The following is a 72089-nucleotide window of genomic DNA, read 5'->3' as shown; positions in this document are numbered from 1 at the left end:
AAATCCCCTAGACAAGTCTAGGGTTTAATAAGTTTTAATATAGTTATGGATGGTAAGAACATCACCCAAAACCATAAAACCATGCATGAAAACCAAATAAAACCATTTTCACCCAAAACCCAATTATGAACACCAAGAACAAAACCATGAACACTTTTTCAAGATTTGTGTATTCTTGGTGATTTTTCAAACCCAAAAACAAAAGTGACAAGGTTTCTACTTTCTAGCTTTAAAATGATGTGTGAGTGTCTTACAATAAAACACAAACACATGCTCAAAACCACCCCAAAACCGTGCCTATCCTAAGCAACAAAACCACAAATTTTGTTCATGACTTATTCTTCATTCATGCATACAAAACAACTTTCACATGCATATCTTTTACAACTCTTGATTTATATTTTTCAACCATTGAAAAACAAAAGATAAACATACTTTTAAATGAAGAAATAATATGTCATACTAGTCTTAAACTCATTTTTCATTCATGCATACAAAACACTTTTGCAAACATATCTTTCTCAACTTTTGACTAACATTTTTCAACTATTGAAAAACAAAAGATAAACATACTTTGAATGAAACAATAATTATGTCATGCATAATATTAATACCCATATGCATAAAATCCAAAAGGACACATTATACATAAACCATTGGCTCTGATACCACTTGAAGGGAAAATCTATGAGATTCTAGAATGGGATTTCATAATGACTATCATGCATATACAAATCAAATTTAATATACGAAAGCAGCGGAAGCATTTATAACATATTATCAAAGCTATAGTCATGCAAATCCCCTTCAAGGTTCATAGGTTTATATATAATGCATCAAAACAATTTTTAGAATCAAGAACAAAGTGAAGGTTAGTCTTATACCTCTTGATCTAGACTTGAGACCAAGGATGGACCACCTCCAAGCCCTTTGCTCCTTGAAATCCTTGAGCCTAGCTTCCCTCCTTGCCTCCTCCACTTTGTTACAATGAGTGCTCCTAGGTTCTCTTCAAGTTCCCAAAGTAGGAAACCTCTAAAGATCCTCACCCACTAGTGTAGTGAGAAGGATGAAGGAATAACCAAAAGGGTATAAGAGATGTTAGTAAAAACCCCCTTTGGTGGCCGGCCTTTGTGTAGTTTAGAGAGCTATTTTTCTTTTGCCTCTTGTTGTTTTAACACACAAAAACCCTAATGAACAATATCTTATAAAGTTCCTTATATAGACAAAAGAAACCTAGTCAACAACTTGACTAAATATCTCACTCCTTTCACACCTAAAGTGGCCGGCCTCTTTGTTGTTTGTTTGGGCTTTGGGCTTTTATTATTTCAAGTCATCCAATGCTTGAATAAAAGCCCAATGGGTTTAGGCCCAATGGGCCCAATTAAACCCGAACGTTTCTTAAGCCCAAAACGATCTTTATCGCTTTTATGATTTCTTTAGACTTTCTAAATCAATCACAACAATTAATCAATCCAATTAATTATTTCCATCATCCATTAGTTACTCACTACAATAGTATTGTGGTGAACAATCTTTTAGGTTCTAATTAGCAAGGCAGTGAGGTGATTGGCATCAATCCAATTGCTTATATTTAATTCAATCACTTAGTGAATTAAAAATTCATTTTAATTCACCTTTCTTCTTTGACGACTATATTTAATCATCTAGAAGAACTCACAAGCTATGAGTGACATCTAACCATATGTCATAGCTACCCAAGCTAATGTAGAAGTTTATTCGAAGAACCTAGTCAGTTGGAATTACAATGTAATTCAATCCTTCTCTAATACAATACTCTCAATCACATCATTAGGGTATGGATATATCATGTCAAACCCCTAATGTGATTATTCCTTCTTATATGATCCAATTGAGTCGTATAGGAACGCTTTCCTTTATTACGCTCGATACTTCGGCCGAAGATTCCCGAATCATATCTTAGAGTATTCTTCCTCTCTTATCGAGGATTAGAGATTCCTTGTTGCGCATACACTTGCCTTCATGACTAAGTGGCTTAACCCCAACTATGCCGTTACATTCTGATAGAGTGACGTTGACATAATCAAAGATTAAGTACTTACCACAAGACAACGACGATGCCTCAGGTCAAAGTATTACTTACATTATTCCAACCATTTGAGTTACTTGCTTGACATGTGAGTAGACCTCCATGCAAGTACTCTGATTCGATTGTGTTCAGTGAACTCATTCCCTTAATGAGCACCTACATACTTGTCTTAGTGTCACAACACGAATGGATTGAGACTTTCCATCCTTCCAATTGAAGCGGACACAGTATGTACCGGTCTAAGCATTGTCAGTATCCCTCCGACAATCCAACGACCAGGAACCTTTTGGATATAATGGTTATGTGAAGAAGGTCTCTGTAGTCTAACATCATTAGATTACTTTTTCAATCGATCCATTGTCCATGGATTCACTATTCATGACTTATATCGTTTATTGAGATAGTCCTAATTAGTATCTTTGCCATTTCATGTATAAGAATCATCCATACATCGATTCATTTGTCCTGAAAGATTTCTTCCAAAGATTGACTTTCAGGGCATATTTCCAACAGGGGAGACTTATCCCGAGGACGAGCATAGTCAAGGGCAACTCGAGGGCTACGACCCTTCAACATACCAGTGAGTGGGCTTTTGGTTTTCAGTATATACTTATATACTTGATATTTTCCCAGAAAATGCATTTAAATGAGTTATGATTTAAATTGTCATGCCAAATGTTTTACATTTAGAATATGCATATGATGTTTGCATATATATATAATTGTGGTGCTCTGGACGCTCAGGTAAGCCCAGGTGAGTTTATGAATTGTGAATGAGAATAACGGTAGTGACTAATTGAGAAACATATAGCTCATAAACCTACACCCCGGTGTTAGTGATTAGCCAGAGATATGGCACATGTCTGTATATAATGTCACCTCCTGCACTCTATACTCACATTGGATCCAATTTAGGTGCACAGTCTTGTCATACAGACCATTATAGGTGGTTCCGACTCGTAGGTGACTAGCGATTTATCGCATAGCTATCATGAGAGCGTAGTATTGAGCATAATTATATTACACCCAGTCTTGTCGCACATACCATTCCAATGCTTTTGACTCATGTGCAGTGTAGCGCTGTATAGGTCACTTGCAGTGACTCCGGCTAGATTGATTAATGAGCTATGAATTTAGTTGTATAGACTTCTGCAGGGGTTCCAGCTAATATGTTATTTTCCAAGAATTTATTTTCACCTGAGTTACTTATTCTGTTTTATATTTGGCATGGCATACTTATGTTTATGGAGATGTGAAGCATGACTTGAATATATCTATATATATTTATATTCATATTCTATTTCCGGGAAAATTATACATGTTTTACGGCGAGGGGTTAGAAAATTTGATAATGAAATGATTTTGAAAAGCTTTGTTTTTGCCCACTCACATTTTTTGTTTTGCGCCCCTCCAGGTTTTAGGTAGACTTGCTGTTGGTGGCATTGAGGATCTCGGCGGTTTTGACATAATAAAATATTTGTAGGATATCTTATGGTGTTGTATAACTAGTACTTGTCCTACTGGACTGCACCTAGACTTTCTATGCTCTGATTAGGAATATTTACTCTTGTCTCTCACTCCTAGCACTTACTGCTTATTCGTGCACATTAGTAGCTTTCGGTTTTATTTATTCGTATATTTCTTATTCTTATCGTTTCCGCACTGTGCACATGGCTACGTCACCCTCACGTGACAGCCAGCATGCCTCGATCTCTGTCGGGGAGTGTCAGTTTGGTATCAGAGCCTAGGTTTAGCAGTCCTGTATATCTTGTGAATGATCTAATCATTGTGATGTCTTCTGTCATAACTATGCCGCCTCATAAAAAGCCACATCATGCAGTTGAGCCTAGTTTCCCTGATATTGCTTAGTTAGGGGAAGCTATAACTAATGCCATCCAGTTTTCGCTCTGTCCTCCTCAAATGACACCTCTTGAGACTGTGTATAATCTGAAGTTGAATCATTTCATGGGAAACGAAGGATGAGAGGGAGCGGAGGTGGCTTAATCATGTCGAGAAGAATTTCCTTGTGATGCAGAGTCAGGGGGAATCTTCCTCTTGATAGGTGGGTCGAGACGACTACCTAATTTTTGGGTCCGGAGCCTGCATCTTGGTGGAGACAGGAGTCATATCAGATGCCACCAGAGGTAGTAACCAATTGGGAAATATTTAAACAGTTGTTTCGGAAAAGGTTCATTCCATTTGAGTATATTGATCGCAAGAAACAAGAGTTTGCGCATCTGAAACAAGGAAAGATATCAGCAAATGAGTATTACAGGAGGTTCATTGATTTGTCTCGATATGATCCGAAGGTTGCTGCTAATCTGGTTGAGATGCTCCATCGTTTTAGGTTGGGTACTAAGAAGAAATGGCGTTCTATAGCGACATCGACTCCTTGTGCCACCCACCAAGAGTTTTATGAGGTGTTACTGCAGATTGAGGACTCAGAGAATGTTACACCCACCCCCATTTATAAAAATATAATTATGTAATTATCCCCAAAATGTTATTAAATCTATCAATTTAGTCCTAATTTTACTACCCAATCAAGATCTAAAAACTTGATTCTTTTTATCTTCAAGCTGCCACGTGGTAGCACCCCAACACTCCTCACATTTCTCTCTCTGTCCTTGCTCTCCCTCTCGAAACCCTCATATTTCTCTCCCTCTTTTCACCGAGACACACACAAACACACCTACAGCTGCTCAATCATTTATTAGGAAAACGCCATCATCATCGTCAACCTCATCCTTCTCTCTCCCTCTCCCGTCACTGCGAGGAACGGCAAAAACCCAGAAAACGATCTCCGGTGAGATTTTCTATTTCTCCGGTTAGGTAAGTCTCAAGTTCCCTCTATGTCATCCTAAATTCATGCGAGAATGTGTTTTGAATGGGTTTTATTGGGTTGTTATCGAGGTTTTAGAACAAAATCGGTTCGAGGGAAAACACACCCAACTCCGGCGAGCCCGTGAGTGTCGAGGAGCTTTCCGTACATCTCCGACCATTCTACGGCAAAAGGAAAGTATAAAATTGCTCATCTCGTCTTGTGCTTCATTTTGGTACCTAAATCGGGGTCTAGGATGTCCATTTATAGTCGGCTGGAGCTGTAGAAGCTCCGACGTTCTTCTTCAGTACACCCAGGCCTTTCAGGCTGGTTCTAAGACACTCGGACCTTAGGCCCGTGGTGAGCCTAGCCTAAAACCCTAACCCATTTCCTTTTTAATTTTATTTTAAATTGTTTTGAGACCTAAAGGCTTTCGAGCCATGTCATTTAGGGCCTGTGGCCCATTGACTCAACCCAAAACCTATTTAGGTTTTGTTTAATTTTTGTTTTATTTAAATAGGGCCCTTTGGGACATTTTATGTTAAGGGGCTTGAGCCCAATCCCCCTAAACCCTTTCAGGCAGGCCTTTAGGCCTTGTGAGGATCAGGGTCTTTGTCTCGTTTACCCTTTAGATCCAAAACCCTTAGGCTAATTTCAACGTCCTGGACCCATTTTTGAAGTCCGTTTTCCCAAATTCAATCATTTGAATAGAGTTTGACTAAAGGTACTCCTTTATGTGAATAGGTGCAATTATTAACGGTGATTCTGTTATTCCTTTTTGGTACTGCTTTGCACCATCGGTGTACGGTGAGTGGACCCCTTCTAAAAATGCATGTTTTAATAGTAGAAATGCATACATGAAAATCATGATTTGATGATACGTTTTATGAAACGTTTTGTGAGATAACATGCTTATTGAGGCTATTTTGAATTATTACTATTTTTCCTATAACCCGTGTTCTTATAGAATATCGGATGGATGACGATATGATATTGAGAACATGTTTAGAACACCTCTTTATAGTATAGATGATGGATGACTTTATACTATGAAGTTGCTTTTCAATATAGATATATTCAATGGTTTTGTACTTACCTAGTGGTCCTTTCTGCTACGGGATGTAGGGATAGATTCTAGTCTGTCCCGGTCGACGGTTTGGCGTTGGCATAGGGCATGGAGTGTGTTTCCTCTGGCTATTTAGCATAGGGATGGGGAGCCAGCATGGGGCTTGAAGTGTATTTTCCTCTTGTGGATGCACAAAATCAGCGAGGGCTTTGGTACAACAGAAAATGTTAAGTTTGTGACCTTCCCGAGTGAAGAAAATTTCTCGGTTTGAGACTTGAAAAATCCAAGTCACTGAGTGATCGTGAAACTTCTGAGTATCAAGGTGCAGTAGAATATGGTAGGAGTCCCCCAAGTCTCCGGTCGAGGGAGTTGACGAATGAGGCATTTCCTTTCTAAGTGGTAGCCCAAAACTCCTCCTTCATATATATTTGTTATGAAAGTTGTTAGGCCCAAAGAAGAGGAGGCCTAGGCATTTTTTTTTTCGAATTTTCAAATTTTTTTCTTTCGAATTTTCAAATTTCCGAATATATATATATATATATATATATATATATATATTAAGCTTTGTAGGTGAAGCTTTGTAGGTGAAGCTCTGTTGGGCACCATGAATTGATTTTGCTTCACACTATCTTGATCAAGATAGTGTGAAGCTTTTGTAGGTGAAGCTTTTGTGGGTCAAGCTTTTATGGGTCAAGCTTTTGTGGGTGAAGCTTTTGTAGGTGAAGCTTTTGTGGGTCAAGCTTTTGTAGGTCAAGCTTATGTGGGTCAACTTTTGTGGGTGAAGCTTTTGTAGGTGAAGCTTTTGTAGGTGAAGCTTTTGTGGGTGAAACTTTTGTGGGTGAAGCTTTTGTAGGTCAAGCTTTTGTGGGTCAAACTTTTGTGGGTCAAGCTTTTGTGGGTCAAGCTTTTGTAGGTCAAGCTTTTGTGGGTCAAGCTTTTGTGGTGGGGGAAGCTTTTGTGGGTGAAGCTTTTGTTGGTGAAGCTTTTATGGATGAAGCTTTTGTGGTGGGTGAAGCTTTTGTGGGTGAAGCATTTGTGGTGGGTGAAACTTTTATGGGTGAAGCTTTTGTAGGTGAAGCTATTGTGAGTGAAGCTATTGTGAGTGAAGCTTTTGTAGGTGAAGCTTTGGAGTTGAAGCTTTTGTTGGGTACTATGAATTGATTTTGCTTCACACTATCTTGATCAAGATAGTGTGAAGCTTTTGGGAATTTGTAGTTGTCCTCCATTGATGAAGCTTTTGTTGGTGAAGCTTTGGAGTTGAAGTTTTTGTTAGTGAAACATTTATGGGTGAAGCTTTTGTTGGGTACCATGAATTGATTTTGCTTCACACTATCTTGATCAAGATAATGTGAAGCTTTTGAGAATTTGTAGTTGTCCTCCATTGATGAAGCTATTGTTGGTGAAGCTTTGGAATTGAAGCTTTTGTTGGGTACCATGAATTGATTTTGCTTCACACTATCTTGATCAAGATAGTGTGAAGCTTTTGAGCATTTGTAGTTGTCCTCCATTGATGAAGCTTTTGTTGGTGAAGCTTTTGTGGTGAAGCTTTGTTAGGTACCATGAATTGATTTTGCTTCACACTATCTTGATCAAGATAGTGTGAAGCTTTTGAGAATTTGTAGTTGTCCTCCATTGATGAAACTTTGTTGAATTTCCCTTTTTTTTTTTAGGAAACTAGAAATTTGAAAATGTGGGAGAGACAACATATACAAATTTTGCTTCCACACTGTTGAGCAAGAGATTGTGATGTAAGCCACATCTTATAGTAGTTGAAGGTTTGGATGAACCATATAAATTGAATTTGCTTCGAACAATCTTGAATTTGCTTCAAAGGTTTGAGAATTGTAGTTGCCCTCCATTGATGAAGCTTTTGTTGGCACCATAAATTGGTTTTGCTTCACATTGTCTTGATCAAGAGTGTGTGAAGCTTTTGAAAATTGTGGTTAAACTCATTTGATGAAGCTTTTATTGGCACCATAAATTGGTTTTGCTTCACACTGTCTTAATCAAGTGTGTGTGAAGCTTTTGAGAATTGTGGTTACCCTCCATTGATGAAGCTCTTGTTGGCACCATAAATTGGTTTTGCTTCACACTGTCTTGATCAAGAGTGTGTGAAGCTTTTGAGAATTGTGGTTGAACTCCTTTGATGAAGCTCTTGTTGGCACCATAAATTGGTTTTGCTTCACACTATCTTGATCAAGAGTGTGTGAAGCTTTCTACAAGTTGTAGTGTTTGCATTGTTACAAAGGAGAAATGTCTGAAGCAAATGCAAGAGGGCTGAATAGCTTGATCTTCGTATGCAATGCACTGAAGTTGTTGTTGGCTTGCATAAGACTTTGTTGGTGACTATAACTCTTGTTAGGCATAAGTGCTCCCCTAGTTGAGTTGTCAAGCTTGAGGGTTTTTTATTATTTGTGAATGCTAGGAGTTCACATGTACAAGTTGTACCACTCGTCTTCTGGTAGGTGGAATGAATGGTGAGTGAAGGAAATTTTGTGAAAAACATGTTCATTTGAGCAACATCTATAGCATGCACTTAACAAATTAAAGGCGGAATCATGCTTGCATGCACTCAAAACAAAACATTACCCATTAAATTCAAAGCCTAGTAGTTAGGTGAACCAAAACTCAACTCAAAAGAAAGTGAGTTGAGAAATTTATACCTTTGTAGATTCCTCTTTGCAAAAGCAAAGGATAATCACCCAAGAGATAGGGCCTTCATTCCTTGCTTCTTAGATCCATGGATTTGGATGGAAGAATAGGTTTCTCCAAGTTCTCAAAATTGAGAACCTCTAAGTCTTCACACCAAGGTAAGATTTTAAGAAGAAATGAGTGACCTAGAGGAAGTAAGATTGCTAGCTATTTTCCTCTAGGGTGGCCGGCCTCTTTAGAGAGAAAAGAGAGCTTGTGTTCTCATCCTTTCCCCAAAAGAAAACCCTAAATGAATTTTGGCTATAAAGTCATATTTATACCTTCCTTCATTGGAGTGGCAAACTTGTAATTAAAGCAAGTTCACTACCCTCTTCTAAATGGCCGGCCTTAAGGGTTTATTGGGCTTTCAAGCCCTTTGTTTATTCGAATTGTCATACAACTTGAGTTAATGGGCTTGACATTCAAATCCCATTGGGCCTTGCGGCCCAAAACTAACCCTAGGTCTATAACGAACTTATTCGTTTGATTAATTAACATATTAATTAATTCTAGCCATAAATAAATAATTAAACCATTTAATTATCCTTACTTATCTCCGTTGTTTCTTCAATCTCTACCTTACACGGTGTACGATCCATTAGGTTCCTTTTAGCGAGGCAGTGGGCGATTAGAACTCTTTCAAATCGATTGTGAATTGAAACTTACTTTCAATTCTCCCTTTAGTGATTATACACGTTTAGGGCTTCCACAAACCATGAATGACACCTAGCAGTATATCATGGTTACCCAAGCTAATCAGAAGAGGTGGATAACCTATTCAGTTTAGGATTACAATGCAATACGGTCTTTCTCTAATACAATACTCTTGACCACATTGTTTGGTTTGATAGTTTATTCATGTCTACTATCCAATGTGATTCATTTACTTATATGATTACTTTGAATGTGATTTGGAACGACTTCCTAAATCTCATTCATACTCTGGCCAGAGATTCTTAATCATATCATAGAGTATTCTCCCTCAAACGGTTTGAAGGTTAGAGATCCCTTGTTGCGCATTCACTTGCCTCCATGGCTAAGTGGCTTAACCCCAACTATGCCGTGGACACCCGCGAATGGAGTGACTTTGACATAATCAAAGATCAATGACCTAACCACAAGACAACTATGATGCCTCAGGTCAAAAGACTACTTTGCATTATCCCAACCATGAGTTCTCATGTGACATGAGTATGAGAACTCTTCGTTGATCGTGTTCAGTGAACGCATTCGCTATTGAGCACCTACATGCTTGTCTTGGTGTCAATGACACCAATGACTCGAGACCAGTCACTCTCCATAAGAGAAGACACAGCACGTACTGATCTTAACGGACTGTCAATGCCCAATTGGCAATCCTATGATCAGGAACGTTTAGGATATGTATACGAAAGAGAATGGTCTCATAAATCTAACTTGTTTAAATTACATTCTCCTAATAACATATTCCTTGGACTTATCGTTTAAGCATATAACATTTATATGAGACGGCTTAAAACAATAATCTTTGCCCTTGATATTAAACCAGATTAGTTTAACATGTGAAATGTCCGTAAAGTATCATCACATGATTGGTTTTAGGGCACATTTCCAATAGTGAGTTGCTTTCATCACTTGGTTGGTGGTACGAAGGTGAGTTCCTTCATCACCTTTCATCACATTTCATCACCTGGTTGGTGGCACGAGGATGAGTTCCTTCTTCACCTGGTTGGTAGCATGAATGACAAGTTGCCACATGAAGGAAAGTATGGGTTGTACATTTCATCACCTGGTTGGTGGCATGAAGATGTGTTCCTTCTTCACCTGGTTGGTGGCATGAGTGGCAAGTTGCCAAATGATATTAGAGTACGGGTTGTACATTTCATCACCTAGTTGGTGGCATGAAGGAGAGTACGGGTTTTACATTTCATCACTTGGTTAGTGGCATGAAGATGAGTTCCTTCTTCACATTTCATCACCTGGTTGGTGAGAATAAGGGCAAGGTGTTGAGGCACATTGTAGCAAGTGTCGAAAACACAAAGTATGTTGAACCCTTTCGAAGCACAGTTGGCTTATGTATGGATGTGTTGGAATGTATAATGTTTATGTATGAATGTGTTGGAATGTATAATGTTTATGTATGAATGTGTTGGAATGTATGATGTTTATGTTGATTGATATGAGTGATGCTTATGAATGTTTTGCATGAAAGGATCCATGCTTTTGATATGTGAACCATGTTGGTTGTAACACTTAGTATCACATACTTTGTGTCAAAGTACGCATGTTGAAGCTCTGAGTTGGAGTATAAGGGTAGGTCAGCGTAGACCAAATGTTCCAGTGCTAGGAACGCAAAAGATTCAGAAGAAGTTGTCTGAATTCCCTCTTCTTTAAATATTTGCCGATTGGCTTATGTGACAAAAGATCTTAAGCGGTTGAGAGTCAACACATTTATAATGTGTATGCCTTCTTATAATAGCATTTCCTTCAGTACCTAGTCCTCCACTTTGAAAGAGTGAGGTTTGGCCTTACAGTCATAATAGTCGACGGTACGTTCACCCCTGATTGTCTTGATACGAACTTTTATCCCTCTTGTTGTAATGGGCTTGCTGAGAGTAAAAATCCTTCCTTTTACCAAGAGACAGATACGTTTGGTGACTTAGCGAGTAGCTAAATGAGGTATGAGATGATGCAATAGGTGTCTGAATGGCCAAGATCTCCCCACTTGGTAGAACTTGACTTCCACTTCCCACTTGTTGATAGGTGTTAACCATATGGGGGTTCCCTTGGTATGTCCTTACTTCGGTGGAGGTGTGGTTATAAGCCTGTGCCATCACCTCAGTAAGTCTTCCAAGTGTTGGCATTGATCATGTACTTGAAGAAACAATCACGTAGGCCTATCGTGAAAGCCTTGAGGGCGGTATGAAGTGTCGATGATCTTCCTTGTGAGAGGGCCAGGCCTGGGTTGGTTCAGTCAGGTATCTCGGCCTGACTTTCGGCCTTTAACTTGTTTACTTCTTCAAGGAGCTGTAGGACAAAAGGGTCCTGAGTGGAGTCATGTACCACTGGACTTTTCTTTTGTAAGTCTCCATCGCCTCTTGGAAGTAGGAAAGTTTGAGCAAGGGCGTGTGGTTTTTTCTTAGACTCGTTGTACTGACTTCTAAGGGCAAGTTTGTCGGAATACCTCAGAGTCCCCCGTACCTTCATGTTCCTCTGGGACCTGTCGCTCCTTCCTTTGATTGGCAGCTGGCCTAAGTCGTGAGAGGGGACCGAGTCTTTCAGAAACCCTTGGGTCATTGATCTTCAAGCATATGTGGAGAGGATTCTCTCGACGTTGCTTTAGGAAGTCTCGGTAGTCACGATAAACGGCTTTCGATCCTTCCAAACCTTCTGCAAGTAGGTGTCTTCCTCCACTTCTCCTGCTTCGGGTTGAAGTATCTGGGTTGAGAGAAGTCTCATGTTGATCAATGTTTTGATGATTAGCTTGCTCCTCATCAGGGATACCCATGTCAAAGGGAGGTGACCCTCCGTGTTGGGGGAGGGGTACCCAGATAATGGTTGATGTCCACAGGGGCAACGAGCTTGCATGTTTGAGTACGCCTAGTTTCGTGGAACATCTCAAAGAGCTTATCACACTGCTCCAGGAGGACCTCATTCTTTATTGCTATCTTGTTGTTCTGAGCTTCTAGCTCATCGACTTTAGCTTTAAGAGCAACCTTTTTTCCTTCCTTCTTTCGTTGCTTCACACTAGGCACAAAATGGGTGTCAGTCTGTGTGTTGTGGCTTCCTTCGCTTCCCATGTTGGAGAGGGATACCTGGTCAAAAGAGAGTGTACAAATGGTGGAAACCAGCTTGGCAAAGCTAAAGAGAGTGGGAATAAGTGTCGTTCCCATAGACGGCGCCAAATGTTGATGCACAAAATCAACAAGGACTTTGGTACAACAGAAAGTGTTAAGTTTGTGACCTTCGCTAGATTGCTCCGGTCACTAGTGTGGATAAGTAAGTAAATGGATAGAGACAGGAAAGCAAACACAAGATGTACATGGTTCACCCAGATTGGCTACGTCCACGGAGTAGATGAGTTCTCATTAATTGTGAAGGGTTTACACAAGTACATAGGTTCAAGCTCTCCTTTTGTGAGTACTAGTGAATGATTTAGTACAAATGACATTAGGCAATATTGTGAGAGAATGATCTCTATTTATACAAAAGAGTTTCTAGTTTCATTCTGACATTGACACGTGTTGTATTGTGATTGGCTTCTGATGTTGACATATGTTGCGCTATGATTGGCTTCTGATGTCGACACGTGTCGCGCTGTGATTGGCCTCCTAGTTGGAGGAAAACTCTTCTGGGTCCTTGATGGTATAACGTTGACCGGTGCTCAGTAGTTTCGGGATTGGTCAAGTATGGTACAAACACCTATGACTGTCTTCTCAGAGACGGGGAGCCGGCATGGCGCCTAGGGGTTATCAGACAGACAAATCACTAGTGTTTATTAGATATACAAGTTATGAAATTTAAGACACTGCACAACATGTTAGGTTTCGGAAAAACCTATGTTTATTATTATATATGTGTTTTCATAAAATTTGGGGGTTAGTATGTTAATAACTGTTTTATTATATATATATATATATATATATATATCAAATTGGTCCACTCACGTTTGTTTTGCGCCCCCTTCAAGACCTATGAACGAGGATTATGACCTGAGCTATGAGGCATTTCACTACCAGTGATTTAGTGATATATCTTCTCTGCTTCGACACTTATTGTAATATAGCACTTCTCTATCTTAAGTTTTGCTTGTATTCTGTAATAGACGTATGCTCTGAATTTATGTGTATGACCATAATTTATTAATTAGCAGTTGAACTTTAGTTTTGTGTTATTAGTTCCTATTGTCTATTTTAGCATATTTCTCAGCTTTTACTTAAATTAAATGGCTTTCGTCACCCTTCGGGTGTCGGCCAGCACGTGACCATCCTGATGTCCCGAGGACATCGGGGTCGGGGCGTGTCAGAGAACATGCCCAGTGAAAGTGAAGATGAAGAAGAAAAGAACGGGAACTAGAGGCGAGATGATAAAGGTAAAGGTCAATCATCTCAGCGACCTCGTAAGACCCAGAGTTGTAAGAGAAGTGGTGTCAATTCGAGCTCTTCTAGTGGAGGTTTGAGCTCTAATGTACAGATGAGAGGTGGTAAATTTTCTGGAGGCCCGAGATTTCAGAGGCAAAGGGACTTTGGTGGTTCATGCGCTTTTTTATGTCGCGGGTGTAATAATAAACATTTTGGGGAATGTAGGAGAGGCAGCAATGCATGCTATACTTGTGGACAAATAGGGCATAGGGCTGCACATTGCCCTCAGAATCAGCAGAGGCCCCAACAGCCTTCCTTACCACCACCTGCGTCGACCCAGCAAGCTTCAGGACCTAGTGGTTATGCTCAGACTAGTCGTGGAGGTGCTTATCATTATCAGGGCGATGCTGCTTCTTATAGTTCAGGGCAGTACCAGTACTCACAAGACCCTTATTATCAAGGTGGTTACCCTAAGTATCAGGGAGGTTCTATGACATATTAACCACATTCAGCAGGTGGATCCCAGTGGTACCAGGGGGGACAGCCCCAGCAAGTAGAGATTACTGCTAGCAGTGCAGGATCTTCGAGGCAGTCTGGTCAGCCAAGGCAAGGACGAGGTATTCATGCTAGCAGAGGTCGTGGTGGACGACATCAGAATCAGGGACGTATCCATAACATGACACTGCAAGATGCTCAAAACAATCCTGATTTAATCATGGGTACATTAAATATTCTTGGTCATTTTGCTAGGGTATTGATTGATTGTGGTGCTACTCATTCTATTGTTTCTTATTCATTTTCTTAAGTGACGCAACCTCATTCTACACCTCTAGGATATGATTTAGAGTTTTCTGTACCTAGAGGGGAGAGATGTTATGTTAATCGAGTATATCCAGGATGTCTAGTGATGGTGGAGGATGTTGTTATGCCAGCTAACCTTATTCTGTTAGACATTATTGATTTTGATGTGATTTTAGGCACTGATTGGTTACATTATAATCGTGCCAAGATAGATTACTATGGAAAGGCAGTCACCTTTCATCGTCCTGAATTACCTGAAGTTACATTTGTAGGAAAGCCTAGCGGGGTGAGGCATGGTTTTATTTCTACCATGAAAGCCAAAAGATTGTTGTCGAAAGGTTGTAAGGGATATTTGGCTCATGTGGTGTTGAATGATGATGCTCCTAGTAGTGTGGAGGATGTGCTTGTGGTCAGCCATTTTCCGGACGTGTTCCCTGGTGATTTGCCTGGATTGCTGCCAGATAGAGATGTGAAGTTCACTATTGAATTGCTTCCAGGTACGGATCCTATATCTTTAACTCCTTATAGAATGGCTCCTGCTGAGTTGAGGGAATTAAAAGTTTAGTTGCAGGAATTGGTTGATAAGGAATTTATTCAACCTAGTACTTCACCTTGGGGAGCTACAATTTTATTTATGAGGAAGAAAGACGAAACCTTTAGGCTATGCATTGATTACAGGCAATTGAATCGGGTAACAATTAAGAACCGTTATCCATTGCCTCATATAGATGATTTGTTTCATCAACTCTGAGGTGCCTGTGTGTTCTCTAAGATTGACTTGAGGTTTGGTTACTACCAGTTGAAGATTAGAAATGAAGATGTCCCTAAAACAGCTTTCAGGACTCAATATGGTCATTATGAGTTTCTTGTGATGCCATTCGGGTTAACTAATGCGCCAGCAGCTTTCATGGATTTAATGAACCGAGTATTCCATCCATATTTGGATAGGTTTGTCATTGTCTTTATTGACGATATTCTGGTTTACTCTAAGTCTAGAGCTGAGCATGCTAGACATCTTAAATTGGTGTTGAAAAGTTTGAGGAAACACCAGTTATATGCTAAGTTTAGCAAATGCCAATTCTGGTTAGATCAAGTGGCATTTTTGGGACATGTTATATCAGCTCAAGGTATCCGAGTGAATTCTCAAAAAGTGGCAGTTGTGGAGAATTGGGAGCAACCTCGAACCATCACTGAGGTATGGAGTTTTCTTGGCCTTGCAGGCTATTATAGATGGTTTGTTAAGGATTTTTCAGTGATTGCTTTACCATTGACGAGGTTGACCAGGAATGATGTTAAGTTTGAGTGGGATGATAATTGTGAGCAAAGTTTTCAGCAGTTGAAGTATTATCTCATTCATGCACCTGTTTTAGCACTCCCGGATGGTAGTGGTAATTTCGAGGTCTACAGTGATGCTTCTTTGAATGGTCTGGGTTGTGTATTGATGCAACAGGGTAGGGTGATTGCTTATGCTTCGAGACAATTGAAACCTCATGAGAAGAATTACCCTACTCATGATCTAGAGTTAGCGGCTATCATCTTTGCTTTGAAGATTTGGAGACATTATCCTTATGGTGAGAAATGTAAGATCTTCACGGATCATAAGAGTCTTTAGTACTTTTTTACTCAGAGAGATCTTAATCTTCGGCAGCGAATGTGGATTGAATTACTTAGTGATTATGATTGCACGATTGAGTATCACCCTGGTCGTGCAAATGCAGTGGTAGATGCACTTAGTAGGAAGACTCCAGCTAGACTTAATGCCATCTATGATTGTCATGTTCCTCTTCTTGCGGATTTGAGGTCCACTGGAATGGAGTTAGGAGTGGAAGATAAAGAGGAAGTCTTACTTGCTAATTTTCAAGTCAGGCCAATTTTAATTAATCATGTGTTGGAAGCCCAAATGAATGATGAAGAGACCCAGGAAATAATTCAAGCAAGGAATCAGGGGAAGAAGAAAGATTTCAGAATTCGAGAAACTGATAGTATACTTATGCAGGAAAGCAGAATGTATGTGCCGAATAATGCAGAGCTAAAGAAAGAAATCCTTGATTAAGCACATATTTCAGCATATGCAATGCATCTAGGAGGTACCAAGATGTATCATACCATTCGACCATTTTATTATTGGCAGAGTATGAAAAGAGAAATTGTCGAATATGCGAGTAGGTGTGCCATTTGCCAACAAGTTAAAGCTGAAAGGAAGAAGCTGTTTGGGTTGATGTAGCCACTTCCCATTCCACAGTGAAAATGGGAAAATATTACCATGGATTTTGTGTACAAGCTTCCTCGTACACATAATGGTTATGACGGCATTTGGGTGATAGTCGATTGGCTTACTAAGTCATCACACTTTATTCCAGTAAGGGAAAAATACTCATTAAGCTGATTAGCTAAGTTATTCATATCGGAAATACCATGGTGTTCCAGTTGATATTATCTTAGATTAAGTTCCTAGATTTACTTCTAAGTTCTGGATAACATTCCAGGAAGCTCTTAGTATAAGATTACTTTATAGTATGGCATATCACCCTCAGACAAACGGACAATCTGAGAGGACTATTCAGACATCAGAAGATATGTTGAGATCTTCAGTACTGCAATCTGGCGATGATTGGCATGATTGTTTGGATTTGATGGAGTTCGCCTACAACAACAGTTACCATTCAAGTATTGGTATGGCACCTTTTGAGGCGCTCTATGGCAAGTCTTGTCGAACACCATTATGCTGGTCAAAAGTGGGTGAAAGAGTTTTGTTGGGCCCGAAGATTGTGGATGAAACTACTCAGAATATTCAGGTAATTAAGTCTACCCTGAAAGCGGCCCAGAATCGACAAAAGAGCTTAGCCCACAAGCATGCCACTAACCGAATGTATAATGTAGATGATTGGGTATTTCTGAAGCTATCACCATGGAAATGTGTTGTGCGGTTTGGAAAGAAAGACAAGCTGAGTCCTAGGTATATTGGACCATATATGATCACCGAGAGAGTCGATGAGGTCACTTACAAGCTTGAGTTGCCTCCAGAGTTGTCCAAAGTGCATAATGTATTTCATGTTTCGATGCTTCAACATTATGTCTCAGATCCTTCTCATGTAATACATCCTCAACTGCTAGAAATTAATTCGGATTTGACTTACAACGAGGAGCCAGTGACTATTTTGGATTGGAAAGATAAGGTGCTGAGAAATAAGATAATGTGTTTGGTGAAAATATTATGGAGAAATCACTCAGTGGAAAATGCTACTTGGGAGACAAAGGATCAGATAAGAGAGATGTATCCACGCTTGTTTTATGACTATTAGTGGATGTATTGTTGTGTATGAATTTTGAGGATGAAATTTTATAAGGTGGGTAGATTGTCACAGCCCATCCCTAAATATTACATTTTTAGACGTGAAATGTCAAATATGTCCTTGAGCGTTTATGGTGTTGTGTGATTTAAATTTTGAATTTGGACCAATTCGTTAAGTCCCAAATATTTTGGAACCAATTAAAACTAAAGGACTTAAGGTTCTAATTGTTTGGTTGGCTGTAAGAGGATTAGGACCACACATTCACACTTTCCCTCTCTCTCTCCCGTTGACCCTCTCTTTCTCTCTCTTCCCTCTCGGTTCTTCTCCATTTTCGTACTGTACGTACGGACAAAACCCAACCAACCTATCCCTTCATGGATCGTGGTTGTGGAGACCATTTTCAAGTTCCTTACGAGCCCAAGAACCCAGTGATACTATTATTTGGATGTGAAACCTTGAAAAACCCCAGAAACCATAACCTTCGATTTGAGGTATTGTTCATGCACATGTAAATGTGTAGTTTTCTGAGAATTTTGAAGTTATAGGGAGCTTTAGATCGTCTTCACGAGGCTCGGAGAAGAAAAATGAAGTGATTTGGACGTTGGGAAGCTCGGGAATAGGGAGTTGCAGGTTTAGCTGGAATATTGAAGGATTTTCTGACGAGTTCCGTCGCTTTTAAGACTTTTGAAAGGTAAGGTTTTGTTCTACTTGTCCTAAGCTTCAATTCGGTTCAAGTTTCGTTGAATTTGGTTGAGAATTAGACGAGATATGAAGGTTTTCGTGATTTTCTAGTTTCCAGTGAACGGCGACGGCAACGGCGACCGGTAAGGCTAACTGGAGAAGAAGATAAAATATTCCGTCAGGTAGAATTAACGGTTTCTATTAGTTTTTAACGGAATATTCCTAACGGGGTTAGGGGATTCCGTTAGGGTCCCTACGCATGGCAGCGCGTGATGCCATGCCCTTGCCAGCGCGTGGGACGTCAGAATTTTTTTCTAAAAATATGGGGATGTTCGTGAGGTTGTGTAGATCACGTTGGTATATTCAAACATCCCATTTGAGCAATGTATGAGAAGTTATTAGCTAATATTGGTTATGTGCTTTAAATTGACGTTTTTATAGTTGTTTCGCATATAGGGGAGACTTATCCTGAGGACGAGTGTAGTCAAGGGCGACTCGGGGGCTACGACCCTTCGACATACCAGTGAGTGGGCTTTTGGTTTTCAGTATATACTTATATACTTGATATTTTCCCAGAAAATGCATTTAAATGAGTTATGATTTAAATTGTCATGCCAAATGTTTTACATTTAGAATATGCATATGATGTTTGCATATATATATATATATATATATAATTGTGGTGATGTGGACACTCAGGTAAGCCCAGTGAGTTTATGAATTGTGAATGTGAATAACAGTTATGACTAATTGAGAAGCATATAGCTCATAAACATGCACCCCAGTGTTAGTGATTAGGCAGAGATATGGCACAAGCCTATATATAATGTCACCTCCCGCACCCTATGCTCACATTGGATCCAATTTAGGTGCACAGTCTTGTCATACAGACCATTATAAGTGGTTCCGACTCGTAGGTGACTAGCGATTTATCGCATAGCTATCATGAGAGCGTAGTATTGAGCATAATTATATTACACCCAGTCTTGTTGTACAAACCTTTCCAGTGGTCCCGACTTGTGTGCAGTACAGTGCCGTATAGGTCACTTACAGTGACTCCGGCTAGATTGACTAATGAGTTATGAATTTAGCCGTATAGACTTCTGCAGGGGTTCCGGCTAATATGTTATTTTCCATGAATTTATTTTCACCTGAGTTACTTATTCAGTTTTATATTTGGCATGGCATACTTATGTTTATGGAGATGTGAAGCATGACTTGAATATATCTATATATATATATATATTATATATATATATATATATTTATATTCATATTCTATTTCTGGGAAAATTATACATGTTTTACGGCGAGGGGTTAGAGCATTTGATAATGAAATGATTTTAAAAAGCTTTGTTTTTACCCCCTCATATTTTCTGTTTTGCGTCCCTCCAGGTTTTAGGTAGACTTGTTGTTGGTGGCATTGAGATAATAAGATAATAAAAGAATGATAAAATACAAAAAGAGTATCTAACAAGTGTTCAAAATTAAAAAACACATTAAACATATATGCTATATAACTTAAGACATTTTAAATGATTATATCTTATTTTTGAAACATAAAAGTAAAAATCCCACCCAAAACCAGTCAGAAACCTATATAACAATTGAAAGTTGAGCTTTTTGAGGTCAGAAATCATAAAGAGACAATTATGAAGAGGTGCATGCATCCTTCCTTCCCCATTTCGTAAAGGACCACAAGTGTGGTGTGACCCCTCCCCTCCACCCATAGTCCCCATCACTCAAATCAGCCTAAAGACTCCCAAACCATTTTGACAAAACCGGAAACTTTTCTTATTTTTTATTCTTTCATTTTCCTCATCGTCTTCGTTTTCTTTCTGTTTCCTCTACTTCAGTTCTTCTTCTTTTTTTTCGTTTTCCTTTTGTAAATTCTCCCTTTTTTTTTTTTTTGGTTTCCTCTTCTTTTGTTTTGCGCTGTAAGTTTCTCTTCTTCGATGGATTTCAGACAGAGGGAGTTGCAACAGCTAAGAAGGTCGTGGTGCATAGAGAGAAGGAGTCGAAGGGACGAGAAAGCTTTTGCGATTCTAAGTATGTGTTTGGAATTTCTTCCTAGGAAATCATTTCACTCCGCCTAGACCTCCCAAGCCACCTAAGAGTGCCTAGGCGGACGCCTAACAGCTCCCCGATTTTTCTTAACGATTTGGACCCAATTGGATCGGCACACCTACGCCCAGCGCTTAGGCCGTTTTTTAGAACACTGAACATTGTGAAGCAAACTCTAAAGTACAAAGTTCTGCCTATTGGTCCACATGTTTAGTTGAACAAGACCCCATTGCACGAATCAATTACTGAAGAGTTTCCATTGGAGACCTCATTGGAGACATTATTGACAACCCCTATTGAATCGGTCACACAAACAGAAGAAACAACTAGGCATGTTGGTAAGAAGGCCGCCAAGAAAAAAGCTGCAAGAGGGAGTTTTTCGAATAATGATTATTCAAAATAGTTGATGAATTAGCTCACCAACATGCATTGAATATGGAACGAGACAGGTTAACATATGAGCAAGACAAGGTTAAAGATGAAGCAAAGGCAAGAGAAAGAGAGTTGAATCGGCAAGAAAGGCAAAAGGAGAAGGATCTGGAGATCATGTCACAACGCCTAGACGGTGAATCTCCTAATTCAATTGGAGAAGTGAAAAAAATCGCGTTATGAGAAGAAGGTTTTGCTTGAAAGATGAGGAAGTTCCATACATTCCAATGGAAGACGAACCGAGCCACGCTGGTTTTATCTCCTAATTTATAATTAAATATGTTTGTTGTAATGCTATGACTTTCCATTGTATTTGAAATTATTTATTGGAATTAGACTTTAATTATGTTTGTTTTAATGCCCTAATTCTTTAAAAAGTTAATATATTTATATATAAATAATAAATTGTCATTGCCCTTGCCTTTTCTTTTTTCAAACAAGTAAACTTGAACAAAAATAATTAGGATTTAGAGTGAATAGTAAAGGAAATTTTATTAGGGAGTTTTAACAAAACACTCTCGGTACTGTTCACTTTTAACGAAAAACCACATTTTTACCTTTAACTGGCACTATTCACTATACCTTTAAAAATGACTTTTCGTTAATTTTCCTATTTTAGGCCCTTGCCCTTCACTTGCCATCGCCTTGGAGATGATCCTAGAAGTGCTATGCAGCCAAGATGCATTTTGCATCACAAATGCTAGTTTTTCTTTTTGGATGACACATGAAAGCATTACAGTACTAGTTGTCTGCCAGAGACACCTCGATTGACATTCATAAGGAAACTATATATGGAGCTATACATTTGATTTTGATTTTTGACAAGCAAAGAGAGGGCAGAAAAAGAGAAAAATCCAAAGACTCACATGGACATAATACTAAATTCGGAAAAGATTTGCAATCAAAGATGATGTTTACATGCGAAGATACTTTGACTGAAGGCAAAAGGGTCCCAATGAGGTGGAGGATTAGATTTCAGATGGGAAATCTTGGATGACTTGTCTTGTTTTAGATTTCAGATGCTAAAGGTAGTGACCGTGAAAGAATGGGTGATAATTTTGAATACGACATGAAAACACAGTTTCGAATCTAAAATAAAGCTAATGGATAAAGTTTGGTCAACAAATAATAATTAAACATATCAAATGAATAACAAAAAGAATGCGTTGTTTAGCTTAATTTTCTGCTTGACTACTTATTTAGTTTTAAGTCAAACACTCAACCTACGGCATTCACACCTGTAGTACTATTCGGGTTATGGTGTTTCTGTGTGTCAAACGGGAGGCTTCTTCTACGTGGGTACTGACTGATGAAGATGAATTTCGATTCTAAATTATGAAAAGCTTAAGAAAGAACAAACTGTTAATACATCATCGTCTACGTGGTGCCAGCAAACAAACCATATCAACCATATCGGCGTGGTATCCATACATTTTCCACATAATCCTACATGTGCATATGCGCCCTAGAAAATAAAAGGCAAAACAAAACCACAATCAAAAGTCACATTCCATGCTGTCAACACAGGTGATGATGCATGTAATGACAGGTCAGACATGGGTGTGATGGGTCGGTTGTACATTTCATGCATGCATCTCCTCCTTCCAGTGCGCACTTTGCTAGCTATTCTTTGACGTGAGCTGCTGGTTCAATCAAGACGTGGTGTGTACTAGTTGAATCAAGCTTTGAATAAAAATATGAGCTGCTGGTCGAATATTCAAGCTTTGAACAAAAATGAATCTGCTGCTTGGAAGTTTGGAACAAATTTGATCCACATCTTGTTCTGTTTGAAATACTAGTATAATGTATCTACGCATCATACATTCAAAATTTCTAACCTCTCTCACCCAAAAAAAAAAACAAAAAGAAGTTTCTTACTACAAATGTAATGTATCTTTGTATACATTCAAAATAATGGACTGAAATCAAACATTCAAATCTAACACCCAACTGGATGAAAAATGACATCTTATTTAAGGATTAAAATCTAGTTTCTTTAACTTTCTTTACTTCTAAGTTCTAACTAGTTCCACTGCCAGTCTACCACTCATGTGTTCGATTCAGCTAGCAGAGAAAGCTTTAACCGAAATTTGGTTGGAGCCTTGGAGGGAAAGACACTGGAAGGGTTTGGGAGATAACTTGGAGAGAAGAAGACACGGTTTAGTTCCACATGATTCGAATTATATATACCAGTGCTGTTATTAATTTCCTGGCCAACCAATTCATGCACACATTTTGCACATGCTGTGATTAACTCCTACGTACTTCAACGTCTCTTACATAATCACTCTTCAAAAAATCTCTGCCTAGGCATCGACTAAGCGTTATGTAGCTGGCCACCGCACCGATTAATTCTTAGGCATTTGAAAATTAATAAAGGACGCTTAGACCTGCTTAGGCGCCTGCTTAGCCCGTTTAAATCCGCCTAGGCACCCACTTAGGTCGCAACTCTCACTTAAATAGAAAATAGATAACTTTCACTCTACTTTTGATTTTTGTTAATAAATTGTAAGGAACTTGTTGAATACTTTGGTGGGCACCCATTATATTCGGATTCCCCATGTTTTCAATATGTTATAATATTTTGTAATCTATGTATCTTTTAATTTTTCAATTTGTATAAATAGACACCTAATTATACGATATATAATAAGTTTACTTAAATCGGCTTAATACCACCTAGCCACCTAGGCACTAGTCTCCCATCATCGCCCAACTAGCGCCTAGTGTTTTTTAGAACCTCGTACAAAATAAGGATTAAAACTAATAATTCGATAAAGTTCATTGATCGATAATTACTTTCAAACAGATAGTTAATGAGATAGAGAGACCTCATAGAGTGCTTGAAATGAAAGGCGGATCAAGAAACGATGAAGGTAAGGGCATCGCCGGAGGCTTATTTTCTTGGTCACTTCTTAGAAATTTACCGTACTGATTCCCACAGCAGGTGAAACCCATGTCTTTTTATTTGAATATTCCTTGGATAGGAGAATCCTCTGCATTCACACCTCGCATATTTGATGGAAATGTCGGCAATGATTGGAGCTTGCTACAATTTTTCAAAAAGGGTAACTAAGCTGAGAAATTTGAGAGATGCCTCCGGGATTCATCAGGGATTGCGCTTTCAGACTGATTGCAATCCGATATTATGGAAGATGCTGATGCAACAAGCAACAGCTAAAAGGTGCTGCAGACATTCTGCTTCCTTCAAGGATCTGGAGCTCTACATCCAGTGTTTCAGGAGTAGGATGGAGGAAGTTATTGTCTTATTGCGCTTCTGCTTCCTTCAAGGTGCTGCAGACATTCTAAGCTCACCAAGTTCTCGGGCAACTCGTTAAGCTTACAGCAGCCTGTGATTGATTCAAAGAAGAACAAAATGCTCCTCGGAGATTCAAAAAATTCTTGCAGTCTCTTAGATTCTGCACTATAAGGCCAGTCAAATGCTTTGGTAGCTCTTTTTATAGCTGTCCCATCTAGATGAAGTTCCAGTATCCGAACACTTTAAAGTTGGAACATCTAGAAAGAATTAAAGTTGTGAGGGATTTCAAGTTGATGGTGTTGGACAGACGACCAAGACTTTCACAATCCCTTAGATGCAACAAAATGAGCTGTTGGAGATCTCCAATTGAGGAGTGAAAACTCGTTTAACCATTTACAACCTTCACGGATTAGCCTCTCAATATTTGGGACTGCACTGAAGTCGGGGATCTTGGTCAAGTGAATCTCTAAGGTTCATCAACACCCCGAGAACTATGAGTTTTATAGAAAAACACTAACAGCTCAATTGGATGGGGAGGATCCCTCATCTATCCACTTGTCATGCTATAATTGGTTCTTATTTGTGGAATCCTCTGGCACAAAGAAAGTTCCGTTTCTCAACATTGAGTTTGAAGTGTTTTCTCTCAAGCGTGACGTTATCAAGGGATTGCATTTGAAAAGCTTTAAGTATTACAACATCCATAGGCATTATTATACAGTTTTTATGGTAGCATCTAAAAGCTTGGGGCAAAAGAGATTGATGCAGCACACAAATATTTCTTAGGTGCACTAAATTTATAAAAACAGCAAATGCTTATCATTTAAAAGGATTACTACATTTAGAGTGGTTTTTCACTCAAGTGCTACAATTACCATTGCAGTACAAGTTTGGAATGTTTATGCCATGCTAAGATGAAACCAAGTGTCCTGTAAAATCTTTTAGAAACATTAAGCATGCTACGTCGAGACATCCAACGGCTATCAACCAAGAGCAGTACATGAACAAGGCACCAAGGTTTCTTGCCTTGTCTAAAAATGAGACAAAATAGTACCATATAAATCCGTACTTGTTCTGTAACAACAGTCTTGGCACAGCACCAGCAGGCTTCTCATATTGAAGTTTTCATAAATCACATTCACATTGAAAGGATGCATACTTACGGAATCAATAGCAACACTGAAACGAACTTTCCCTTGTCCAACCAATCCTGTGGGCACAGGACCAAGCAGAAATGCACAACTAAATACTATGCTTTTCCATTTACTAAGTAAATTCTCTACTTTTCTTTTCAATCTTAACCAAACAGATGGAAAGCATGGAAATTGGCTTAAATGATCACAATTTACATTTCAATTGATCAACTTATCAAAATTAAATAAGAGGTAAGTTCAAATTTCACGAAGAAGAGTTTGATAGTCATTTTTCCCTCGTCTTATTTATGATCAGCAATGAACGAAAAAACTTAGTAAATACATAAAGGTTGAATAGAATCAACTAAATACTATGCTTTTCCAATTTTATATATGTTAGTAAATACATAAAAAAATTATTTAGTGAACACAAAAAACTCAATAATCAAAATAATTCCAATACCTAATAACATGCCTAAACGGCTAAACCAATATATTATATGGGAATAGAAATTCTAATTAATTGCGTATTAGTTTCGATAAAATTAGGGCAAAAGACTGTTTACTACCCTCAAGTTTCATGGTTTTCAACATTTAGTACATCAATTTTTTTTCATCCCAGAGTCATACCTAAAGTGTAAATTTTGGGACAGTCTCATACATCCGTTAGTCAAACTGTTAACTTTGCTGTTAAATGATGATGTGGCACCCACGTGGACAATGACTAGGTGCCACGTGTCATTAAAAAATTTAAAAATAATTAAACTATTAAAATAATTAATTAAAAAAAAAAAAAAAAACCCAGATCCCCATTGTCTTCCCCACCCCGACCCCCCCATCCCTTCTCCCTCTACACATCCATCCTTCCCCTCCCCCTTCTCCCCAAATTCCCTTTCATTTTTTCTCCCGTTCCCTCTGCATAGGCCTAGTCCCGTCCACTCCCTCTGCAAATCCAAGAACTCAGCCGTCCACTCCGTCGAGGTCCAGGAACCCGACAAGTCCCTTGTCCTCGGATGGAAGCACGGCGACCCTCTCTTCCACAGAAATCTCGCTTAGCTGCATAGATTCAAGAACAACAACCAACCAACCAAATCTCAATCAAACAACCAATCAGTCAATCAATCAATCCAAATCCAAAAATTCAAATTGTAGAGAGAGAAAAAGAGAGGGGGCGTACAGAGATGGCTCTGGGGGTGGCGTAGGGAGGGCGGAGCTCCGGTGAGGAAATCAGAGAGAGAGGACGGGAAGGAGGGAGGGTGGTTGGTGTGGGTTGTAGAGGAGAGAAGAGAGTGAGGGAGAGTGGGTGGTTGCAGAGGAGAGAAGAGAGGGTGGGGGTTGCAGCAAGTGCCAAAGGGAGGAGTGGATGGAGAAAGGGTGGCTCGGGTAGGCAAGGGGTGGGTGATGGGGGTGCTCGGATGGAGAAGATGAAGGGGGTGGATGGGATGAAGGGGGTGGAGGGGATGGGGGAAGGATGGATGTGCAGATGGAGAAGGGAGGGGGGTCGGGGTGGGGAAGACAAAGGGATCTAGGGATTTTTTTTTTTTAACTTTTAATTAATTAATTATTTTAATAGTTTATTATATTTTTAAAATTTTTAATGACACGTGACACCCAGTCATTGTCCACGTGGGTGCCACATCATCATTTAACAGCAAAGTTAACAGTTTGACTAACGGATGTATGAGACTGTCCCAAAATTTACATTTTAGGTATGACTCTGAGATGAAAAAAATTGATGTACTAAATGTTGAAAACCATGAAACTTGAGGGTAGTAAACAGTCTTTTGCCCATAAAATTAATATGTGTTGCGTAAAAAGTTGTCACTTGCATTGAAAAATAATAAAAATGAGATAACTCACGTGCAATGAGCATGCACAGCTAAACCCCTCCAAAACCCCAATTCAAAGAAAGAAAGAAAAAAACCACCCGTCCACCGCCAAAACTCGAGAGAACCACCCCCTCCACCACCAAGCTCCTCTCCAAAATGAACCAAAACTCGATACCACCACCCCCTTCGCAACCACCATCCAACTCCGACCCCCGCATATTCCACGCTCGTTTCATTACCACCGCAAACGTCGACCGCTCTGTTCTCAACAACCTCATCACTCTATACTCCAAGTCCAATCTCCTCTCTTACTCTCTTCGCCTCTTCCACCAAATCCCATCTCCCAATGTGGTCTCATGGACCGCCGTGATCTCCGCCCACACCAACACCCTCTTCGCCCTCCAGCACTTCGTTTCCATGCTCCGCCACCCCACCTTCCCCAACCAGCGCACCTTCGCTTCCCTCTTCAAAACCTGTGCTTCTCTCCCTTCTCTCTCCTTCGGCCTTGCCCTCCACTCCCTTTCGGTGAAGCTCGGCGTCTCTGCGCAGCCCTTTTCCGGGTCCGCCCTAATTAATTTTTACTGCAAATGCCGCTTGCCTGTTGATGCCCGCAAGGTGCTTGATGAAATTCCTCAGAAAGACGAGGTTTGTTATGGGGCGGTGGTGGTTGGGTTGGCGCAGAACTCGAAACCCATTGATGCGCTGTCTGCTTTTGCTGACATGAAATGTTCTGATGTTAGGTCTACTATGTATAGTGTTTCGGGTGCACTTCGTGCTACAGGGGAGCTTGCTGTGTTGGAGCAATGTAGGATCATACATGCTTATGCTGTTGTTACTGGACTTGATTGGAATGTGATTGTGGCGAGTGCTTTGGTTGATGCGTATGGGAAAGCTGGGCTTGTATCTGATGCTAGACAGGTTTTTGATGAGAATTTTCCGAGCATGAACGTAGTGGGGTGGAATGTGCTGATGGCGGCATACGCACAACAGGGGGATTGGAACTCAACGCTTGAGATTTTCAATGCAATGGAAGCTCAGGGGCTTGCGCCGGATGAATATAGCTTTTTGGCAATCTTAACTTCATTTTGCAATGCAGGTTTGGTTTCTGAGACTCACAGGTGGCTGAACCGGATGAAGGAAGATTATGGGTTGGAACCAGCGCTTGAGCATCATACATGTTTAGTTGGTGCAATGGGACGGGCTGGGCAACTGGAAGAGGCAGAAAAGGCTGCACTGACAATGCCATTTGTGCCAGACGCTGCTGTGTGGCGATCATTGCTAGCAAGTTCAGCGTATCATAAAGCGCCTGATTTGGCTAGGTCCATGGCTAAACGGTTATTGGAAATTGACCCACATGATGATTCAGCTTATGTAATTGCTGCAAATGTGTTATCGAACGCTGGAAAATGGGATGAAGTTGCAGAAGTGAGGAAGATGATGAAAGATAGGAGGGTAACGAAGGAAGGTGGGAGGAGTTGGATCGAGGTACGAGGGAAAGTTCATGTGTTTTTTGCTGGGGACAGAAGGCATGAGAGAAGGGATGAGATTCGTGCTAAATTGGTAGAATTGATGAAGGAGATAGAGAAGTTAGGATATGTGCCATTCTGCGATGAGATGTTGCATGAAGTCGGGGAAAGGGAGAAAAAGGAATCCCTTTGGTACCACAGTGAGAAGTTGGCAGTAGCATTTGCAGTGGTGAGTGGTGCGGCACCACCAGGAAAGCCATTAAGGATTGTTAAGAATTTAAGGATCTGCAGGGATTGCCATGAGGCCTTCAAGTATTTCTGCAGAGTGTTGGAGAGGGAGATTATTGTGAGGGATTTAAACAGGTACCATAGATTTGTAAATGGTAGTTGTACTTGTGGCGACATATGGTAGCTTGGTTTATGCCGATTAATATAATGCTCCCAAAGTTTCTGCTGGACAGAAACTCAGCCACTAAGGGTGGAGGGAAACTTGTGTAGAACTGTCATACTGCCTCAAATGATGCAGGATGAAGTTACTGCTAGCATGACAATAGGATGAAGTTTTTACTTTGAGAAGGTAGGAGTCGGAAAGGAAAAGGATAATGTCGGTGCAGCAGCCTCCTCTCGAAATGCAAGGAGTTGCGAGGAGGCTTCCGGTCATAGGCATTAAGGGAAGGGATATTCCTTGTTAAACAGCAGAGCGACTGAACGGAAAATTATGTTTTCTAGTGTTTTGTTTTTCTCTCAAAAATTTTTGGCAAGACAAAGGATGAATAAAACACAAAGGAAATAAATGTGTTTCACAGAGATGAAACATTTTGTACCATTTGATGGTTTAAGATGGCAGTCTGCAAAAAAATAGCAAAAAGACGCAGGCGAGCGACATACACCCGTTTCATCTAAAAGTTATTTCCGTGAAGGGTCCTTTGTGATGGCCTATGCTACGAGGACTTGGTTAACCCGTAGTAGAAGTGCTTCCTACAAAAGCAATCTCAATCGAGCCTTGAAAACGTAACCTAACTTCTTCACCTTATTTGCCTATACATTCATCTCTCTGTTTTAACTTGCAACATTCCACTAAGCATGCCGAACAAATGACGGTGAGATGTGCGGTCACAGATTCATCGAACAAATCCGTTCATCAATAAAAATTAACATCCATAAACAAAACTAACATCCATAAAAACTACAATTTAACACAAACAAAAATTGAAAAAGAAAAGGCGACCAACGGAGAGGAAGAGCCTCCGTGAGGAGCTGAGGGAGAGCGGAGGTCAGGGTTTACGTTTTCAGTTGAAGGCGGGAGGAGGGGGAGGAGAACCGAGGATGCTGGCCTGCTGCAACTCCAACTCGTTGAACTGCTGCTCGCGATCCATGGCGATGATGAGTGGCACCCCCAAGATCAGGAACGTCGTTCCCAATATCCACGCCGCCTTCCCCGTGCTCTTCGCCAGCTTCTTCGTAACCGACGACGCGTCGATCGCCACGCGCTTCGTCTGCTGCACGATCTCCGATTGCGACACCCTCGAAAGCATGCTCTGTTCTTCGCCGTTGCTTCGGAGCGACAGTCGCTTTCTCCCCTCTGACGCCATTCTTTGATTTCCTTGTGCTGTATGCTTGTGTGTTTGTGAGAAGGAGGTTTTAGGTTCGGAGTTTTTAGGGTTTTGGAAGCGTTGCAATTGGCGATCGACCAATCAATATTAACGGGCCTTATATTTCAAGCGGGCATAAGACCCAATATATGGAGTTTGTCAATGACAAAAGGCCAACAAAGGCCCATTAAAATTTAGTAATTTTGTTTTGTTTTCGTTTCAAGGGAAGTAATTCGCTATGCGAGCGGTTAGTTTTTCACGGATTAATGTTTATTTATTGTCATCATAAATAAATCAAATGGCATTAACGGTTATGATTGAATAAGAGTGTCTAAAATGCTAAAAATAGCATATGAAAATACCTTTCCTTTTTATACAAGAATATTCTACTCTAATAATACGGGAAAGGAAAGTAAGTCCAAATCTCGTGAAAGACAATTTTTTTGCACTAGTAAGTGTACTTGTAACTATAAGTGAGAAGTGAATGACAAGTTTAGTCCCACCCCTTAAAATCCTAACAAACATCGTTGTATAAAAAATAAGATAAATTGAAAAATAAAATTACGGTTTCATGATATTCACAACTATCAATGTTTATGGAAAAATTCAATTAAGAACCAAAATAAAATAAAATAAAAAACCGCTTTTATAAACAATGATATTTGTTTATGCATAAAATTGGGTAAATTTTGGAACATAAAATGTCAAAGTTGTGCTCTTCACGTGGTTGCTCTGGTGATTTAAGTGAAAACAAATATATAGATAAATAGAGATAGTAAAACAAACACAAGATATACGTAGTTCACCTTAAGTTTGGCTACGTTCAGGAGGGTAGAGAACAATGATGTTGGGGAAGATTTTATTCAGGGACTCAAAAAAATTCTCGGTAAATAAAACCGTGAAGAAACTTACCTTCGGCTCAGGGTATAATAAACTTGTCATGAAATTAATCCACAAGTATGAAACCTCTCTTTATATATTCAAAACATGAGAATTGTAAGTTTAGTACATTTTCCAATTCAAAGCATTTGGATATCAGAGCGTCCATGATCACATCGCTGTTGCTATCCCCACCCTTAACCCTAAAACCTCTGCATACGACCAGAGACGAATTGCACACCCACGGGACTGAAACTGTAAACCCCAAACCAGAATCTTTCCCTCCCACTACCACATTCTTGTATGCCCGGCAAACCCTCAACACGTACTTCCCCATCGGCAAAGTTTGCTGCAGAACGGATGGAGCAGAGCCGTCAGGGTCCAAGATATCAGAATCTGAATGAAGGTTCACCACAACTGTGCCATGATCCCGGGTGAAGCCGGCTGCTGAGGGCTTTTAGAAATGGGGAATGTGGATCCCATCACTTGCGAGGGAAGATAGCCTCCCCATCACAAGCATCAACGAAGACCATATCATACTGATTGGTGGTGTTGAGAATTGAGAATGAAATCCTCAGCACCGGATTCATAGAGGAACAGCCTCTCGTGGATGCCTTACCACATTACCTTATCCATGGTATTGGGTGACACAGCATGCTTGCCTGATGGAGTCATAATTGAGAAAGCCGGAAATCCCATGGCTCGAACCGAGGCTGAGATAACAAGAGGGTCGATTTCAACTACGTCAACAACAGCACCTGAAAAGGAGCAGAACATTCTAAGTTAGGTTCAATACCCAATTGTTCAGCTCAGGACTTCTGATAGGATGTCCGAAAACACATTGAATTTGGAGGTAAAAAAGAATCAGCAATTACGAAACAACTTACAAAAAAGGCATATCCTTCATTCCTTCTATTTCCCACAACCATTCACAGTGCCATTAACAGAAAACTAGCAATGTAACCTACCTTGCATTTTACTAGCCAAAAACAATGGTAAGCTTCCGCCACCCTGACCAATAAACAATATACGCATATTTTCAGTCCCACTCACCGCGTCCATGAGATTGTAATTACAGGATGCTATGGTAGCCAACCCAGCTGCCACCATACTCTTAAGATCTGAAAAAGCAGGACCATCACACAAAAGCATTAATCTTTTCGAAAAATCAAAGTAACCAAATGTGTGCAATCAGTAGTTTCAAATTTCATTCAACAGTGACCACATGCTAATTAGAAATTCAATTGCGTATTAACTTAACGCAAAACCCATATCAAATTTGATGCATTTGTAACCAAATGTCAGATGGAAATTGAATGGGAATTAAAATTGAAATGGGGAAATGGGTTTTGCTTAAATGGAACAGCCAAGCAATGGGGCTGCTGCATAAGGGCGATCGACTCGGGTTCCGATCGCCGGCAGGCAGCCAAAACCTTGACAGTGCTCTGGCGGGTGTCGTCGTTGAAGCGGAGAGCGTGTTGGAAATTTGAGTAGTTTGAGTAGAAATTTCTTTGTCTCACATTGGCCATTCTCAAAAGATTTTATCACTTTATAAGGCTTTATCCTTTATAGAAAGTGATTGGAGTAATAGGCCTGGAGACTAAAATTGGGCTCATCCTTAGGGTTGGACTTTGGGGTGTACTAATTAATTGGTAATTAATATATATAATTAATTATAATTAATATATAAAAAAAAAAAAAAAGGTCGTACCCAGTGCACAAGGCTCCCGCTTTACGCAGGATCTGGGAGAGGTGAATGTCGGCTAGCCTTACCCCCATTTATGGAGAGGCTGCTCCCAAGTCTCGAACTATATATTTAATTGTCAAAAGATGGGCCTTGGTAATTAATATAATTAATTAATTATTTTTTCCAACATACTCATCTTTTCAGATGAAGTCTGAAGTGTGAAAACGCAGAAACAAAAACACCATTTTCAGCAGATGTCTCCCAACAGATGCATCTATTCCTCATACCTGTTGCGAACAGGTATAATCACATTATATATACATCCATCTGCATGGCATTTAGGACACAGAAAAATCATAAATCTTCTCCTGCAATCATAAACATTCTTTCTGAGAAAACCACATTAATATTCGCCAGAAGTCAATTTTCCGATGCCGGAATTTCTGACTTAGATCGTTGAATCCTGGTGAAACAGACATCCGTAGAACTACAAGCACTGACTAGGGACGAAATTTCTGTTTCAAGGACATTGCGGTACGCAAGCCTCGATCTTCAAGTTATTTGTTTTATATTTTTGTTTCTTGATACTCTGTTAATTTTTATATTTGCATTTATTGTTTATTAGCATATTTATATTTAAATCACAGATTGTTGACTTATATCCAACAATCTTGAAAAAGAAATTATGGATCAATAATCTGTGAATGTGAATGGCGCTGTGCCAAAGTACTCAGAAAAGCCTGAGAAGTTCAAAGGGTTGGACTTCAAGAGATGGCAACAGAAGATGTTGTTCTTCCTGACAACAATAAATCTCGCTCATGTTGTTAAGGAAGAAGCTCCGAAGTCTAATGAGAATCCAATGACGAGAGAGACTGTCATGGCAATTGAAGCTTGGAATCATTCTGAGTTTTGTTGCCGAAACTATATCCTGAATAGTTTGGATGACAATCTCTATGACATTTATTCTCTGTGCAAGACAACGAAGGAGTTGTGGGAATCCCTAGAGAAAAAGTATAAGATTGATGATGCCGGTTCAAAGAAATTTGTTATCGGTAAGTTTCTCAAATATACAATGGTGGATTCCAAATCTGTTGTTTCTTAGGTCAAAGAAATCCAGAAGTTGATTTATGAATTGCATTCTGAGGGATGCGAGATCAATGAGCATTTCCAAGTTGGGGCGATAATCGAGAAATTGCCAACTTCCTGGAATGACTTCAAAATTTATCTCAAGAACAAGCGTCGTGAGATGAATATGGAGGATTTGATTTTGAGGCTATGTGTGGAAGAAGACCACAGAAAGGCAGACCGTTCTGGAGGGTTTGCGGCCATTGAAGCCAATGCGAATTATGTTGAGGGAGGAAACTCCAAGGCTAAGCCGAAAAAGAATAAGGCTCCTGCTCCGAAAACCAAGCAATTTGTGCAATCTGCCCTTGCTCCTAAAGGCAAGAATCTGAAGAAGATTAAGGGCGCCTGCTATGTGTGTGGCAAATCTGGTCACAAGGCACAAGATTGTTATCATCGTAAGGATGGAAATCATGGCCACGGAAACAACAACAACCATGCTAACATGGCAATCACCGATGAAGAATTGGCTGCTGTTGTGTCCGAGGTTAACATGGTCTCCAATGTGAGTGAATGGTTGATGGATACTGGTGCTACAAAGCACATCTGCGCTGACAGAAATCTGTTCGCAGAATATCACCCTGCTGCCCCTGGAGAAAAGCTGTATATGGGCAATTCTGCCTCATCTGCGGTGGAGGGATATGGCAAGGTGGTACTCAAATTCACATCTGGGAAAAGTTTGACCTTGCTGAATGTGCTGCATGTTCCTGAAATGAGGAGGAACTTAGTTTCTGGACCAATTCTAATTGCTAAGGGCTTTAAACTTGTAATGGAATCCAACAAATTTGTACTTACCAAGGGTGGGATGTTTGTTGGAAAGGGTTATGTGGCTGATGGCCTTGTGAAACTCAATGTAATTGCCATTGATGATGCTAATAAAATAAATGCTTCTACTTATATTGTTGAGTCTTCTAATATTTGGCATGCTAGATTAGGACATGTTAATTTTCGTTCTATGCATAGAATGGTTAAATTAGAATTATTACCTAAATTCGAAATTAATTTTAATCATAAGTGTGAAACATGTACTGAATCAAAATTTGCTAGGCTAGGCAAACGAGAAAGTCAATTTTGGAAAGATCAAATGAATTACTTGGATTAATTCATAGTGATCTTTGTGACTTTAAATCCACACCAAGTCGTGGAGGAAAGAATTATTATGTCACTTTCATTGATGATTGCAGTAAGTATTGCTATGTTTATTTGATTAATAGTAAGGACGAAGCTTTGAATATGTTTAAGACATATAAAGCCGAAGTTGAAAATCAACTTGAGAGAAAAATCAAAGCACTTAGATCCGATAGAGGATGAGAGTATGAGTCTACTGCCTTCTCAGATTTTTGTGCACAACATGGAATTATACATCAAACAACGGCTCCATACACACCACAACAAAATGGTGTTGCCGAAAGAAAAAATAGAACATTCAAAGATATGATTAATTCCATGTTAAATAGTTCTGGGCTTCCACACAGTTTGTGGGGTGAAGCTTTACTTACTGCAAATACCATATTGAATAAGGTTCCTCTAAAAAGGATTGACGAGTCACCTTATGAGATATGGAAAGGACATAAACCCACTTATAAAACCCTCAAAGTGTGGGGTTGCTTAGCAAAGGTGCAAGTTCCTTTACCAAAAAGAACGAAACTAGGACCTAAAACTATTGATTGTGTATTCATTGGATATGCAAATAATAGTGCTGCTTATAGGTTCCTTGTTGTGAAATCTTCGATTTCTGACATACATGTTAACACTATATTAGAATCAGCGGATGCAAAATTTTTTGAGGATATATTCCCTTACAAAGAAAAGGAATCTGGTTCTAATACAAAGAGGGTTCATGATCATAGTCATGATGAAGCCTTTTCTTCTGGTGTCCAAGGAAATGATGTGGAACCAAGAAGAGGAAAAAGAATCAAAGTTTCTAAAAACTTTGGACCAGATTTCATTGCTTTCTTATCCGAGAATGAACCTAGAACTTTTAAAGAAGCAATGTCTTCTTCTGAGGCTCCTTTATGGAAGGAAGCAATTAAAAGTGAAATGGAATCCATTATGGAAAATAACACATGGGAATTGGTTGATTTACCTCCCGGTAGTAAACCAATTGGCCATAAATGGATTTTCAAGAAGAAACTTAAGGCGGATGGAACCATTGATAAGTTCAAGGCACGTTTAGTAGCCAAAGGTTATCGCCAAAAAGAAGGGTTGGATTATTTCGACACCTATTCTCCAGTTTCTCGCATAATGTCAATTAGGACGTTAATAGCGATTGCGGCTGTATACAACTTTGATATACATCAAATGGATGTAAAAACAGCATTTTTAAATGGAGAACTAGATGAAGAAATATACATGGAACAACCTGATGGGTTTGTGCTTAAAGGACAAGAAAGCAAAGTGTGCAAATTAGTTAAGTCATTATATGGACTTAAACAAGCACCAAAACAATGGCACGAGAAATTTGATCATACTTTGTTGACACATGGGTTCAAAATAAATGAATCTGATAAATGTGTCTACATTAAGAGTAATGATAAAACTTGTGTTATTGTCTGCTTGTATGTGGATGATATGCTTATAATGGGAAGCAATAAAGATGTCATAAACAAAACAAAGAAAATGTTGAATTCCAGTTTTGACATGAAAGACTTAGGTCAAGCCGATGTCATTTTAGGAATTCAAATTAAGAGAAATAGTGAAGGATATGTCCTTTCACAATCCCATTATGCAGAAAAAATATTACGAAGGTTTGGTCAATTTGACTGCAAACCTACTGCAACTCCTTTTGATGTTGGATGCAAGTTGGAGAAAAATAAAGGCGATGCCATATCTCAACTTGAATATTCTCAAGTAATTGGAAGTCTAATGTACTTGATGAATTCAACTAGGCCCGACTTAGCGTATGCAGTAAGTAGGCTTAGTAGATATACAAGTAATCCGGCACAAGAGCATTGGGATGCTTTAGTAAGAGTGTTAAGGTATTTGAAAAATACACTTGACTACGGATTACACTACACAAAATATCCACCTGTTGTAGAAGGCTACAGTGATGCCAATTGGATTTCTGACACTACAGAATCCAAGTCGACAAGTGGATATGTTTTTACCTTGGGAGGTGCAGCAATATCTTGGAAATCCTCTAAACAGAAATGTATAGCTCGGTCCACCATGGAGTCCGAGTTTATAGCTTTAGACTTGGCTGGCGAAGAAGCCGAGTGGCTCAAAAAATTTCTGGAGGATATTCCAATGTGGCCAAAGCCGGTAACGGCTATATGTATACATTGTGATAGTATGGCCGCACAATCAAGGGCCAAAAGTCATGTATACAATGGGAAGTCACGTCACATCAGGCGTCGACATAATACTCTTAAGAAGTTGCTCTCCAATGGAATAATATCCATTGATTATGTGAAGTCAAAGGAAAATATAGCTGATCCTTTGACAAAAGGCCTACCAAGAGAGAAAATATTATTTACATCGAGGGGAATGGGTCTCAAACCAATTCAATGAATCGAACTGGGCGGAAACCTAACCTAGCTAATTGGAGATCCCATGGTCTAGGTTCAATAGGCAAACTGGTTGAGTTTGATTCAAAAGTTGAACACACAACTTACCCATTCTTATGATAAAATGTGTGTTGTCTGTTGATGTTTAAGGGGTTATGTTTTATACATTTAATGACATTAATATCTTGTTATCAAGAGGAATATGGCAGACTATTCTTAATTAATGTCACCTATATAGGAGTAAATGGGGCCACATTTATGAGAATTAACATGGCTAAATTCTCTAAAGCTCTTACGAAATCCGGGATCTGTTCAGGGCCAAAATGAACACAACAGTATGAATTGACGTGTGGCAGCCATGATATGTGTGTAGCATATTGTCTCGGTTTACTACTGCGGTGAACAGTTCAAGATCTTCCACATCCACTGCGTCACCAAGTAAGCCCGATATGTTTTCACTTGGGTAAGTTCAAGTCCAAAAGACACTTCACCCGATGCATATCATGTCTACTCTCTCTCAGTTTTAGGCAGCCTAATCATCCATTTGTATTTACATTTGCATTCAAATGTGGGGTAATTGTTGGAGTTTGAATGAAATTTCAACTCAAATGTGGGGTATTGTTGGAAATTTGAGTAGTTTGAGTAGAAATTTCTTTGTCCCACATTGGCCATTCTCAAAAGATTTTATCACTTTATAAGGCTTTGTCCTTTATAGAAAGTGATTGGAGTAATAGGCCTGGAGACTAAAATTGGGCTCACCCTTGGGGTTGGGCTTTGGGGTGTACTAATTAATTGGTAATTAATATATATAATTAATTATAATTAATATATAATTAATATATATTTAATTGTCAAAAGATGGGCCTTGGTAATTAATATAATTAATTAATTATTTTTTCCAACATACTCATCTTTTCAGATGAAGTCTGAAGTGTGAAAACGCATAAACAAAAACACCCTTTTCAGCAGATGTCTCCCAACAGATGCATCCATTCCTCATACCTGTTGCGAACAGGTATAATCACATTATATATACATCCATCTGCATGGCATTTAGGACACAGAAAAATCATAAATCTTCTCCTGCAATCATAAACATCCTTTCTGAGAGAACCACATTAATATTCGCCAGAAGTCAATTTTCCGGTGCTGGAATTTCTGACTTAGATCGTTGAATCCTGGTGAAGCAGACGTCCGTAGAACTACAAGCACTGAGTAGAGACGAAATTTCTGTTTCAAGGACATTGCGGTACGCAAGCCTCGATCTTCAAGTTATTTGTTTTATATTTTTGTTTCTTGATACTTTGTTAATTTTTATATTTGCATTTATTGTTTATTAGCATATCTATATTTAAATCACAGATTGTTGACTTATATCCAACAGAGCGCGCCATTGATATCCTAGCACTCTGAATCTCTCGTTGTGCTGACGACACTCGTGTATCTCTTCGTACCTTTGCTACAGCCATCTCTCCGTCGACGCCCAGTGAAGCACGCTGGGTTTTGAGGAAGGGTAGGTGACGACGGAGACGACACCGTTGCCCTTGTCGGATGTGGAGCGGAGGACGGTGTGGCCTTCAGATTTTTCCCCCCACCACTCCGAGGTGTAGAGAGCTTCCGGATGTTGAGTCCCGAGCTCAATCCAGCTCTGCGCCACATGGTCGTAGGTAGTGAAAAACAGCCCGCCCCTCTTCGGTGGTTTTTAACGACTCGGGGTTTTAGAGTTTAGTTCTTACATCATGGGTGGCCGACATTTGTGATAGACCATTACGTGGAATGCTGGGATTTGTTGATTTTTAGATACGACGGTGATTTGCGTTTCACCGTGCTAATCTTTTAAAAAAGTGTTTGTGAGAAAGAAGCCGCATTTCGTTTTGGATAGAGCCAAGCCTCTAGCAACTTCGAAAAGTACAGGTATATGGAACGAAAAAGGGGAAGGGAGGAGGCTGCATCATCTGGCAATAAGCTGGTTGATGGTGCGACGAAGAAGATGAGAAATGGCTTGTCTCAATTCCAATTAGATGCATCGATGAGGGCTGAGAAGAAGCAACTCGTTCCAAGGAAGAAAATCCGCATGAGGATGTTGTACTATGAAAAGCCTGGTTTGGATGCTGTTCTATATATATATAAAGCAAAGTTTCAAAGAAACGAGACCATAATAAAAGATCTCGTTGAGTAACAGCCACCATTAACATTCCTTCTTGCGCCACAATGCTGGCAAACACTAGTAGTACTAGTGCATTGTTATAGTACTTGTAAGCAAGGTCTAAAATATCGATGATATCCGAAATATCGGTAGTCCAAAAACACGGAAATTTCGATGGAAATATCGGGATATTATCGATATCGATAAAAATTGAATAAAAACCACGGAAATTGTAAGAAAAACTTGGAAATTTTTATTGAAACTTTGCATGATATTTATTTAGTCAATTATCTATTAGTTTCTCACAAAAAACTGGAAGGAAATGCATTGCATGATGGATTTAACTGATTTAAGTTGATTATATAGCGAGCTGGCAAACATTGTGAGTATAGAAAATATATAGTAATTAATGAAAGAAGTTTAAACACACCATAATCATTTATATATAATGAATTAGTACAATATTTTACACTTTATACATTGCATGGTAAGATACATGAGTGACTTAGTACCACATAGAGTTCCTATGAGGTTCAAAATTTTCACTATCTTCATCATCTCTATGTGTAGAGTAAGTGTAAAATGGGAGGGGTTCGAATCCCCTTGGTGTAGTGTAAGTGTAAAATGTTAGGTTGAAATACAAAAGTACCCCTAACCTAAACAGATGAGGATACTTTTACCCTGCATCTCTCTCGATTCCCAATCAGTTCCTGCGTTTTCACTTGGGCGCCGGCAGCAGCTCCTCAAAGAAACCCTAACCCTAACCCCCAAATCTCTCTATCCACGACGCATGCACCCCTCCTCTAATGGCGAAAAAACGGAAGCTTAGCTCCTCTGAACCCTCCGAACCCACAAAAAAGCAACAACAAGTCGTAGTTGAGGCAAGGTTCTAAAAAACGCTAGGCGCTAGTTGGGCGGTGGGCTAGCGCCTAGCGCCTAGGCGGGGTCTAGGTGGGCGTCTAGGCGGCCTAGGCAGATTTTGGTAAATTTCTTATATATTTTATGAATTAATTAAATTTACTATATCAAATGTAAATAATTATTGACTAATATGTTATTTCTTTTATAAAAACATACATATGTAAATGTTTTATGTACATATATGATATGCTTGCCTAAGAAAAAAAAATTATCTAAATAATTTATAATTTATATAAGATTTACACACACACACACACACACACACAATATATATATATATATATATATATATATAACAAACTTTTAAAACTATAAAAAGCACACTATGTGGTGGTTTTTATTATTAAAACCATCAACCCATGCACCACACCTTTGCTCTTTCACATCACCTGTCCACCTTGGGTGGTTTTCATTATTAAAACCATAGAGTCCATGGTTTTCATAATTAAAAACCATCAGCTTTTGACCTTGGATTTGATATCCCAGTCCGCACCACTACAGTTGAAATGTTTATCTCTCTCTCTCTCCATTTGCACTCTCTCCCAGACGTCCCAGTCCGCACCACTTTCTTCACAGCTTCTCTCTCTCATCCACTACATTTGAAATGTTTATCTCTCTCTATCTCTCTCTATACTTCAATATCAATTGCATGATGAAAGGATTATCATTGTTCTCCATCATCTTCTCCGCCTAATTACCCATCTTCTTGCCCTGCAAAATTTCCCAAAACCTAGTCTAGCGCAGCAAAGATCCTCGAAAACGTTGATGGCTTTGGTGAAGAAATCCGAAGAGTCTAGGTCAAAATTTTCCTTTTTTTTTTCCGGCAACTGCACTGTTATTCCTTCTAATGGTCTCTCTCTCGCTCTTTCTTCCCTCACACTCTCTCGCTCTATCTCTCTTTCAGATTTTATGTTGTCGCCCTCCTCTTCTACGTTGCCGATAACCACGGCGACGTGGCGGATCGAATCCGAAAGGTTGCGGATGAGGACCCAATCCACCACAAGATCTTCGTCCATGATCTCGGATGGGACACCAACGCCGAAACCCTAACTGGTGTGTTTAAGGAATTGCTCATTTTGATGGGTCTAAGCATGGATTGCAGAGAGAGGCGCAGATCTTAGCAGTTGCGACGACGGAGCCTTGGCGATATTATCGATAATATCGATAATATCGCGATATATTGACGATAATTAAATAGATAAGTGTGAAAACATCGCCCTCTAAAAAAAATGATATTATCGGCGATATTTTAGACCTTGCTTGTAAGCCATTTATCCAAGTTTCCTTGAAAGCGCTTGTTACTTGTTTGATGTTTATATATAGAGTAATGTTATTCTTACCACAATTTTATACACATTTTTTTACCATCTTAGGTGGCAGATGAGTTGGACAAGCTACATTGTAACATCCCACATCGCCCATAGGAGTGATCCTTAAATGTATATTCTCATCCCTACCTAGCACGAGACTTTTTGGGAGCTTACTGACTTATTGTAACATCCCACATCGCCCAGGGGAGTGATCCTTAAATGTAGATTCCTATCCCTACCTAGAACGAGGCCTTTTGGGAGCTCATTGGCTTCGGGTTCCGTAGGAACTCCGAAGTTAAGCGAGAATGAGGCCATAGCACTCCCAGGATGGGTGACCCACTGGGAAGTTGCTCGTGAGTTCCCAAAAACAAAACCGTAAGGGAATGGTAAGCCCAAAGCGGACAATATCATGCTACGGTGGTGGAACGGGCCCGGGATGTGACAAATGGTATTAGAGTCAATCTCTGGCCAGAAGTGTGCCGACGAGGACGTCGGGCCCCTAAGGGGGGTGGATTGTAACATCTCACATCGCCTAGGGGAGTGATCCTTAAATGTAGATTCTCATCCCTACCTAGCACGAGGCCTTTTGGGAGCTCCCTAGCTTCGAGTTTCGTAGGAACTCCGAAGTTAAGCGAGAAGGAGGCCAGAGCACTCCCATGATGGGTGACCCACTGGGAAGTTGCTCGTGAGTTCCCAAAAACAAAACCGTGAATGAATGGTATGAAGGAATTATTTTGTGAAAACATGTTCATTTGAGCAACATCATATAGCATGCAATTAACAATTAAAGGCGGAATCATGCTTACAAGCACTCAAATACAAAACATTAACCAAGAAATTCAAAGCCTAGTAGATTGGTGAACCAATAATCAACTCAAAACAAAGTGAGTTGAAATTAATACCTTTGTAGATTCCTCTTTGCATAAGCAAAGGCTAATCACCCAAAGAGATAGGGCATTCATTCCTTGCTTCTTAGATCCATGGATTTGGATGGAAGAATAGGTTCTCCAAGTTCCCAAAATTGAGAACCTCTAAGTCTCTTCACCAAGGTTAGATTGTAGAAGAAATGAGTGACCTTGGAGTAGTAGGATTGCTAGATGTACCCTCCATGGTGTTGGCCTCTTTAGAGAGAAAATGGAGAGACAATTCTCACCAATTTTCCCCAAAAATAAACCTTTTTATCACTTAATGAATATTTGGCTATAAAGTCATTTATATAGTCACTTCTTTAAGTGACCTAAATAACCAAAACCCTAATTCATTCTATATGGCCGGCCATTTAGGGATTTTAGGGCTTTTGGGCTTTAATGAATCTTTATTCATTAAATTGTCATACAACTTAAGTTAATGGGCTTGACGTTCGAAGCCCATTGGGCCTTAAGGTCCAAAACTATCCCGAAGTCATTTAACGAACTTATTCGTTTGATTAATTAACATATTAATTAATCCTTGCCATAAATAAATGATTAAACCATTTAATCATTCTTACTCATTTCCGTTTAATCTCCAATCTCTACCTTTTATGGTGTGCGATCCATTAGGTTCCTTTTAGCGAGGTAGTGGGCGATTAAAACCATTTTACATCGATTGTGAATTGAAACTATTTTCAATTCTCCCTTTAGTGATTACACACGTTTAGGGCTTCCACAAACCATGAGTGACACCTAGCAGCATATCATGGTTACCCAAGCTAATCAGAAGAGGTGGAGAACCTATTCAGTTCGGGATTACAAATGCAATACGGTCTTTCTCTAATCTAATACTCTTGACCACATTGTTTGGTTTGATAGTTTATTTTCTCATGTCTACTATCCAATGTGTGTCTTGTGCTTATATGATTACTTTGAATGTGATTCGGAACGCATTCACTAATCTCATTCATACTCTGGCCAGAGATTCAAATCATATCAGAGAGTATTCTCCCTCAAACGGTTTGAAGGTTAGAGATCCCTTGTTGCGCATTCACTTGTCTCCATAGCTAAGCGGCTTGACCCCAACGATGCCGTGGACACCCTCCTGATGGAGTGACTTTGACATAATCAAAGATCAATGTCTTAACCACAAGACAACTATGATGCCTCAGGTCAAATGACTACTTTGCATTATCCCAACCATGAGTTCTCATGTGACATGGAATATGAGAACTCTTCGTTGATCGCGTTCAGTGAACTCATTCTCTATTGAGCACCTACCGCACTTGTCTTGATGTCACACACACCAATGATTCGAGACTAATCACTCTCCCTGAGAGAAGACATAGTACGTACCGATCTTGACGGACTGTCAATGCCCAATTGGCAATCCTATGATCAGGAACGTTTAGGATGTGTCTACGAAAGAATGGTCTCAAGAATCTAACTTCATTAGATTACATTCTCCCAATCACATATTCCTTGGACTTTATTGTTTAAGCATATAACATTTATATGAGACGGCTCAAACAATAATCTATGCCCTTTATATGTTAAACTAGATTAGTTTAACATGTGAAATGTCCGTAAAGTATCATCACATGATTGGCTTTAGGGCACATTTCCAACAATCTCCCACTTGCACTAGAGCCAATCAGCTTGGTCATCTTGATGATACCTCTTCTGTAGTCATTTCATAAATGGCTGAATAGTAGGCCTAGACAGTGGATATCTATATGTGTTATCCACAGAAGCAACCTTGAGAATAACGACGTCACCATTATACATGATTCTCAATCATGTGGTTCAGTCTCTCATTTGTGTTCGGATCTTGATGAGACCTTGATTCCCAGGCTTGAGCTATCGCCCCATTAGTGTCAAACACTTTCTGGTTGGAACCGAATAGAGAGTTCATAAATGAACTTTCCCATCCAAACAATATTGTTGTAAACTTCTATATGGCAATATATCTTGCATTCATAATGAAACACACTAAAGTCATTACTTTAATGTTTCCATCCAAATATCTCTTTAGTCACAATAAAGAGATATCTGTTTATCTCTTCATTCATAATGAAGAAATATCCAATGATGGATTAGATTCATAATCTAATACATTTACGCTTCCATTACGTCACTTTGATTCTTCCTCGATCTTTGAGGAATTTATCCTTTAGTATTTCTTAAATACTTAAGGATTCACTTGACAATTGCCATGGTTCTGATCCTGGGCTTGCACTGATATCGTCTTGTACCGTTCTAGGTACAACTCATATCAATGTTTTTCATACAATATGAAATACATAAATCACCTTTTCTGCGTATGCATAAAGGATTCAATTTACGCATTATTTCTTTGGGAGTCAAAGAGTACGTTCTCTTTGAGAAGGGCAACTTGCTAGTCTCACTAGAATCGTCCTTCTTATTGAAGTTTATCATCATATGAGAAACTTCCTAGCATCCATTGTCTATTATTAGGGATTGATATAATCCAATTATATCATGAAATATATCATTATAGATTTCCATCCCATGTATATAGACTATATCTCCCATATACATTCTATCTTCATATAATGTATTAAAGTCATAACTTTAACAAAGAAGTATTCTTTTCATTTCCAAAATTAATATATCATATATATTTAAATTTTTAGGAACATGATTAACTCCCACTAATCTTTTGTAAAACTAGTAAACAAAAGATTCATTTACATCTTTATGAGAAATCAAACGATTTGATCCTTTTCTCATAAAATGCAAATAGCTCCCACTAACTTGCTAAGATCCATGATGGATGGATCTCTACAACTTACATGTCTTGTGATTTATAGTTTTAGACATATATTATCAAGACTATCTTAATAATGGTTTCGGAAACCCATATTATGTCAAAACATTGAATCACCATTTAGTTGTAGCTAGCAATCTTCGAATTTATTGAAACTAAGACTACGTCAAAAATGGTTCCTTTAAAGTCAACCATTCTATTTGATTGTAGTCACCTTAAGCTACCAATTAGCTATGAAGGTTTCATTATTTCGAGTCAAATGGTACTTTACCATTTCCTTGAGTATATATCGTATATGCACTCAATGTAGTCATAAGGATTTTTATTCTTATTTCTTTCGAATTAAGAGGTGCAACTCTATGACATAGTCATAAAGTTCAAAACCATTCAACTGAGACGGTTTATAAATCCTTATCGACTACCTTGGAGCTTGAGGTATAGGAACTAGGTTGTTATATTTGTTGATTACTTTCTTGTCTCTCAAAGAACCCATTCTTCGAGTTCTATCTCTCGTTCATTTGCTTTTAGGCAAATCACATTGTAGAATTACAATGAACTACCCAACAAAACAATTTGTTAGTTGGTTTATAGAAGCGATATCCAAAAGTTATTTTAAGGATATCCTACAAGATTGTTATCAAACAAATATTGCTTGTTAGCACACAACCCCAAATCTTTAACATGCTTAAGATTTGTCTTTCTTTTCCAACTACATCTTATGGAGTCATGAAAATATTGGAAGATCTTCTCATTGACAATCATATTGTTTTTAGAAGTATATATCCTATATATGGGTAATAGATAACATCTAACGAACTAAATCTTATTCAAGTTCGTTCTTCTCCTAATGGAGAAATATATTATCTTATGATGCTATTTTCCTTGATATCTTTCAAGGAAACTCATCTAAAGTGTTACCTTATCTTGGATCAAATCTAAGGAGGTAAATACTTTAGACGTCTTACTCATCAACTTACATTACTTGAATTCTTTGAAACATTTTGCAAAGTATTCGGACTTGTGTTTATTCAAAATAAACTATAGTCCAACCGAGAGTGATCTTCGGTGAATGTTATTCAACATGAGTAATATTATGTTTGTGGACAAGTGCCACTAACATTTAAGTGAATTAACCTCAACAACTTTGTGATTCTTTCTTCTTTCCAAAAGAATAAAGATTCGAACATTTCGCCTCCATACAATTTTAACAAGAAGGTATTGGATCCGGATCTAACGATCCAAAGCGTCCATCTATGACCAACTCGTAATTTATGTTTTAGAGGTATCACAACTTTAGTTGGGATTAGTCACTACCTTGCAACCTTTTGGGTTTTAAGCATCATTATTTTCTAAACAGTTAACACCACCATATTATCTCTACTATAGAGATAATTAATTAGATTACCATAATCCAATCATTGATTAATAAAGAACATTGTTTTGTCAAACAAAACATATATCCATTTCACATAGTGACGGAATTTAGTTCCTTAAAATTGGAATATAAAGACAATCTATGTTTTTCCAATTTCTTTGGTAGTTCATATGAGGAAGTAAGTACCATCTGCTTTCGCAGAGATCTACATTTGATTCACGTTTCCGAATGTGAAGCACCTTTTCTTCACTCATATATCTTCTACTTCTTATTAGTCACTCTTTTACAACGATTGTAAAATATTGTTACTAATACAGAATCAAGTATTCAAGTAGAAGAACCAACTGTTTTGAACTATTCAAGAACATTTTACAACACCTTCGAAAGGTGTGTCCTTGACACTTGCAAGACATTTCTTGCAAATACCCCTTCCAATGTCCATCCTTTCATAAAGAAAGTTTGTTCCCTTGGAGTTATTTATCTTCTTTATTTGACTTTCACCTTTTGACTACATTAGTCATGGTCCCTAAACTCCCACTATCTCTCTTGAAACCTTTTTCAATTGTGTTATACACATCAAACATTTTGGAGAGCATGTGGTTATTGTTCACTATATAGTTTACAATAAACTTAGTGAACCATTAGGATAGGGACACAAAGGTGAAGTCCTTGCCTAGTTTCCGTCTCGTTAAGTGGTTTATCACTTCAACATTCAATGATTCAAAATCATCATAAGTCCATGTTAATGGACTATTTTTGTCAACCAACCATTATGTTCTAAACATAATTACAAACCTTTAAGAGTTGTACAAGGCAACTCTCATTTCTTCATACAACAATTTGCAAGTGAAGAATCATGGCACATAATGTATTCATGCCTTTGTGCTTTCTTCTCAAGTTCTTTGTTCATTTAACAAAGAAACAAGCACTAAGTGTTTGCATTGACTAAGAGTTGTTCAAAGCAACTCCTATTTCTTCATACAACAAATTGTAATTGAAGAATTATGACATTTAAAAGTGTTGTCCTCTTTATGATAGACCTTTTCTAACATATTCTTCTAATGATACATTATCAATAGTAAGATTGTGAGGAAGAGACTACTTAGATACATATGCAATCCTTTTTAAGACATTCTTTGGGATTGTGGTACCTAAGTCCGGAAACTAAAACATTCGGTTTTGTCAAGTGTTGGATAGCGTTTGCAAATATATTGGTAAACAAATACATAACGAATATAAATTGATTGATTTTAAGCCATTTGATTCGGGTCTTTAAATCAAATAGCACCACCCACTATTTTTGGCAAATTCCATATCCCTCATTTGGAATTCGAGAGTTTTGGATGAAACTCCTAGTAGGTTATGGGAGGCTCACTACTACCAAGCCCACCTCACAATGATATGATATCGGCTAGCATTAATAATAATGAGAGAGTACGCTTACTCATTTGCAACTCATGCAAGTACCCATCTTATTTGGCCTCTAGAGAATGTAACCTCACAATGATATGATATTGGTTCCATTGCACTTAGTTAAGTTCTTCCCACCATGCTTAGTTCATGAAGGGGTTCAAGAATAGCCTCACAATGATATGATATTGGCCATCCTCGTTGCCTACACTCACCTCATCATATGTGTATGGATTCCTCCTGAGTATAAGCATGCACTTTGTACTCCCCCATGATAGGGTGAAGCCGGTGTACAAGTCATAAACTATTGGATCCCACCACGGTGGAAGGCCACGAAAGAGTGTTCTAAGCACTCTCCGCTTATCAACTTAATATTGGTTTGGTTGAGGGTTTTTGGTCTCATCACATATAAATATTCATTTTAATCTCTATTAAAACAATTTTGGTCCTATTACAACTATTGGTCCATCTCTTTGTTTTAGTTGTACATAATACTCCCACTATGCTTTTAAAACGATTTTTAAAGCAAGAGTATATGATACTACTAACATAAACTTTGCATTCATTTGATGGACTATATAGTTACCTTAGGGCCTTAGGATGATTATGAACCTTTGTTTAGATTCAACACGAGCCTTGTGTTGAATCTCGGTCTAGGAATGAAGATTGATTTTAGTTACGCGTTTAATCACATTAAGGCGTGTTGTCTTAGGGGCGTTGGACCCAACTACTTCATTTTCATGCATATCAAATAAAGCAAGAAAGAAGTACTTCAAAGTAAAGGTGAGCTTATGCTCATTACAACATTTGCATATAACAAATTACTTTAAAGTAAAGAAGAGCTTAAGCCCTTTTACAACATTTGATCAAATCAAATTACAACCAAAATCTAATCTACACATTCCCATGGTTCAAACAAATTTGAAACGCCTTTCACATAGCTCAATTATATTAAGCTTAGGTTCATAATCACCCTTTAATTAATTAACACTTTAACTAATTAAATGAATGCAACATTTTCATTTGGTTTTTGTATCCATAAAATTGATTTAAATGGAGCTAAACAAAATGAAAATCCAATTCTCATTTAAAGAGACAAAAGAATTTTGTTCTCATCCTATTTGGGCCATCATGCAATTAACCTCAACTTTTGGGCCATATTGCAATAACAAAAACTTTTGGGGTCACTTTGTACAATACACAAAAGTCACAACTTCATGTAAATACAACTAGAACCCAAACTTTTAATAATGCAAAAACTTCATTAAAGGAACAAAACAATTTGTCCTTTAGCGTTTTTGGACCTAAACGTAAAAACGTAAACTTTTGGGCCAAAGTGCAAATACACAAAAGTATCAAAACTTTATGTAATTGCATAAAAGCCCCAAAAGTACTCCCTTTGAGGGAGTGGCCGGTTTTAGGGGAGAGATAAGGTTGGTGTGTGTGTTGATTTGTGAGTTTTGTCAAAAACATGCAAGTGTATGTAAGATAAGTTTTTTTGAAATAATTCAATCACAATTATTTCAATCATCATTTATACAAATATCTAACACTTTAAATACATGATAAATCATTTAAAAACATATCACATAAACTTTATGAAATAAATCAAAACTTTGAATCAAAACACCAAACCTTTTTGTTCTTGGCAAGAACATCAAGAACAATGAAGAACATCCATGAAAAACCCAAATTTTTCCATGAACTTTTTCCACCCAAAAACATTCCAAAACCATTCTTACTTAAGGGAAATAACATCTAACCAAACTAGGGTCCTTAGGGGTTCCAAAGAACACATTAAAACACTTTTAACAAGTCAAACAAGAACCCAAAAATCCACCCTTTGGTTTTGGCCGAATTTTCCCAAAAGCATGGCACCAAATTTTAGCTCCAATATTCATGCTCATATGAACAACATCTACAACATTTGAGATGGCAAATTTTCCAACAAAATTTACATTCAAAGAAGCAAGAATAAAGCTTGTAACAATTACAACTTTTAAATCACAAACTTATGAACTACAAAACCCAAAAGGATTCACCAACTACTAGACCTAGGCTCTGATACCACTTGAAGGAATTATTTTGTGAAAACATGTTCATTTGAGCAACATCATATAGCATGCAATTAACAATTAAAGGCGGAATCATGCTTACAAGCACTCAAATACAAAACATTAACCAAGAAATTCAAAGCCTAGTAGATTGGTGAACCAATAATCAACTCAAAACAAAGTGAGTTGAAATTAATACCTTTGTAGATTCCTCTTTGCATAAGCAAAGGCTAATCACCCAAAGAGATAGGGCATTCATTCCTTGCTTCTTAGATCCATGGATTTGGATGGAAGAATAGGTTCTCCAAGTTCCCAAAATTGAGAACCTCTAAGTCTCTTCACCAAGGTTAGATTGTAGAAGAAATGAGTGACCTTGGAGTAGTAGGATTGCTAGATGTACCCTCCATGGTGTTGGCCTCTTTAGAGAGAAAATGGAGAGACAATTCTCACCAATTTTCCCCAAAAATAAACCCTTTTATCACTTAATGAATATTTGGCTATAAAGTCATTTATATAGTCACTTCTTTAAGTGACCTAAATAACCAAAACCCTAATTCATTCTATATGGCCGGCCATTTAGGGATTTTAGGGCTTTTGGGCTTTAATGAATCTTTATTCATTAAATTGTTATACAACTTAAGTTAATGGGCTTGACGTTCGAAGCCCATTGGGCCTTAAGGTCCAAAACTATCCCGAAGTCATTTAACGAACTTATTCGTTTGATTAATTAACATATTAATTAATCCTTGCCATAAATAAATGATTAAACCATTTAATCATTCTTACTCATTTCCGTTTAATCTCCAATATCTACCTTTTATGGTGTGCGATCCATTAGGTTCCTTTTAGCGAGGTAGTGGGCGATTAAAACCATTTTACATCGATTGTGAATTGAAACTATTTTCAATTCTCCCTTTAGTGATTACACACGTTTAGGGCTTCCACAAACCATGAGTGACACCTAGCAGCATATCATGGTTACCCAAGCTAATCAGAAGAGGTGGAGAACCTATTCAGTTCGGGATTACAAATGCAATACGGTCTTTCTCTAATCTAATACTCTTGACCACATTGTTTGGTTTGATAGTTTATTTTCTCATGTCTACTATCCAATGTGTGTCTTGTGCTTATATGATTACTTTGAATGTGATTCGGAACGCATTCACTAATCTCATTCATACTCTGGCCAGAGATTCAAATCATATCAGAGAGTATTCTCCCTCAAACGGTTTGAAGGTTAGAGATCCCTTGTTGCGCATTCACTTGTCTCCATAGCTAAGCGGCTTGACCCCAACGATGCCGTGGACACCCTCCTGATGGAGTGACTTTGACATAATCAAAGATCAAGGTCTTAACCACAAGACAACTATGATGCCTCAGGTCAAAGGACTACTTTGCATTATTCCAACCATGAGTTCTCATGTGACATGGAATATGAGAACTCTTCGTTGATCGCGTTCAGTGAACTCATTCTCTATTGAGCACCTACCGCACTTGTCTTGATGTCACACACACCAATGATTCGAGACTAATCACTCTCCCTGAGAGAAGACATAGTACATACCGATCTTGACGGACTGTCAATGCCCAATTGGCAATCCTATGATCAGGATCGTTTAGGATATGTCTATGAAAGAATGGTCTCAAGAATCTAACTTCATTAGATTACATTCTCCCAATCACATATTCCTTGGACTTTATTGTTTAAGCATATAACATTTATATGAGACGGCTCAAACAATAATCTATGCCCTTTATATGTTAAACTAGATTAGTTTAACATGTGAAATGTCCGTAAAGTATCATCACATGATTGGCTTTAGGGCACATTTCCAACATGGTAAGCCCAAAGCGGACAATAACGTGTTACGGTGGTGGAACGGACCCGGGATATGGTGGCCCCAGGCCGGGATGTGACATACAACATTTAATTTCAATATTTTTATTAATTAAAACACTTAAATAATCTTAGGTGACAGAAGAAGACTCCTCATATACCACAATCATCATTTAATTAACAATCTTTTTATTAATTATTGATTAACATTTTGAAATTAAATGCTAATTAATTTAGATGATGTGGCTATCCACATCAGATGCCATCTAAGGTGGTATACAATTGTGATACAAAAATAATTTGTTTAATTTCAGAAATAGTATAGTATCCGTGTTCAATTTCAGAAATAATTTGTTTAAGAAATAGTGTAGTATCCATGTTTAGTTTCTACCAAAAAAAAACAGCTTAAATATATAAACTGACGCGCGGGATTCGCGCGTCCACATATACTATTTATGAAACTCAACAGTACTACATTGTTTATAAAACTTAACGGTACTACACTATTTATGAAACTGAACGGTACTATACTATTTATGAAACTGAACAGCATTTATGAAACTGACAGGTACTACACTATTTATGAATCTGAACGACACTATACTATTTATAAAAATGAACGATATTACACTATTTATTGGTCTAGATTCATAAATAGTGTATACTTCTTGGTTCACTTTCATAAACAATACCTAGTTATTGAATCCTGTTTCATAAACAGTGTATAGTAATTGATACAGTTTCATAAATAGTGCCTCATTCTTGGTCCAGTTTCATAAATAGTGTCTAGTTTTTTGTCTACTTTCATATATAGTGCTTAGTTCTTGGTCATGTTTCATAAATAGTGTCTAGTTCTTGGTCCAGTTCCATAAATAATGTATTGTAAACGATACAATTTCATAAATAATGTCTCTTTCTTGGTCCAGTTTCATAAAAATTGTATATAGTAAATGGTACAGTTTCATAAATATGTCTATTTCTTGGTCCAATTTCATAAATAGTGTCTCTTTCTTGGTTCAGTTTTAAATATAGTGCATTCTCCAGTTTTTTTACCTTCACTCAGCAACAACCTGCAAGTTCAGAAAACCAAAAGTATATTGAAAGATAAAAATCTACCTATGTGCAAATAAATCAAGTGAATAATCATTAATCACAAATCTGAAATGCAAATAAATCAAGAGCAGCATTTCTTTGCTTTTCATGCTCATTAAAATATACCTATAACCCTGCATTGTTCATTAAAATATTAATTTCTTAGAGGGCTATAAGGCCAAAGAGAGCCATATGGCTCTCATTAGGTTGGAGATGGCATCAGTGCCATCTTGGCTTTTCCTTTTCAATATCCCCTTCCTCGTCCTTCGAAGATTCTTCTAAGTCCTCAACAGCTTGCATGTCGGCAAGGCTCTTCGCTACCGTTTGAGGAACCACAGCTTCCTGCATCCACAAATCGCCACTTCACAAACCGAACCACAATATGCAGTAAATCTACACTTCCATTTGGACTAAAATCATAAATCTCTACATAATTTATAAATAAACTGCCACAAACAAATAAAAACATATACCTGTAATCAGATTATGACACCAAACTCTTAATAACTTAAACCTACTTTGAGATTCGCAATCTAAAATGGTTAATTAACTCCGCAATTATCAAAAACCACAAAAAAATTCATCCACTAATCAACATTTCCCAAACTTATAAACCCCAATTTCCAATTGTTGACCCTAAAAACTACCAAGCCTACGTGGCGTGCAAGCCGAGTAACTAATGAGCTAACTATGTCCTTTGGTTGTATGCGGGCGTGCCAACTCGTCAGCCAAGCTCGGCCGAGGAGTAAAATGTGTTGATGTTGCATTGGGTGCGCTGCTAACTTCTGAATCTCGTGATTGCGGCCGAGGAAGGAACACACCTCGGCCTTCGGGTTCTAGAGCCTGAAGACAAGGCTACTAATTCTGCGAAGTTCACAAATCGTTGGCGCCAGATTCTGTCACAGTGATTATATTCGTAAGAGTATAAGCACGCCGAATCGACACCAGAATATAGGGGCACAGATACTCAAAATAGATATATGTCTTGATGGTAAACGTGATGGTAATCGTAAGAGTATAAGCACGCCGAATCGACACCAGAGTTCAGAATGCCGAACTCTAAAGCCTACTCGTGAGTATCCAATCATAAAACAACTCAGCGTTCAATGTGCCGAGCCCTAATAAACTGTAACACCTTACTTCGCCGAGAAGGCTAATGAGATGACCTTTGCCAATAGGGATTAAAAAATCCTTCTCGACCAAGACTTGGATAGATAACCAGTTGGCCTCAATGCAGTGCTGTTTATCCAAACTAAAGGTGCTCCATGGTTGGCTGATTCTACGGCAACAGTGCTGTTTATCTAAACTGAAGATGTTCGCAAATTGCCTTCACAGTGCTGTTTATCTAAACTGAAGATGTGTTGGTGAAAAAGAAACTAAAAATCTCAAGGTTATTGAGAGGTTTCGCGTAGAGCGAGGGTTTACGCAGGGCAGTTTGTGTGTTGAATTGAAGGGGCTTGAATGATGCACTTCTCCCTCTATTTATAGTAGCCAACCTGCTTTTGATTGAATCAAAACCATACTCGGATTAGGACTCTTTCCCCCGATCTAACCTTATCTCGGACAGTCCTACCCCTACTAAGACTTTGAACTCAACCCTTTATCAGGCCGTATTCAATCCCAAGCTTCAGCATCCTTATCCTGCTGAAACTCCTTCTTGTATCAGGATTCAACTACCCTATCCGTCCATCTCGCAATAGGACTTACCCACATCTCATGGATTCCCAATGGGACACGGCAGGCTTTGACTATGCAGCCCACGAGCCAGATGACCCCCAGCGACTCCTAAGCAAGGCCTCTAGGCCAAGAATTATTCTAAACTCGGCCCAAACATTGCCCCCTCGCTTCTGAGGTCGATCTACATTCCTTGGTCGAGCCTCGGCCTTGAAGAAGCAAAACCGACCTAAAACAAACATTAAACGCCCTCAAAAAATACCACCACGCGTACTTATGAGACATGATCTTACAACCTCGATTCTCCCAACCGTCTTGCCACGTGTCGATCCTTTGGTTAACCTAATAGCCTTCAATCATAACCCTCGAAAACGTGCGATAGCCAAAACGTCTCTTCTACATTAAATATGTCGTAACACGCAATCGTGCATCTTGAAACCGTGAAAACCTCGGTATTTTTAACTGGATTCTCTGAATATCCATAATGATTAACAACTTTCCCGCTCGATCCTTCCTCCAACTTTGAAAATCAAACGTTTAACCTTCCTTCCAAAATGCCTATAAATACCTGAACCATTTCCATTCGTACTTTATGCTTTCCAAAATCCTTGAGACCTTCTCACCATTTTGCTTTTAAAATCTCAGAAAACCCCAAGCTCTTAACCCAGAAATCCTCGAGCCTTCATCAATGGCCTCCTTCATCTTCCAGCTCTCCAATGAGTGCAACAAGTGTAAGGACTTCATCGATCGGAACGCCGTCAAGACTTTGCGCTTCGAGAGTGATTTAAACACTACTCATCAAATCCTAGGACCACTCTTTAAAGACGCAGTGCCATCGTCCATCACCAACCTCTTCAAAGAACGCTGCTTGGCACATTTACTACAAGGATTTGATTGGTCGAAGTGGTGCCTGACAAAGCCTCAAGGAGCCTGGCCTTCGACCAACGTAAACTGGGTGGCCTGGGTAGTACGGATGGAAAAATTCTTTGGTAAAGAATGAGAGGCTCTCGACATCCACGACACCATTAAGCTTTCGACCATGGAGATTGCCATGGATAAAGAACTCCTTATGGCAGCTCTAAGCCTTTAGTGCTCGGCCACCAACACCATGATCATTCCCTTCGGCCCTATCACCCCCACCATCATCGACATCTCAACTATCCTCGGGACTTCTCCTTCTGGCATTCCAATAGATGCATCCCTTATTAGATACCAATCGAACCTCGACCTCAAGGTACTATTCGACGAATGGGCCGTCGAGACGTTGAGCCAAGAAGGTCAAGAGCCTTCAAAAGAGGAAGTTCAGAAGTTGCACAAGAATTTTCTCAACTACAACACCCTCATCCTCCATTTTGCTGACCGAGGGGAAGCGAGTCTACGGAGGGGAGAACACGAGGCCTTCCTATTTTACTGGTACAACAAGTTTATCTATTGTACCAAGTCAAATAAGTGTTTGGTAAAAAATATGCTGGTGGCTGAGGCCCTGGCTAGTGGTCATTCTCTGGCGCTCAGTCCAGCTATCATTGCCAACCTTCTGCGCTGCCTGGCTCAAACGACCATCAACAAGATCGACCCGCACCAGAACGGACCTCTCTGGGTATTCCAACTCTAGCTGCAGGTTATTTTTCCACACTTCAGCTAGAAATCCCCAACCTCCAATCCACTGCAGCGCTCGACCTTCAATTGGCTTCTCGACCAGCGCATCCTCATCAAGCTGAAGAAGTCTTCTTCGGCCTAGACGTCTTTTCTAACAACGAATTTTTGATATGCCACCATCAAGAATACCCCTACTTCATCAGGCTTCCCACATCAACCTGGAGTGAAAGTGAAGATGCTAGTTTTCGTCAAAACTGGGGGTCGTTCGTGTTAACTCATGACCTTCCCCTTGGTTGCGATCCTCGCCTAATAAGCTGGGAAGTCTACCACTCCCACTTTGCTGCCCGACAGCTTGGCTACCCCCAAGGTTGCCCGGTGCCTCTACTTACTTCCCGCTCCCTTCTAAGCTGATGACGCCTCTCTGGTTCCTCAGAAAGGGAGTGCACAGACACTGAGAAAGAGTTTCAGGAACGGTGCAAAAAATTCCACCTTCAACCAACTGTTCCTGAATATCTCAGCACCGACACATTCAGCGATTGGTGGAAACCACGATTTTTTTCGCGCTTCGGTCGAAAACATGGTCAACAAAATTTTTGGCAACCAACCCAAAAAAGCTTCTGCCCCTCAATCCAAAGAGATGCCTCAAGGTATACTGTTATCTCTACCTTTATTCTTCAAACACTTAACCGATTTTACTAACTAGATTTCACTTTCTCAAGAGGTCAAGTATTGAAACAGCAAGACATGCTTGGCGTGGCTGCAGCCAGGAAAAAATTGGTCCCTTCCTCCAAGGAATCTAAAACCGTCGCGCAAAACACATTGAGCAAACGGCCTCGCCCAGACACTGATAAGGCAGGTGAAGCCCCTCGTCCCATAAAACGCGTCAAGAAATTGGTGAAGAAATGAGCACGGGAGATTCACGTCATCTCCAGCCAGACCACCGGAGCGACCGCTCCTAGTGCCTCTCCTCCTGCTCCTGTTGTTCAAGCCTCAATGGAGAAACGACCAACTCTAACTAGCCCAGCACCCCAAGTTCACCAAGCTCCTGAGGTCTCCGAGGTCGTGGTCGAACCAGTTGCTGTATCACTAGTCGAAACGCCTGCAACTTAGGGGCCAACCGTAGCACCCGTCCTGAATGAGGCAACCCCTTCGGTCGGGAAAAATCTCTTCAAGAATTCATAACAATCAGCGATCATCTTAGAAGAGGTATGATTATGTTGTTGGTAACTCCATTCTCTCATTAAATTCAAAAGTATTAACAGCTCTTTTGTTTCAGGATGACGAGATTAACGAGATTCTGCTGGCGAGTTGCCCTTGACCAACCGAACCTCCTTCCATCGATCTTCCCCCTGTGGTTGAGGTGACTGATCAAGTCGATTCTCCTGCAGCTGATCATGGAAAAAGGCCTTACGTTGAGCCTGAAGCGACATCAAAAACCCCAATTCACCCGCATGATCAAGACCTCGACATTCCCTCTCAAGAAGCGACTTCGGCTTTTGTAAGGCTTGATTACTTTCTCTTGTTAATTTTGCTATAATGAGTCTGAACAGAGAAAAATATTAAATGTCAGGTGCCCAGTTATTCATTTCACCAAAAATTCTATGCACCGAAGGGTGTTATCTATATTTCCTGGCCACCTCAGTGGCCGTCGAACATAGATAACCTTCATCGGCCACGTGAATTAAAAAGCAGTCTAAAACACTGGGCTCGGCCATTAAGCTCTCTTGGTTCGAGCAATGAATCAAGAGACATGGCCAAAGTTTTTTTTCGGCAGGTCTAAAACAAATTCTCTCTGCTATATTCTTTTATGATTTTTCTTTCGCCTAAATTCTTTTCGTGTGTAACCTTTATGGGAAGTTGAGTTTAATGATTTCCTATCGAGTACTTTGGGAATAGCTGGCCCTTCGGCAATTACAATCAGGCCTTCCGTATCAACGGCTGAATCGAATACTCTTGTTAGGTTGCAGGAGCTCTTGTCTCTCTCATCTTCACAAGTTCTCGAACACCAATGCCTCGATTCAGTGGGTGCATGTCTGAACGATCTCGCAGCTGATGGTCAATTGAGCACTGAAGCTATCACTCAAGCGTAATCTACCTTAGAACGAACCTGAGAATATTTTGATATTTTCGAGAAAGCTCTTCGGGCTGAAGACGACTTGAAAGCTGCAACAGTCGTTCGAGACGTTCTTCGTCCAAAGGTCGAAGTTTTAAAGGTGAAAAAAGAAACCTTGGCCGACCTTGATCGTCAATTTATTAAACTCCAAAACCGAAGGTCGGCAGTTGCTTCCGAGCTTGCAAAGGATTTTGAGTCGAGTGGCAAATCTTGCTTAACCAAATACACGGCTAACATGAAGCAGGTCGAGCAGCTGAAGATAAACAAGAGGAATCGGCAAGCTAAGGTCACGATGGGCGAGGTGAGGTGGTTGGAGTTGAAGGCCATTCTTGAATTTCGCCTACCTTCATCACCCTAGAATTATTTGATTGTAACTAATCGACCAACTCTATTTGTACACCTTTTTGCGAACTTAATGAAATGAACTTTTATTCCCGCATCTCCCATGTGACTGGATAATATTTCTTTAAAGACCTCCCGTTGATTGGCAACTTGTGAACTACACCAGTTCGATCCTTAAGATGGTATGCTCCCTTGCCGAGAACTTTATGAATAATAAATGGCCCTTCCCAATTCGGCGACCACTTGCCGAACTTGGGGTCTTTAATTCCTACTGGTAGTACGGTTTTTCAAACCAACTTTCCTTCGCAGAACGTTTTTTGTCTGACTCGTTGATTATAAGCTCGCTCGGCAATCTTCTTTTATGCCACTGATAAGTTATAAGCGTCAAGCCGAGCTTCTTCTAAATCTTCCAGCTCTTGTCTCATGGCCCAACTGTACTCGGCACTGAACAAACTACTTTGTTCAATTACTCGTAACGAGTTTATACTTAGCTCAACTGGCAACATTGCATCGTGTCCATAAGTCAACGCGTATGGAGTCGTTCCAGTGGATGTCCGTAGAGAAGTTCGATAAGCCCATAACGTTTCGTTTATCTTTAAATGCCACATACCCGGCCCTTCTTTTATCATCTTTTCAAGAATACCGATTAAAACCTTATTACTTGTTTCGGCCAGTCCATTCGTCTGCGGATAATACGGCGTAGATTGCTCGAGTCGAATCTTTAGATTTGCCGTATATTCCTTAAACATGTCGGATGTAAAGATCGTACCGTTATCTGTTATGGTTGTTTCTGGCACGCCAAATCTAGTCACAATGTTATCTTCTACGAAATTACAAACTTCTTTAGACGTTAACTCGGCATATGACTTGGCTTCGACCCATTTGGTGAAGTAGTTTGTTCTAACCAGTATCCACGCATGTTTGGCTGCACCAGAAGACGGTGTGATTTTACCGATTACATCCATGGCCCATCCTCGGAACAACCATGGTTTGGTGACCGAATGTAGTGATTCGGCCGGAACTCTCTATATAAGCCCATAGATTTGACACTGTACACATCCCTTTGCGTACTCAATACAATCCTTCATAATACTCGGCCAGAAATAGACGTGCCGCCTAAGCAGCCAACGCATTTTTCATCCAGATTGGTGAGCTCTACAAATTCCTTCGTGTACTTCTGCCATTGCTTGAGCAGCTTCATGCGGGCTGAGGCACAGCAACAGTAACATATCCTCACCTTTTCAATACAACTCATTATGGTATAATACGTAGTTTGTGGCATGGACCCTTGTCCGTCGGTCGTGTTTTTCGTTGGGGTTATCAATATATCGCATAATCATCATTTTCCAATCGTCTGGTAATGCCTCAACAGCACAAACCTCAATAGTGTCCTTCCGTTCTAACAACGAAGGCAAAGACATGACCCGTGTACGGATCACGTAATCACATTGGAGAACTTGCTGATTAATCAAGGCCGAATGTGCTTGTCGTGACACAGGTATTTCTCGGCCTAATTTGCCCCCCAGGAGTTGTGATCCGGAGGATATTTGAGCTAATTCGTCGGCGTCAATGTTATGAACTCGCGAAATGTGTTTGAAAGTAACGCCGTCGAAAGATTCGACCAAATAGCTGGCAACCATGTGGTAGGGCGCCAGAGTACAACTCATGCAACGAAAAGTCTCATTGAGTTTATTAATTACAAGTTCAGAATCACCAAGAACAAGGACATGAGTCACCCGTAAATCGTGTAGGACACCGAGGTCGATGACAAGGGCTTCATATTCGGCTTGATTATTCATACAATCAAAGTCGAGCTTGAGAGAAAAATACCAGCGGCTATGAGTTAGGGATTGGATAACAATCCCAACGCCAGCCGAGACTGAAGTGCTAAAACCATCAAAGTACATTGTCCAGTAATTATCACGTGTTTCTACCATGCCGATTTCAACGTCACTGCTTCCGAACTCGTACGGGAAAGGGTGTTGGGCCAAGAAATCGGCCAACGTTTGGCCTTTGACAGCTTTCTGGGGCACATATTGCAATCTGAACTCCGATAGGGCCATCGTCCACTTACCGATTTGGCCCTTTACGATTGGCCGAGTGAGCATATAACGAATGACATCAGTTTGGGTGATGACCTGAGTGACTGACGGGAGCATGTAATGTCGGAGTTTTGATGCATCAAAAAAGAAGGCGAGACAAAGCTTCTCGACGACTGAGTAATTAATCTTTAGTGGGTTAAGGTTTCAGCTAAGATAAAAAAAATGGCATGTTCTCGCCCGGCGTCATTGTCCTGTGCAAGAAGGCATCCGATGGATTCTTCAGCCGTCGAGAAATATAGCTTAGGAGGTCAACCACGTCGTGGTGGGACCAGGACGAGTATAGTTGTTAGGGAGACCTTAATCTGCGTAAATGCCTCTTGGTGTTCGTCACGTCATTCGAAGTTGTCGAAATCTTTGAGCTTCAAAAGCGTGGAGAAGGCTTTCATTTTCCCAGCCGAGTTAGCAATAAATCAATGAAGAAAGTTAATCTTGTCGAGCAATGACTGTAGTTGTTTCTTAGTCGTCAAGGATAGAGCGTTGATGATTGCGCGAGCCTTGTTTTCGTCTACCTCAATACCACGATGATGTACAAGGAATCCTAAAAAATTGCTGGCTGATACGCCGAAAGCATATTTAGCTAGATTTATCTTCAGATTGTGTCAGCGCATACGCAAAAAAGCCCGACGGGGGTCATCCAAATGTGTATGCCGACGTTATGATTTGATTACAACATCGTCGATGTAGACTTCGACGATGGTACCAATCAAATCATGGAAAATAGTGTTCATGGCTCGTTGATATATGGCACCAGCGTTCTTAAGGCCGAATGGCATGCCGACCCATTCGGATGTGCCGAGTGCCCCCGGCCAACGAAAAGCGATTTTATAGACATCAGTCTCGGTGATGAAAATTTGGTTATAACCAGCATGTCCATCCATAAAGGATAAGATCTCGTGGTTTGCCGCCGCGTCGATTAACAAATCTGAAATTGGCATTGGATACTCGTCTTTAGGTGTTGCCAAGTTCAAATTTCAAAAATCAATACAGATGCGCAGGGCACCATTTTTCTTTAAAACGGGGACGATGTTCACCAGTCATTCGACATATCGAGCTGTCCGAATAAACCCATCTTTTAAAAGTCGAACGAGTTTGTCCTTTATACCGAGTTGTACTTCGGTCGAGAATCATCAAGGTGATTGGCGGAATGGTTTACATCCAAATTTGATGAGCAATTCATGTTCAACTAGGGTGCGATCTAGATCAGGCATCTCATGGTAACTCCAAGCAAAACAATCCTTAAATTCTTTAAGCAAATTACAAAGATCAATTTTTAACAAAGCACTAATGAACAAAGGTCGTGGCTCTTCGGCCGTTCCAACATTTATTTCTTCCAATGGATCTTTAACTTGAGGTTAACTATCCTCGACCTCGGTCGGTGAAGCCTGAACCTTTTTTAGTGATAGTATGGGGCCGTTGTCTCATTCGGCCAAAAATTCAACTAAGTTGACGCCCGAATTTGGGTGTTTGGAAATAGCGTAGCAGTGGGCCAGCAGTCGTTCCATGGTAGATGAAATTACGACCCTGTGTCTGTCATGTCTTTCTTCAGGCATTAATGTCGGCGATCAGATCAGCCAGCCTAAGTCTCGCCGAATCCAGATAGACAGTCTCGGCGCTTACCTCGATCACTTTTTGGATCGAAATTCCAGTCGGTTGCCTTTCTTCGTTTAAACCCTGTAGGGTAATATAACCGACATGGTCATCATAATACTGTGCCTGAATCATATTGGCTTCGAACGGCTGACTGTCGGCTGGATGAACCACAATTGATTTGCCATCCCAAAAGATGAAAACTTGATACAAATAGGAGGGAATGCAGTTCGTTTGATTAATCCAATCCCGACCAAGCAATGCATTATACTCAGTCTTAGAGTCAACGATAAAAAATACGGTCATGTGATTGCGACCTGTGACGTTTACCTCTAAAATGAGCACTCATTTGGTTTGGGATTTGTCACCGACGAAGCTGCTCATGGTTATTCCTGATGGGATGAGTTCGTCATTGGATCGTCGTAATGCTTTCATGACGGATATAGGCATGATATTAATCGTCGCCCCACAATCGACGAAAATCTTAGAGATTGGATAACCTTCAATGTGGGCCGTGACATACAACGGCTTTAAATGTTAAAGATTAACCGAGGATGAGTGGGGAAACAATATGGCCAAAGCTGCTTTAAGTTTGTCGTCGTTACTTGCTTGCCCATCTTCGGTGGTGGCGACGAAGTCGACTTGCATTGCTTCCTCAGCAACCACATCGCCATCCAAGAAATTTGGTTGGTGTGCAGTCAACTGAAATTTAGCAGGTAGAACGTGAACCATGCTGGTTTCCATATTATCGAGGACTGAAGGGCCCATTAAATCTTGGTCATCATCTTCCGGGTTATCGGGGACTGCAGCATCGTGCGTTAAAGCATCATCGGCCTGATCATCGTGTGCCTCAACAGGTACTTGCTCTTGTGGTATGCAACCTGACCTTGTTTCCTTCTGACTGTCGCCATCGAGCCCGTCCATTTCTGGTGTTTGACTTTGTCCCTACAATGTTTTACAGGCTCGTTCTTTATAGGCAATCCGGGCGTCCCTTGTCTCTAGATAGGCGTCCAAACGTGCCACCCGATCTTTTTCATCGATCGTTAGACCGAAGAAGGACACGACCGAGAAGACTTCGAAGTGATATCGTAAGTATTGAAGGTCTTCAAGAGAAAAAGGGAGCTTGGCCATATCAATGTCCGTGTATAGGTCGACCTCAAAGCCAATAACCCTAGCCTTTGGTATGTGCTGGAATCTAGCCTTCATTGCTAGATCAGTGGTTTTTTGGATGATATGTTTAGCATCGGGGCAAGTTATTGCCAGGTCGAGAGCTTTTTGACACGCATTGGGTAGTCCGTACAAATCGTTGGCAGAATATTTCTTGTGAAACTCCCTTATGTATTCCAAGGATTCGACAAGGAATTGAGGGTGTAGATTCCGCTGAACTCTTATTAGCAGCTCATACAGGAGTAACGGGGAAAGTTTGATGTCGGCTTCTTTCCTAAACTGCTCGAAGTGAGCTTTTATCTCCTCGGGCCGATGGATAAGTTTGATGCGCTTCTCGGACTTTTCAATGGTAGTTTCGAAGTCGTGATCGGTTCCCTTCTGTCCCTGTAATTCAGCCATGATTGTTGGGGTTGGCCGGTCATCTCCGCTTCCTATCGCTTCTTTCGGCTGCCATTTAGCGACCGAAACGGTATGGGCTACCTGTCTTCGAGCTATGCGGTCTATACGCTGACATCGATGTTTCTAAGATTTTGATAGTGCAGTATACATGCCAGTGGGAGAATTGTAACTGTACCAACGTTAGTCATGTGGTTCAGGCAGCTTGAAGGTTTTTTGGTTCGCCTATAAACTTGAGCTGCTGGAATTACGCGAGTAATAATCCTCATTATAAAACGACGCGTCGAAATCAAGACGCCGTCTGACCGAGGTAGGGTTGTCCGTCCGTTTCTGGGGTTCGAGCATGTCGAACACTTTCTGGCGCTGGCCTTCACCAAGTTCCTTTGGAAGTGTCACCGCGGCCTTAAATGGTTGTCGTGGTGTTGGAGTCTAAGGCGGTTTCTCTTTTGGTTCGGTTAATACGACGCATGCCTTGCAATTGCTACACAAAACCATCGGCCCATTGGTCTCTTCTGCACTGGAGTCTAACATAGATTCGACTATGGTCGGTCCCGAAATCTCTGTGGGTGGTTCGTTGGAAAATAGATCAATTTTGATCTGTGCCCGAGAATTTTGCTTTGGGATGTGTTGTATTGGGACAAACTCAGCCTTCCTTTTCCCTTTGTTCTTGGGTAAGTGGGCGTCTACCATACCGACTATAGCCGAAGGGAATGGATCAACATCAATCGTCATTTGTTTTTCAAGAAACTTTAGCTTGCCTTTATCAATCCAGCTTTGAATATCATCACGGAACACGACGCAGTTGTTCGTGGTATGCTTATTCGAGTTATGGTACTTGCAATACATCTTGCCTTTAAGCTCTTCGGCCTTGGGAATGTTATGTCCTTGCCGAAATTTGATAATCTTTGCTAGCAACAATTGGTCGAAAATTGCATCGGCCTTAGTGATATCAAAAGTGTAAACTTTCGTTTTCACCGTCTCTTCAGTGGCCGAGCGGGTTTTGGCATCGTTGGACTTAATTTGAGTCAAAGCTTTGCAGACATATGGTTTATTTATTACTATCTCGGCTGCGTCCACACTGACGTATTGGGAATCTTCACCCTCGGCCGATGCGTAGCTGACCGTGGAATTTTTGTAAATAGTTCCCCAGGATGGGGACTTCAAGATCTTTTCCTCTCGGAGCAAATAATCATATTGCTCGACATGTTGGGCTAATTTGTACATATCTTGGGAGTTTGCCCCTAAGAATTTCTTTTTGTACTCCACGTCTAGCCCATTCAAAGCGAGCCTAACAAATTCGACTTCGGGCATAGGTACTCGGCACCAATTCCTGGCCGATTTAAACCTTGTAAGATAGTCCATTGGTGACTCATTAGATGCTTGAGTCGTCCTAGCCAATGAAGAAACTGACATTTCCATCCCCGGCCTATAGAACTGTTTGTGAAACTTATCGACCAGCTCTTCCCAACTTTGGATGGAATTAGGTGGGAGGTTGATATACCATGCGAATGCTGAGCCTGTCAACAAAAAGTTGAACAATCATAGTTTATGGAAATCACTATTGACATCTCCGCATTGCGCAGTGAACCGGGCCACATGTTCTAACGATGATAAAGACAACTCTCCAACAAAAAGGCTGAAATCTAGAATCTTGAAGCCTTTAGGATATTCGAACTTCTCCACATAAGCTGGATATGGATGGATGAATTTCGGGAACTTCAGCCCCTTTTTCATGGCCGAATCGATCATCCGTTGGACATCGGTCATATCAACGGATGCTGCTTCCACTCTCTGGTCCGATCCATCTAACCTATTACTTGATCCTCCCATTTTTCCAAGTCAATCGTTTTGAGCCGAGTACACACTACTTCGGCCTGTAGTAGATTACTTTTAAGTGGAAGCTATCGAGCCTAATCGGCAGGTCCCCCTTCGAAGACTCTGCTAGCTAATAATTCGAGCAATTTGGTGTGGGTCTCACCATTACTTCGTATTACCTCGAGCAAATTGTTCTTTTGTTAGATAACTGTCTGTTCAACTTGCCGAGATTGCTCGTCAAGTCGTCTTCGAATAAACGACCTAGTTTGAGGGTCAGAGCCTTCACCACCATCTTCATTGCAGTTCTCCATTATTCCTTAAATGAAAACGCATGCGGTTCAGTTGGGTACTTCTGTGTTTTAAGGCTGGGTACCGAGACAAACTTCATTTTCTTGGTGTGTCACACTTGCAGCCTCGGGGTCACAGCAACGAGAGGATTTCGTGCGTGTGACACTTCTTGTCCATGACTCTAAACTGGCAGATCGGTTGTTGATTTTCCCATGGTTGTTTTCTTTTTTACTGATCATGTCTCGATGGTCATGAACTTCGTAGTTTTAGCACTGTGTCCCACTGGGCGTGCCAAAAGGCCGAGTAACTAATGAGTTAACTACGTCTTTTGGTTGTTGGCGCCTAATTCGGTCACAGTGATTATATTCGTAAGAGTATAAGCACGTCAAATCGACACCAGAGTATAGGGGCACATATACTCAAAACAAATATATGTCTTGATGGTAAACGTTGTTCACCCGTCAGAATACCGAACTCTAAAGCCTACTCGTGAGTATCCAAACATAAAATAACTCGGCGTTCAATGTGCCAAGCCTTAGTAAATTGTAACACCTCACTTCGCCGAGAAGGTTAATGAGATGACCTCTGCCAATAAGGATTCAAAAATCCTTCTCGACCAAGACTTGGATAGATAACCAGTCGGCCTCGACGCAGTGCTGTTTATCCAAACTGAATGTGCTCCGTGGTCGGCTGATTCTACGGCAACAGTGCTGTTTATCCAAACTGAAGATGTTCGCCAGTTGCCTTCACAGTGCTGTTTATCCAAACTGAAGATGTGTTGGCAAAAAAGAAACTACAAATCTCAAGGTTATTGAGAGGTTTCGCGTAGAGCGAGGGTTTGCGCAGGGTAGTTTGTGTGTTGAATTGGAATGGCTTGAATGATGCACTCCTCCCTCTATTTATAGTAGCCAGCCTGCTTCAGATCAAATCAAAACCATACTCGGATTAGGACTCATTCCCTTGATCCAACCTTATCTCAGCCAGTCCTACTCCTACTAGAACTTTGAACTCAACCCCTTATCAGGCCGCATTCAATCCCAAGCTTCAACATCCTTATCCTGCCGAAACTTCTTGTATCAGGATTCAACTACCCTATCCGTCCATCTCGCAATAGGACTTACCCACATCCCATGGATTCCCAATAGGACACGGCCAACCTTGACTATGCGACCCAAGAGCCGGATGACCCCTAGTGACTCCTAAGCAAGGCCTCTGGGCCGAGAATAATTCTAAACTCGGCCCAAACCAGTATTTTGGGCCCAAACACCAATATACACCAAATTAGGTTGCATATTCAAATACATTTATCAAACGCTGGAAACACTTACATTGCGAGAGATCTCTTCAGCGGCTTTCTGGAGATTTAAGAAGACGAACGAAAAGCCCCAACCTCCCCATCCTCTACTTCTTTCCAAAGTGAGATCTTTATCAATTGTTCACATGCATCAGGATTTCAATTGCATTTTTTAAAGTTGTTGGGGTTGTCGATGCATCTGTTGGAATTGTGATGAAACGAAAAGATCTAAACCAGAGATCTGTAAACCTTTCATCTCTCCATTTGAAGTGAAACGAACTAACGGACAAGATTTGACATCAAGGGTAAAATCGGAAGCTCGATAAGTCATATTTTTTTTGGGCTAGTCTTATTGGGCTTAGTTGATATTGAGTTTTGTACTAACCATTAAATAAAGTTAATACATGATTATGGTTAAAATTCAAAGTATTGAAACCCCTTTCATTAGTTTTCATTTTTTTTTATTCGAGAAATTTACTTCAAACTTGTTTTTTTCATAACACACTTGTTTAGCTTTCACTTTTCAAAAATGTCAAATAAAATTTTAGTTTTCAATTTTTAGAATAAAAAAATACTAAAAACTGGCCCTAAATTTAAAAAGTGGTCTAAACGTACTATATGGATATTCCAGAATTTAATTTGAAGTTTTAAATCAATCAAGAGTGTCGAGTTTCCCTTAATTGAGAACTTGATGGGGCGGTGACTTAGGCCATATGAAATTATACGTTCCATGGAGTTATTTTTGTCAACTTCTAGTTCATATCCAAGTGAGGTATGAGCATAAGCATTCTCAGAGGTGATAATCGAAATAAGCGTAGTGGACACCATTGTTCAAATGAGTGATTGATTATTGCATATATCTGGAACGAGATTTGTAATATTATGAATTGTTGTGCGCGTCAATTACCCATCGTGGAAGCGAGAGATTGTTAGAGTATGCTCGAAAAGCAATTGATGTCGTAGGGACGAGATTGCAGATGTTTCAATCATGAGATACGTATCCTACAGATCTTAAGTCTAAATTATGTTTCTAGCCATAAGATGATTGAAAAGACTCTCGATTGCAGATGTTTCAATCCTGAGATACGTATCCTACGGATCTTAAGTCTAAATTATGTTTCTAGCCATAAGATGATCGAAAAGACTATTGAACAGCCGCAGAGGCCGATCTATGTCATATTCAGTAGTATGTGTTGGTTTATTTCTAATTAAAATTGTCATTATTTGGTTGTTAGTGAGAAAGTAAGCTTATTTATCATTATTTGTGGTTAGTGGGAAATTAAGATGGAGTCTTTTTTTTTTTTGTCAAATGATAGATTTTGTTAGATTAGATGTTAGATTAGTCACCAACCGGGTTCGAACCCACGCCGTCATGCAAGGGCTTAACTCTTTTCCACCACTGTGGTAAAATGTCACTTGCAAGATGGAGTCTTTAGCCCTTCATCTTTTGTAGCTCTTATAACCTTTTTTCCTTCTTAATTTGTGTTTATTACCCTATTCAGTAAGGGTGACAATAAACATATAATTTTTAGCATTCTTTACGAACATCTTTTTATTTATGATCTCACTACCAATTTCCTTTACCACTACAATCTTTATTCCTCCATTTTTTTCTATCTTTTACTTATTGGCCAAAGAAGGGTGTACATGTGGTGGAGCTTTGGAATCATCCCTTCTTGTGCAGATAGGTTTCGGTCAAACAACAATTTTGAAGCCAATTAAATAAGTTAGTAATTGGCGTTTTTAGAAAGGCCACAAAAAGGTGACATCCTTTTTTGGTGCAGACGATTTGATCTCGATAGTTGTTATGATGGAAATTATGATTGCTATCACATAGCTAGTCACGCTTGTGTGTTGGTTCTTGACATCCGTCGATTGCTTCCATTGGTGTTTTCTTCTCGAATAAAAAAAATAGAATAATTGTGAAATTCATGTTTTAGCATGCTTATGAAATCAAGAAATTCTATGCACAATGAGCAATAGATCTTGTAAAACCTGCCCTCCCTAGGAACAAAATTACCACAGCCAAACCACCAAACAATGAATATGCAATTGACAAAAAAAAAATCCAATGAATATTCCAAACATAGCAGGAGAGTCACAGGGAGGAAATATCGACCAACAGGCATATAATCCAAGTCACATTGGCCCACCTCTGTACGTAACCTTTTCCTTCTCCACGTTGATTGCTGTCCTTGACTCCGACGTCACGCGTCCATCTTCTTCCTTCCTCCCATCACAAAATAATAAAAATCAAAACCCAAAAAAATTAAACATATGAGAGAACAAAAGGCCTGAGATTCATTACGCCTTGCAGCTCTCCTTCGTCACGGCAACAATCACACAATGTTCACATTGAAAGACAAAGTTGCAGAGAAGCTCTCACATCTCTTTGCCGATGCGCCCACCTCACCCTCCTCCTCTTCTCTTCCTTCCCCTCTCGACGACAACAATCATCGTCCTGAGGTAATTTCCTGGTCCAAGTTTTTATCTTTTTCGTTTTTGTTTATCTGTTTCGTTGGATTGAATGATTGGGCTTTATGGGTTTTGCTTGCAATGTCGGTGTGGTCCTTGTTGTTCAAGAATTTTGAGATCTGGGTTTCTTAGATAACGTAATTTTGGAGTTGGGTTTTTTGTGTAATTTGGTTTTGCTTGGATTTTGTCTAGTGGAAGGACTTGTGATCTCATACGATTGTATGAGTGACCAGATGCTAATTATATTGATACAATTCATATTTTACTGCCAAAACATGCAGTTAATGTGATGGTAATCTTCCTGGAAACTTGGGAAACCGAGTTTTATGACCCTTTTTTTTATCTTTATTTTTACCCTGAAATTATATAATTACGGTTTCTAAGGGCAAAAGTTTAGCTCCATTTGTAAATTTGTGCCTTTGCTGAGTTCGAAAAGTTTAGCTCCATTACGGTTTAGTTCAGTTGATTTATTTTCGTTATGTATCATGATTTTTCACATTGGGTCTTTCAATGTGTAGGCCAGGCCATATTCTAAAGGAGGTAAATCTTTGTCTTCATACTTTTCGTTGCCATCGGTAGTCTTTGGTGTATCCCGATCAAACAAGCATCAATCAATAATTGTTAGTAATGGAGACTTTGAATCCCAAGATGAATCCGTGCATAGATATGTAGAGTGTCGTTCCCCACCAGGTGAGAACAATGAAAAGGAAAACAATCCTGAAAACGATGATGGCTGTGCTTCTGGAGGGAGCACCAGTGGTTCTGAGGTATTTGAAGAAGCAGCGGACCAGCACAGTCTACAGAAGCAACTACCGCTTCTTATGGATGACTCTGTCTTTATCTCCTCAGACCTGCATGAATTCTTGCTGTCATCTCTTCCTAATATAGTGAAGGGGTGCCAATGGGTTTTGCTGTATAGGTAAGCTTCTTGAGGAGTTTTCCCTGCATTAGAAGTACTCTGCTATTGTTGCATTTGGATTTCAATTCAGCATTAATTCTTTTGAATGAAGGGCAGTACTTCGAAACATGGTATATCACTCCGCACACTTATCCGCCAAAGCGCCGAGCTTTCCGGTCCTTGTCTGCTGGTATGTTAATGAATCTGCCAATGAGATTTGAAAATTGATAAATTGAATCATTCGTAGTAATGTGAGGATAATGTGGACCGTCTGTACACTTTCTAGATTGTTGGAGATAGGCAAGGTGCTGTATTTGGTGGACTTCTAGAGGGCCCCTTGAAACCTACGGCAAAGAGAAAGTATCAAGTAAACATGCTTTCACCTTAATGAACATATGTTACTTTTTGCTTTTTAATTGATGAATACGAATATTCAGAAGTTCTTCCCTTGACTCTGGTTATTTATGTCTGAACCTTCTCTCTCTTTATCAGTCTAATATAAGCACCTTCTTATGCCTGCCTTTTGGTTATAGGGAACAAACCAAACATTTGTTTTCACGACCATATATGGAGAACCAAGGCTATTTAGACCGACTGGTAAGAATTTTCTCTTATTTATTTGCAGATGCATGTTTCCTTTTGGAGGATCTGGCAGTCGAATAATTGGTGATACGTAATTTGGGTATAGAGAAAAGATAACTGGTGGTGGGGATGCCAAGAACACTAAACACTTGGGTAGGTTGTAGAGCTTAAGATAGAGATGCTAAATGATACCTAATACCTTGCTGCATTAACATGTCAATTCGTCCTTCATAAGGACAGGCTCTTTGACATCTTCTCTCACAACATATAAAAATGGTACCTTTAAATTTGAATGGTGGACGAACAATATGTAACAAAACATTTAGCCTTTTTGATGCATGAAAAGCCATAGCTGGACTTTTCCAAATTTTGTTTACCTTTTGTCCAGTAAGAGAGAAAATGCCTATGCTGATCCCGTTGTATATATAGGAGCCAACCGGTATTATTACATGTGTTTGAATGACATGCT

At 39.7% G+C, this 72089-nt stretch overlaps 3 protein-coding genes, 2 long non-coding RNA genes and 2 pseudogenes across 6 annotated transcripts in view; 5 read left to right on the top strand and 2 right to left on the bottom strand.

The window, feature by feature from the left end:
* Positions 1 to 3639, top strand: part of LOC126595945 (uncharacterized) — a 13792-nt gene extending 10153 nt beyond the window's left edge. Inside the window, exon 3 of the long non-coding RNA XR_007613774.1 lies at positions 3483 to 3639. This is a non-coding gene — a long non-coding RNA (uncharacterized LOC126595945). The remainder of the gene's footprint in view (positions 1 to 3482) is intronic.
* A 23604-nt stretch (positions 3640 to 27243) lies between these two features.
* LOC126597309 (putative pentatricopeptide repeat-containing protein At5g52630) lies at positions 27244 to 29482 on the top strand. Its single transcript, XM_050264094.1, has one exon. It carries the CDS (start codon positions 27349 to 27351, stop codon positions 29068 to 29070), a length of 1722 nt encoding a protein of 573 aa, XP_050120051.1. The 5' UTR covers positions 27244 to 27348; the 3' UTR covers positions 29071 to 29482.
* A 296-nt stretch (positions 29483 to 29778) lies between these two features.
* Positions 29779 to 30340, bottom strand: LOC126597311 (mitochondrial import receptor subunit TOM9-2-like). The gene has a single exon (XM_050264096.1). It carries the CDS (start codon positions 30248 to 30250, stop codon positions 29948 to 29950), a length of 303 nt encoding a protein of 100 aa, XP_050120053.1. The 5' UTR covers positions 30251 to 30340; the 3' UTR covers positions 29779 to 29947.
* An 854-nt stretch (positions 30341 to 31194) lies between these two features.
* LOC126597310 (uncharacterized) lies at positions 31195 to 39636 on the bottom strand (annotated as a pseudogene).
* A 1384-nt stretch (positions 39637 to 41020) lies between these two features.
* LOC126597047 (uncharacterized) lies at positions 41021 to 41879 on the top strand. Its single transcript, XR_007614116.1, has 2 exons — positions 41021 to 41308; positions 41416 to 41879. It is a non-coding gene; the product is annotated as an uncharacterized LOC126597047 (long non-coding RNA).
* A 14194-nt stretch (positions 41880 to 56073) lies between these two features.
* On the top strand, positions 56074 to 58098 carry LOC126595338 (uncharacterized; annotated as a pseudogene).
* An 11729-nt stretch (positions 58099 to 69827) lies between these two features.
* Positions 69828 to 72089, top strand: part of LOC126597658 (uncharacterized) — a 3010-nt gene continuing 748 nt past the window's right edge. The window contains exons 1-6 of one of the 2 annotated variants that reach the window (XM_050264473.1): positions 69828 to 70131; positions 70664 to 71059; positions 71156 to 71228; positions 71325 to 71405; positions 71572 to 71635; positions 72050 to 72089. The exon at positions 72050 to 72089 is cut by the window's right edge and continues 48 nt beyond it. In XM_050264473.1, coding sequence (XP_050120430.1) covers positions 70064 to 70131; positions 70664 to 71059; positions 71156 to 71228; positions 71325 to 71405; positions 71572 to 71635; positions 72050 to 72089 — 722 coding nt within the window. In that variant the 5' untranslated portion in view covers positions 69828 to 70063. Of the gene's footprint in view, positions 70132 to 70658; positions 71060 to 71155; positions 71229 to 71324; positions 71406 to 71571; positions 71636 to 72049 lie in introns of both variants that reach the window. The other variant, XM_050264472.1, reaches the window with a different exon arrangement.

Source organism: Malus sylvestris, chromosome 13 (assembly GCF_916048215.2).
Source record: "Malus sylvestris chromosome 13, drMalSylv7.2, whole genome shotgun sequence".
NCBI lineage: Eukaryota > Viridiplantae > Streptophyta > Magnoliopsida > Rosales > Rosaceae > Malus > Malus sylvestris.
The sequence above is the reverse complement of the archived record's forward strand: the minus strand, read 5'-3'. Positions and strand labels throughout refer to the sequence as shown.

Coding starts and splice junctions, on each gene's coding strand:
- LOC126597311 (XM_050264096.1), bottom strand. CDS start 30,250: ATGGCGTCAGAGGGGAGAAAGCGACTGTCGCTCCGAAGCAACGGCGAA.
- LOC126597309 (XM_050264094.1), top strand. CDS start 27,349: ATGAACCAAAACTCGATACCACCACCCCCTTCGCAACCACCATCCAAC.